The 72,089-nt window shown below is 46.3% G+C and overlaps 1 protein-coding gene and 2 pseudogenes across 1 annotated transcript; 2 read left to right on the forward strand and 1 right to left on the reverse strand.

Annotated features, from left to right (window-relative positions):
- LOC117695102 (uncharacterized) overlaps positions 1 to 9,243 on the reverse strand; it is a 10,049-nt pseudogene extending 806 nt beyond the window's left edge.
- Positions 9,244 to 18,931: 9,688 nt separating this feature from the next.
- On the forward strand, positions 18,932 to 24,530 carry LOC117694358 (homeobox protein Rhox5-like). The gene is made up of 6 exons (XM_034485206.2): positions 18,932 to 18,995; positions 19,994 to 20,052; positions 20,707 to 20,788; positions 20,963 to 21,323; positions 21,942 to 21,987; positions 24,310 to 24,530. The coding sequence occupies exons 3-6, from the start codon at positions 20,710 to 20,712 to the stop codon at positions 24,454 to 24,456; spliced, it is 633 nt and encodes a 210-aa protein (XP_034341097.1). The 5' UTR covers positions 18,932 to 18,995; positions 19,994 to 20,052; positions 20,707 to 20,709; the 3' UTR covers positions 24,457 to 24,530.
- Positions 24,531 to 51,689: 27,159 nt separating this feature from the next.
- Positions 51,690 to 55,704, forward strand: LOC117695104 (paired mesoderm homeobox protein 2A-like; annotated as a pseudogene).
- The last annotated feature ends 16,385 nt before the right edge of the window (positions 55,705 to 72,089 follow it).

Genomic DNA, 72,089 nt, shown 5'->3' on the forward strand with positions numbered 1-72,089 from the left:
TCAGAGTGCAGATACACACTCACTAAAACACAGGTAAATGTGTCATAGGCTGTTTCAGGTCCCTGGTCCCAGTACTGGGTTTCAGAAGTAAGCTAGGTCTATGACATGTACAGACCAGAGCAAGGGGAATTCTGAGAGAAAACTTTCAGACACATTCAGAGTGACAGAGTAGAAAGTGGGTAAGGACATGATCTCTTCACTTGTGTGAGGCATGTGGGCTGCACAGCCTTCAGAAGGTCTGGACCACACTCCATACTGTGAAGGACAGACAAATCACCTTAGCCTCTTAGCTTTTCTGTTGGCCCAGTTGTCATTTTCCTGCCTGAGAAAGTGGAGGCCTTATTACCCTCTTGAACCTAGCCTGGCTGTGTACTGGTCTAGCAGCCTTGGGACTCAACCTCAGGGTCCTTTTCATCTGCTACAATTCTAGACAGCAACATCACCTGGTGTACCACCCTTCTGAAAAGCTTATTATTTTTTTTCAGAAGACTTACCAGTACATCACATTCTTCCACACCCATACATCGTGCAAGATGCCTCCTAGAAAGAAAACATTCCAAAATTTAGGCTTTTTGGTAGGAATCAAGTGTGAAGAACAGGCCCTATTTTTTTTATATGATTGGGTTCACACATGTGTGCATACATGTTTACATATAGTCACTAATCTTACCATTTACCTTAGTCCTGGCTTTGGTAATAGGTCCCTCTTAGAGACCAAATTTAAGTGTATCCCTAAAGCACAGATGCCTCTATAGTGTACTGAAAATGTAAAAATCACTAAAGAGAGCATAAGAGAAGAAATGTATTTGCAAAATTTTAACTGGAAGTGGAATCCTTCCTGCTTTCTCCAGCCATGCCTCAGACAGAATTCTCAGCCATGCTTCTGCAAACACATTTAGAACACCAAACATTGTCTAAATTTCCTAATCTTGACCAGGGCAATAAAAGACTTTTGTTTCAAGTCCACTCAGCCCCCATACCCTTACCCCAGGCTCTAATTGCAGGCAGAAGGTCCTAATAGCTGGGGGAAAGTCTTAACTTGCATGTGGAAGGAACTAAATGCAAGGCATGGTCCGAAACAGGTCCCATTATTTCTACGTGGAATCTGATGCCTGGTGAGAGCCAAAGGCCACCAGTGAATTAGGCGCCAAGCACTGGCCATCTACTTACCTTGCTCGAGGACTGGGGTAGCGAGTCTCTTGGAAAAGGCACTCCAGATCATGCAGCTGAGACTGGGTGAACCTGGTGCGGCTGTACCGCTGGTGAAACCAGACTGTTCCCGGCCTGTTGACTCCTGGTACCTTCAGGAATCGCTGCCTCTTGCTGAGGTTCTTGTTGATCATTGCTGCCCTCACCACCTTCTTGCTGGAATTGTGTCATCCTCGGTGCCAGAAGCACGATCGACAGCATGTCTTATCTCCATTTCTTCTTCCCTCTTTTCTCCCTCCTCTCCTACTCCTCTGGCTTCCTGAGTGAGAATGAACTGAGCAGGCTCTTCTTGAGCAAGTTTGCCTCCAGCAACCTCGCCCTGAGTGAGTTCACCCTGATCAAGCCAATCCTGAGCAAGCCCGCCCACTACTATCTCTTTCTTGTCTCCTCCCTCTCCAGCCTTGGAGACCACTGTCTTCCTACCTGAAAGACAGAGAGAAGATAATGATCTGAGCTTAATGGCCCAGGAATCTCTGGAAAGCCTCGGGAGAGAACACTAGGCAGGGCTCCATTAAGAGAACCAAAGTGTAGGTCTACAGTTCTTTCTACCAAATGTTATCTCCCCTAATTTCACCAAAGTCCTGATAGAGGGCTAATATCCAATATATACAAAGAAGTCAAGAAATTAGACTCCAGACAATCAAATAACCTATTAAAATGGGGTACAGAGCTAAACAAAGAATTCTCAAGTGAGGAAACTCTAATGCCTGAGAAGTACTTAAAGAAATGTTCAGGATCCTTACTCATCAGGGAAATACAAATTAAAAAGACCCTGAGATTCAACCTCACACCAGTCAGAATGGCTAAGATAAAAAACTCATGTGATACCAGATTCTGGTAAGATGTGGAGAAAGAGGAACACTCCTCCAATTTCTTTGGGATTGCAAGCTGGTACAACCACTCTGGAAATCAGTCTGGCGGTTCCTCAGAAAATTGGAGATAGCATTACCTGAGGATCCAGCTATACCACTCCTGGGCATATACCCAGAAGATGTTCCAACATATAACAAAGACACATGCTCCACTATGTTCATAGCAGCCTTATTTATAATAGCCAGAAGCTGGAAAGAACCCAGATGTCCTTCAACAGAGGAGTGGATACAAAAAATGTGGTACATTTACACAATGGAATATTACTCAGCTATTAAAAACAATGAGTTTGAGAAATAATTAGGTAAATGGATGGAAGTAGAAAAATATCATCCTGAGTGAAGTAACACAATCACAAAAGAACATACATAGCATTCACTCACTGATAATTGGATATTATCCCAAATGCACACAATACCCAAGATACAATTCACAGATCACATGATGCTTAAGAAGAAGAAAGTACAACTTGTGGTTGCTTCGGTCCTTAGAAGGAGTAACAAAATACTCATGGGGGCAAATATGGAGATAAAGCATGGGACAGAAACTGAAGGAGGGGCCATGTGGAGACCATTCCACATGGGTATGCATCCCATGTGCAGTCAGCAAAGGTAGACACTGATGTGGATATCAGGAAGTGCATGCTGATAGAAGCCTCATATAGCTGTGTCCTTAAATGTCTGCTAGCACCTGACATATACAGAGGCGGATGCTCACAACTAACCATTGAGTAGATCAAGGGGTTCCCAATGGAGGAGTTAGGGAGAAGACTGAATGAGCTAAAAGTGTTTGTGGCCCCATGGGGAAAGCAACAGTACCAACCAACCAGAAGTCACAGGTTATAATCCACAAGCCTGGGAGAACACAGGGAGGGTACCATGGCTCCAGCTGTATATGTAGGGGAGGATGGCCTTTCAGGCATAGGTGGGAGAGGAAGTCCTTGGTCCCGTGAAGGCTGGATGCCCCAGTGTGGGAAACTTGAGAGTGGAGAGGTAGAATTGGGACAGTGGGTGGGGGCAAGTCCTCATAGAAACAGGAGGGGAAGAGGGCATAGGTGGTTCCTGGGTGGGTGGGAAATAGGGAAAGGGGATCACATATGAAATAGAAATAAATATCCAATAAAAAAGAAGTGCTTGCATGGGTTCTACCAGTCCATCTTCTGTTGTGTGTGTTAGTTTTACCTTGGTTTCTGTTTCCGTGATGAAACACCACGACAAAAAGCAATCTGGGGAGGAAAGGGTCTATTTCCTCTGGATCTCACAGTCTAGCATTTCACAAAGTGGAGGCAGGAACTGGAGGCAGGAGCTGAAGCAGAGGCCATGAAGAGATGCTGATTACTGGCTTGGCCCTCATGGCTGGTTCAGCCTGCATTCTTTATGCTCCAGAATGACCTGCACAGGCCTGGCCCTTCCTACAGTGGGAGAGACTCTGGCCTATCAATCAGTAATCAAGAAAATGCCCACAGGATTTCTTACAGAATTACACAGACACCAAACCCAACACTGTTGCATGGTCAAGAGGTGTTACTGACAAGAAAAAATGTGGCAGTTCCTTGGTAGGTCCAGGCAGCAACTCACCAATGCATCAGAGAAAACTCAGCAACCTTGGTGAACAGTAGCTAGAAAAACTAAAAAAGAGGTGGGTATTGAAACCCCATTGGACGAATAATATAGGGTGGCCTGACTACCCAGTTTTCCCAGAGAGAAGACCGCCAACCAAGGAGTGTACCTGGTGGGATCCATGGCTCCAGATACATATGTAGCAGAGGTGGCCTTAGCTGACAACAATGGAGGAGAGGCCCTTGGTATCGGGGAGCTTTGAAGACCCAGTATAAGAGGTGCAGGAGGGATGGTGTGGAAGAGTGTGAGTCGGTTGGGGAGCACTCTCATATAGGCAGAAGGGGAAAGGGGAGGGCACATGTGGGATGGGGGTAGGTGGAGTGGTGACCTGGAAGTGGGATATTCTGGGAAGTGTGATTGGTGTGTGGGAGGTAACCAGGAAGTGGGATATCATTTGAGATGTAAATGAATGGAATTATTAATATAAATAAATAAATAAATAAATAAATACACGAATGAATAAATAAATGGCATTTGCTTGATATGGCCACATGTACCATATTAATCTAGAAGACACATGAAGCAAATAAACTGGGAATTTATTTACTTAAAACACAAGTGCTTAGGATATAAAGACACAGTAACACGTTGGTGGAAGAAAGCAGGCATCTACAAGTGACTCCAGGGTGGTACACTAGGGCTCCTGGGCCACCTACAGAGAGAGGTGGGGTTGGCCTCTGGAGGAGTTCCACTACTCATCCCTGACTGACTCTGTCCTTCTCCTGAAGTCCTCTCTCCTCTTCTTAAACCATCTCTGTAATGAGAAGGAAGAGGGGTTTGTTCTGTATCATAATTAGCGTGATAAATCAAAAAACATATCATGTAAATTGGTAAGCCCTCTATAATTTATATCAATATAATTTATATTAATATTAGCTTGCTCAGAAGAACCTGGCTTCTCACTGCTCTAATTCTGTAAGGGGAAGAAAGGCTGGTAGAAGGAACAGGGCTTGCCTAGAATGTGGGAGAGCCAGGCTTCTGGCCCCAGTATTGCAAAATAGTTCGTGGACAATTACTGCACACCTGGCTTCTCTGTCTCCTCTCCTTAGAGCCCTCTGCAGATACTTATCTGCACTCTCAGGGCAGATGCAGCCACATGGTCCCAAGAGTCCTTTTGATGGGTGACCTTATCCAGTATGGCTTCACTAGGCACTAGCCTGAGGACCAGATATTTGGAATGTGTCCTTTCCACATTCCCAAAGGTCCCTGTTTAACATCATACAGTATTCTGAGTGCTGGGCTCTGCCTGGGATCTATCATACATTCATAATTGTCCCTTACAGGTACATTCCTACTTGAAATGTGCTGCAGTCAGAGTAGTGAGCCTTCTAATCTTATTTTCTACCCACAGAGACCACAGATCTGGAAAATTATTTTGAGGCGCCAGCAGAGATGGTCCAAAGATTAAGAGCACCTGTGGCTCCATAGAACCTGAATACCATTCCAGGAAGCCATGCCTCCTGGCTAACAATGACTTGTAACTCCAACTATGGGCATCCAGAATCCTTCAGTAACAGGACCTGGAGAAAGTTCTCGAATGGCTGTGTTGTTAAATAACTTTTTGTTTCTTACTCACCTGCAATTTGACCTCAGTCACACCCATCCACCTTGCCAGCTCTTTTCTGAGACAAAAAATGACAGATGATCAATATTTGGTACCACAGATGAATAAGCATAAGGAGACACTTTACATTTATGAAATCAATTGTCTCAATCTCCCAAGCTCTAGGATACTTCATTACTACAAGTGAGTTTCTTTCATTAGCAATATGCTATCAATAGACATAAAAACCTAAGACTATATCTAATAACACACTTGCAAAACACTAATGGAGACAGAAAACTGCTCTTAAGATTGGCTGTGGTGGAGCTTAAAGCTGTCTCACATTAACACAATACAAAGTAAGAGTTACAGAAACAAGTGCACACTTGCAAGACCTGGGTGAGGAGCTCTGCAATGATGGAAGGATAAAAGAAATAAAAGAAGATGACTTCCTGGACATCATATGAGGACTCCTACCATTCAGTGAGCACATAAGGATGTCCATGCAGTGGTGATCATCAGGAAAAGGACATGTTACATTGCTTCATTTACTGTGTGAGTGTGGACATGCATCAACATTTGTGTTGCTCTGTGTGTATGTGTGTGCGTGTGTGTGAGTGTTTGTGTGTGAGTGTGCATGCAGGTGCCCACACTTTCATGTGGCCATACTATCCTTGTGAAGATCAGATCAACTATTGAAGGACTAGGTCATCTCTTGGTCCCAGGCCAGCATGGCCTTTTACTTGCTGATCAACCTCAGCAGTCCAGAGAAATGAAATGTTAAATCACACTACAATCACAAAATGAAATGTTACAAAAATCTCTCAGTGTTGGCTACACAGTTCTGAATTCCCAGGAGGAGGGAGACATAAAGAATGGGTTCCCTGTAAGTTCCAGGCTATCTCTGCTAGTGTTGGGAGATCCCTGCAGAACACAGTCAGAAGGAAAGAGATAGAAATCAAAAACTAGGCCTAAAGTCATCAGCAGAAAAAATGTCCTGGGGAGTGGGCTGGCTTTGGTCCATAAAGACAGATGACCTTGAATGACCTCTTTTCTACCTCCCAGTACTGGGTCCAGACATGCCTAGTTTGATACACCACTTATTTTTGTGTGTTGACTTATGGTTCTTCTCTGTGCCTTGAGTGCCCCAGGAACTAAACCACCATAGCCCATGCTTGGCCGTCTCAGTGCTGAGATTACAGGCAGAGATCGCCTTGCCCAACACTGAGGCTTGTCTTTATGGACAATTTTCTTTGGGCAGAGCACAAATTTTGAGAAAGTACTAGAAACAGCAGTAAAGAGAAAGGTGAGGACAATGTGTTTATAGTAGAAAACATAGAGGGAAATACACAGGATATAAAAATGTATCAGCACATTGACTGACTGTCACCCTCTGTCATAGGAACCACATCTGGGCTTCTGAGGCCTGTCCTAAGAGGACCTCACTTAGATCAGCAGACACTGACAGACTGTTACTTTCTCCAAGTAGATCCTACAGGAGAAGGGCTCCACTGCCTTTTGCAGAGCTCCCACTCCCACCACAGAACCCTAGGACAGCAAGGCAGGGGTCTGTCAGGCTGTATTACTTCTCTTAGTTTAGCCTTAGTTCTAGAAGCAAAATGGAGGCAGACAAGATTACTCAGCAGATAAACCTGCTTGAGGGGGCAAGCCAGCTGAACTGATTTTCCAGTTCAGGACACCCAGCCTGGAACGGGAGAACCAAGTCCTTCAAGTTGTCCTCTGACCTCCAGATTTTAGCCCAAGAGCCCTGACTTGAAGAAGAGACCCCTCCAGACCAAAAACGCCACTTAAAAGCAATTTAAAGTTTCTAATAAACGAAGACAAGGACAGATGCAGAGAGCCACAGGCATCTCTGTACCAGTTTGCTCCCTGCTAAAAAGACTGGATCCACACAATGTGCTTACCTGTCTTTAGCACTGAGATAGTGATTTCTCTGGAAAAAGCGTTCCAGCTCCTGCAGGTGTAGTCCTGTAAATCTGTCCCGGAGGCGGCGGTGAGACACCAGCACTGGCACAGGCTTTATAGTGGACACCAAAACTGGCAAGGGTTGTATGTTGGGTACTTCAGTTGATGTGGGCAGTACACAGGCCATCTGGCCTGCTGTAGTCTGTTCAGCAGGAGCTGGTGTATGTGGTGGGCTAGACTCCTTAACTGTTATAGGGTGTGCATTGGACACAGGAACTGGTGTATGCTGTGATTGATGCACACTGATTGGCATAGGCTGTACTTGGGGCACAGGCATCTGCATATACTGTGCATGAGGCAGAGTGACTGGCATAGTCCTTATATGTGGCACATTAACAGGCATAGACTGGGCCTGTGGCACAGGAACAGGCAAAGACTGTACATGGGGCCCTGTAACAGGCATAGGGTGACCATGGGGAACAGGACTATGCATAGGCTGTGTGTGAGGCACAGTGATTGGCATAGGCTGTACATGGGGCATAGGCTGTACATGGGGCATAGGCTGTTCTCGGGGCATAGGCTGTACACTTGGCATAGGCTGTACACGGGGCATAGGCTGTGCATGTTGCAAAGCAATGGGCACGGGCTGTACATGGGGCAGAGAAATGGGCACAGGATGTACATGGGGCACAGAGATTGGCATACGCTGTGATGGGGGAACATTAAATGGCACGGGTTGCACATGGGACACAGGAATGGGCACTGGCTGAGCCCAGGGCACTGCGATTTTTAGATGCTGTGCTGGGGGTACATTATCTGGTATAGCCTGGACTTGGGGCACAGTGATGGGCATTTGCTGTGCCTGGGGAACATTGATTGGCATCGGTTGTACATGGGGCACAGGAAGGAGCACACGCTGTACACCAGGCCCCTTTAGGGACACAGACTGTACCTGGGATCCCCCATGTGGCATCCACTGGACACGGGGCATCAGAACTGGCCCAGGCTGCACATCCACCGTGCCCCACCCACATTCAGGATCTGGCTTCTGAGGCAGAGGCTCATTCTTCTCCCTATGGCTAATGGCACCTTCTTGGGTCCAGTCATCCATGCTGCCCGAAGTGTCTACAGCAGAAGGATTTTCTCCATACCTCCCCTTTCTCCTCCATACCCTCAGTTCTTTTGTTCCTCCCCATTTTGGTGCTGAGGCTCCCAGCCCAGGCAGGGGACCGGTCACTCTCTTCCCCATTTCTCTCCTCTCCAGCGGGCAAGACCAGCTGTGCTTTCGCACCTGAAAGTGAGGAAAGAGAGAAAAATCAAGTGACGACATAGGGTGGTGCAAAGTGGCCATGATGCCAAGGCCTACAAAGCCTGCAGCACACAGATTCTGTCCAGGCAACTCTGAGTGACACGCCTTTCCTCATGGATGTGGCCAACCCACCACTCCTATTTTGCACTGACCATTCTCCTCTTTCTCGTCACGTTCCACATGGGCTGGATAGGTGATATTTCCATGCTTCATGACCCGAATCCTATCAAGTCCGTAGAAATCCGCCGTCTCTTGAGCCTCTCCAGACTCTGAGCTGGAGCCCCCTAGAGTTCCGGGAGGAGACAGCTACTACAGTGAGAAGGATTCTCTTCTACCCTAGGGGAATGTACCCTAGGTTATGTCATCCAATCAGGGCGCCCGTTCCTAGCTTCCGGGCTTGACTGAGAGTTGCTATTGGTTGAGCTCTGAGGAGTAAAACTGAGAGCATTTTGGAGCTACATCGGATCTACTGTTCGTGTTGATAGAGGCAAGGAAGATGTAGATGAAGCCCTTCAATTTGCAACTTGGTGAGTCCTTTTGGTCTTGTGAAGTAACTTCGTAGGGAAGTGGACCATGTAACCGGAAGTAACAGTCGATCTCCCAGTAGTTCTAGAAGCCCCGAGAAAGATGCAGAAAATACCTCTTGGTCTAGGGGAAACGACTGGGTCCATGGTCCTTGACACAGACCGGATATTAATCAAATGCGTTTTTCTGGGAGACTCTTCCTTTGGGCTTTCACAGAAAGTGAAGTACACGTATTCTATCATGCTTTCAGGATCTGCCTTTACTGGAGCTTGGGCATAATTGCAGGGCCTGGTGGCTGTGCACACAGATCAGAGGACTCACCTTAGGTAAGTCTGCTGGGCACGGGATGGGTGTAGGAAGGAGCAGGAAAAGCTCTTGGGACTTCAGTTATACTTTCATGCTTTGTTAAATGCTGACAAACATTGTGAAAATGTTCATACCTGTGCTGAGCTTCCTCATATTTGTCTTGAACACACACACACACACACACACACACACACACACACACTCACTCACATGTGCACATGTTCACACTTCTAATGCCTTCTCTGAATGGGCACTGTCGAGAGCAGGCTTTTATGCCTTTGTCTCGATCCCAGAACTGTCAGTCAAGCAGCCTCTTAGGTGTCATGTGTGTAGTCTGATCCCATGGTAGCCATCTTTTTCCAACAGGCTCTAGTCACTATAAGACTAGAAAGGCCCTAAATATCTAGCCTAATGACATTCAGTTCCTGTCTTGGTGTGAGAATATTGGGAGCCCTGGTGCCAGAGTAGGAGTTTTTCTCTCATCAAGAGGCTAACCTCAGACTTCTGGTAAACTAACTCAGTTGCAAATCTGCACATGGTTGTTCCTGTCCTTTCCTGTCTGTCTTTGTACACCTTGAAACTACTCTTGACAAGGTGTTCAGGAACTGATGACTGTCTTTCTCATTCTGAACAACTTTGGAAAGACCCTGTTTAGGGCTTGAGACTGTGGCCACATTGGCAGAGTGCTTGTCTAGAATGCATAAAGCCCTTGCTTAGAGTGTTCCAACTCCTGAAAACGACTGGATGTCCCTCTCTGTGATGCCTCTTCTTACATGATGACCCAAGAATCAGAAGCAACTATGGAGAGATGGGTTTACTGCCACGTCACTCAAAACACACTCTTTCAAAGCAACAACAGAAACACCACATTTGTTCTATCAATCAGTTCTGATGTCTTTATTTTACTGTAAAACAGTGAGGAATGTTCTTGATTCAGCTGATGATATTTTCTTTTTAATGTAATAATTTATCATCATCATCATCACCACCACCATGGTCATCATCATCTCTGTGTATGTGCATGTTTGCACTAAAACAGCAGTGTCAGAAGGCATGCTTTCATTACCCTCTAGCCTGAGTTCCTCGAGGAGACAACCCTCATTTCAGACACCTAGAATTCTTGGTTCTGACCAAAATCTCAAAGACCAAGCTCTACCAGTCTCTCCTGAGCTCTTTGAGACTGGGCCTCAGCTTTGAACTTCTGACTTTGTGTCTGCCTGGTCCAGGTTTAGCACAGCTCATGCTCAGTTGTGCTGTCCTGCATATCCAAGCACTCTTAATGTCTGCTCTGGATCCTCAGAGCTCTTGCCCACACTGAATGGAAGTCAGGACACCCTGTGTGACTGGGGCCAAGTCTTTTCGTTTTGTTCACCCAGAATACTCCTTTACAGAAGTGGATTCCCAGGAGTAGTTTTCTGTCCAAATATCCCCACCCTTGTTGTTGGCTATGAATTCTTCTTTCTCAGGCTGCATTTTAGTGACCTCACCCTTGCCCCATGCTCTAAGACCAAAATTATCTAGACTTATCTTTCTCCCCAGGCCACAGAGCTGATAGTCCAGTGTCTAGGGTAAAATGGGGGATTAAACTGTAGGCTACATTTTATCCTTAGTCTGGCCCTGACCCTGAGTTCTGTTCCCCTCCTGTTTTCTTTTCTTGATAGCTCCCTGGGAATACAGCCTCCCGTTCCACTGCTGATTAATGTAGTTAAATTCCCTCCTTTCATGCTTGTTTTGCTGTGACTTTGAGAGAATTTTGATGCAGTGTAGGGGGCATCTCAAGCCTAGCCTTTTACTCCTAATCCACTGACTTGATAACCACTAAGGACTCACATTCCTAAAGGATCCCTTCAGTCAGCTTATGTGAAAGCTGCTTAGGACAGACTCAACTCTCATAAATCTATGTGTATGGATGTTTCCCTGGGTGGATGTCTGTGTATCAGAAGACTAAAAAAGGATGTCTGACCCCTTGGAACTGAAACTGAAGATAACTGGAAGCTTCCCTGTGGGCGCTGGGAAGCAAACCTTGCTCCTCTGCAAGAGCTCTGTGGGTGGCTGCGCAGTTTCCCTGAGATCTGTCTTAAGTATGTCAGCCTTTTTCAAAACTGGAGCAAGAATATAATGAGTATTGTGAATGCCTATTATGTGTCATGCACGTACCATTGGTTCTCCATGTTTTAGAAAATTATGTTAGAACAGACGCAGTCTAGAGGAGGGGCAAACTTGCTTCACAGACTAGCTTCTGATTAAGTAACACTGGTGATCATATCAAAGGTGCAAAGTTATAAGCGTAGCACTGTCCTCCATCTGTTTTTCAAATGTGTTTGACTGGTGGGGGTAAGGGAGGCATTGGATTGTCAAACTTTCTAAGCCATTATGTCCATAACTGGACTTTGATGTAAAGCACATTAAGGACAGATGGAGTATTCCGAGTGGCACTAACATCAAAAGCTGCCAGACATGGTAGCACACACTTGTAATACCATGTGTTGGGAGATGGAGGCAGGAGGATCAGGAATTCAAGATTGCAAGGGTGTGGTGTGTGGTTTGTGGTATGTGTGGTATGGTGTGTGGGTTGGGATGTGTATTCGTGGTGTGGTGTGGGCGTTTGGGTGACTATTGAGTCTGGTGTGTGGGTTATGTTGTGTGTATGGTGCAGTCTTTCTCTCTCTCTCTCTCTCTCTCTCTCTCTCTCTCTCTCTCTCTGTCGTATGGGGTGGTGTGTGGTTTGGGCTATGTTGTATGATGTGTGGGTTACAGTATGTGTGTGGTGTGGTGGTGTGTATGTATGTGGTTGGTTGTGTGGATTCCAGTGTATCTGTGGGTTGTGGTATATGTGTGTGTGGTATGGTGTGTGGGTTGGAAGGTGTGTGTGTGTGGTGTGTGTGTTTGGGTGTGTATATGTGTGGTGTGGTTTGTGCATTTGGGTGTGTGTGGATGGTGTGTGGTTGCACTCTGTGTGTAGTATGGTGTGTGGATTACAGTGTGTATGTGGTGTGTGGGTTGTGCTGTGAGTGTGGTGTGTGGGTTCTAGTGTGTGTGTGGTGTGTGGGTTGTGGTGTTTGGGGGTAGAGTGTGCTGGTTCCACTGGGTGTGTGGCATGATGTGAGGGTTGTGGTGTGTGTGGTGTGGTGTCCAGTGGCTGTGTGTTGTGGTGTGAGGGTTGTGGTGTCCAGTGTGTGTGTGGTGTGGTTTGTGTGGTGTGGTGGTGTGTTGTGCTATTCAGTGGGAGTGTGGTGTGGTGTGTGTGGTGTGTGTGGTGTAGTATCCCGTGGGTGTGTGGTGTGCTATGGTGTGAAGGTTGTGGTGTGTGTGTGTGCTGTGGTATAGGTTGGGATGAGTGTGTGGTATGGCATGTGGGTTGCAGTGTCTGTGGTGTGGTGTTTCTTGGTGGTGTGGTTTAGGTGTATGGTTTGGTGTTTCTGTGTGTGGTGTGGGTTGTGTTGTGCCAATGACTGGCTTTGGCATCCATGTGGTGGGTAAATGGAGGCAGGCAGCTGTTGGGGTTAGTGCTTAGAGCCACTAATGAGAGTGAATCCAGATACCTACAGGGACTGCTACCAAAGGCAGCCAGAGATTAGAGAAGTTACTTACATTTTTTTCTGAGGGAACAAAGCTTAATTTACTGGGGCTGGCACTCTCTGTGGCCAGCAGAAAAACTATGAACTCTTTTATCTCCTTGGGGGTGGTGAGAAAGATGAGAGAGAGAGAGAGAGAGAGAGAGAGAGAGAGAGAGAGAGAGAGAGAGAGAGAGAGAGATATTTTACACACACACACAGACACACACAGACACACACACACACATACACACAGAGTTAATAGATGGGAGAAACCACACCATACCATACTTTATGCTTTCTTCCAAGGCTTATATATCTCAGCAAAATCTTTCAAAAAGTATAAGATTACAATGTGAGTACGTTCTAGTTTCTTCTAGTAAATGATTGTGAAAAAATATGTTCCCCAATACCTTTACAAGAAACAACATTGCATAGGATATGAAAAGAAAATAAATTATTTCCCAAACCTCATGTACATTCACAACCAAACAACTTGTTATAGATTAACAAAGTGTAAACAAGCAAGGTAGTTTTCTCAGCCAGGTTCTCTTACTGGCAGGCAGCACTTTGTGATTACAAAAGAGATAGTATTTTATTATTTATCTTTAAAAGTAATCTCATAAGAATCTGAAAATAATCACAAATCTGAACTTTCATATATAAAATTCTGTCACATCTACTTTAAATTCTCAGAATGCATATGTACTCATCAGCAGTTCTTATTAAATGGTATCAGAAAGCCGAGGGCAAAAATGGGTATAAGAAATCAATTATTATAACCAGTCCAGCCTCAGTGAGAGTCACATCAACCAGTGCTACCATTGTTCTTGTTCCCTGACCTTTTATAAGGTCCCGAGCTTAGCTGACAAGAATATGCATTTCTGAACTTCAGATAGTTCCCTAAGATTTTCTACATCAGAGCCAATAGCAAAAACATCTCAATCTGGCTTCACTAACAATTTTATTTTTCCAAATGATTTCTAAGGGTGGTGGTTATTGCTGACTATCTACATTTCTAAGCTCTTCTCTAGCGTGGTGATTGAATCATTAATCTGTTCCAGCAGCAATGTCTGAAGGAGATCAAGCACCATTGTTGTGAGTGCCAGAGATACTGCCTTGTCAGGAGCCAACATAGGAGAAGCTAATAACTAGCAGGTGATCTTTCTGTGATGAATCTGCTTTAGATTATAATCCACCAGGATTTGCTCCTATAGGCAAGGCCCAGGAGAAATTCATTTTAGGAAAGATTCCTGGTATTAACATGCTTTTCCAGATAGATAGATAGATAGATAGATAGATAGATAGATAGATAGATAGATAGATAGATAGAATATGGATATATGGATATATAGATATATAATATATTTATATAATATATATGTATATCTATCTATGTATCTATCTGTCTGTCTGTCTGTCTGTCTGTCTATCTATATCTCAATCACTATGTATCAGCCCACCCTTATGAATAGATCTCTGCATAAAAACAAAGATGTACTGCCTTGCAGTGATGTAAGTAGATGACTTCTTGATTCTTAATGATGATCTTATAAGAATTCCTAAAGTATAGTAATTATTTATAATTATTATTATAAATATAATTATATAATATAATAATATAATCATATTTATAATTAATTATTAAGCTCTTTTAATAACACTGCTATTAAGTCCTTTTTGATAGTCAAAACTACATGGCCCTCTGCAGTGTTTTGAGGGTTGTAGTGTGTCTTGTGCTGTGGTGTTTCTGTCTGTGTGGTGTGTTATGTTGTGACAGGTGGGTTGTGGTGTGTGTGTGTTTGTGGTATGGTGTGTAGGCTACAGTCTGCATACAGTTAGTATGGTGTGTGGGTTACTGTGTGTGTGTGGTGTGTGTATGTGGTTTGGTGTGCAGGTTGTGGCATGTGTGGTATGTGTTGGTTGGGTGTATATGTGGTATGTTGTGTGGGTTGCATTGTGTCTGTAGTGTAGCCTGTGGGAGGTGTCCTCTGTGTGTTATGGTGTGTGTCTCTGTGTGTGTGTGTTGTATGCTGTTTGGGTTGGGATGTGTGTGTAGTATGTTATGTGGGTTGTGGTGTGTATGTGCTTGTGGTGTATGAGTTGCACTTTATATGTTGTATGATGTGTGGGTTGTGGTGGCGTGGTGTGTGGGTTGTGATATGTGTGTAGTATAGTGTGTGAGTTGTGGTGTGTGTAGTGTGGTGTGTGCATTGAGGTGTGTGTGGCACGGTGTGTGACTTGCACTATGTGTGTGGTATGGCATATGGGTTACACTGTGTGTGTTACTTTGTGTTGTGTTGGTGTGTGTGTGTGGTGTAGTAAGAGGGTTGTAGAGTGTGTGTAGTGTTTGGTGTGGGTTGTGGTATGTTTGTGGATTGATGTGTGGGTTGTGGTTTCATGTGTGGTGTTGTGTGGGTTGTGGTATGTTTGTGGATTGATGTGTGGGTTGTGGTTTCATGTGTGGTGTTGTGTGGGTTGTGGTATGTTTGTGGTGTGGTGTTTCTGTGTGGTTCTGGTGTACGGGATTTGGTATAGGTACACTGTGCCCTTTCTCTGTGTGTGGTGTGGTATGTAGGCTGCAGTCTGTGTGCAGTATAGTGTGTGGGTTACAGTGTGTATGTGGTATGGCGTGTTGGTTGGGGTGTGTGTGTGGGTGTTATGTGGGTTGTGGTATGAGTGTGGTGTGGTGCATGGCTTGAGTTGTATGTGTGGTGTGGTGTGTGGGTTGCAGTGAGTGTGGGTGTGTTTTGTGGGTGGTGTATGAATTATAAGGTGTATGTGGTGGTGTGTATGTAGGTGGTGTGTGTTACAGCGTATATATGGTATTGTATGTATGTTGCAGTATGTGTGTGTGGTGTGGTGTATTTATTGGGTTGTGGGGTGTGTGTGGTGTGGTGTGGGTGTAGTGTGGTATGGTTTGTGGTGTTTATGTGGTATGGTATGAGGGTTGTGGTATGTGTTTAGTGTGGTTTGGGGTCTGTGTGTGATATGCTGTGTGGGTTGCAGCATGTGTGTGGTATGGTGTTTCTGTGTGTGTTGTCCTGTGTGGGTTACAGTATATTTGTGGTGTGGTGTTTCTGTGTATGTGGTGTGGTATGTGGGTCATGGTGTGTGTGGTGTAATGTTTGAGTTGGGGTGTTTATGTGGCATAGTGTGTAGGCTGCAGTGTGTGTGGTGTGGTGTATGAGTTGTGGTTTGTGTGTTGGGTGGGTTGTGTTGTGTGATTTGTGGTATGTGTGTGTTGTGTTGTGTTGTTTTTGGTGTGCAGGTTTTGGTCTGTGTGTGGTTTGTGGTCTGAGGGTTGGTGTGTGTGGTATGATGTGTGGGTTGTGTTTGTGTGTTGTGTGTGGGTTGGGGTGTGGATGTGATATGGTGTGTGGCTTGTGGTATGTGTAGTGTGGTGTGCAGGTTGCAGTGTGTGTGTGTGTGTGTGTGTGTGTGTGTGTGTGTGGTGTGGTATTTGGGTCTTGGTGTTTGTGTGGTTTGTGGCTTGTGGTGTGTATGTGGTGTGGTGTGAGGGTTATGATTTGTTTGTGTTGAGGTGTGTGGGTTGGAGTTGGTATGTAATATGGTGTGTGGGTTGCAATACATGTACCGGGTATGGTGTATGGGTTGTGCTGTGTGTGTGGTGTGAGTTATGGGGTGTGTGTGGTGTGATCTTTCTGTGTGTGTGGTGTGTGGGTTGCATGGGTGTGTATTGTGTTGTGTGGGTTGTATGGTATTTGGGTTGTGATGTGGGTGTGATGTGTAGTTTGTGTTGTGTGTGTGTGGTTTTGTGTGTATGTTGGGGTGTGTATGTGGTATGATGTGTGATTTGTGGTATATGTTTGGTGTGATGTGTGGGTTTGGGTGTGTGTGTGGTATTGTGTTTGGGTTGTGGTATTTGTCTTGTATGTGTTTCTGTGGAGTGTGTGTTGTGATGTGTGTTGTGTGATGTTACAGTGTATGTGGTATGGTGTTTTTGTGTATGTGGTGGTGTGTGGGGGTTGTAGTATGTGTGGTGTGGTTTGTGTGTTGGTGTGTGTATGTTGTATCGTGTCTACATTGCAGTGTGCTTGTGGTGTGGTACATGCATTGTGGGAAGTGTGTACTGTGCATTTTGGTGTGGTATAGAGTGTAGTTTGTGTGTGTATGGTATGATGTGTGGGTTTGGTGTGCTCGTAGTGTGGTGTGTGATTTGAGGTGTATGTGCAGTATGGTGTGTGGGTTGTGTGGTGTTTCTGTTTTTGTGGTGTGCTAAGTGTGTGGTGTGGTATTTCTATGTGTGTGTTGCAGTGTGGTGTTTCCATGTGTGTTGTGTGTGGGTTGCAGTGTTTGTGGTGTTTCTATGGATGTGGTGTGGTATGTGGGTTGTGGTGTGTTGTGTGGTGTGTTATTTCTCTGTGTGTATTGTGATATGTAGGTTGTGTGGTGTGAGGATTGTGGTGTGTGTGGTGTGATGTCGTGTGGTATGGTGTGGTATGTGGCTTGGGGTGTGTGCATAGTATGGTGTGTGGGTTGCAGTGTCTCTGTGGTGTGGGGGTTGTGGTGTATGATGTATCTCTGTGATCTGTGTGTGGAATGTGGTGTGTGTGGGTGTGTGTGTGGTGTGTTTCTTTGTGGGTGGTGTGGTGTGTGGGTTGTATGTGTGGTATGGTATTTCTGTGTGTGTATTTTGGTGTGTGGTTTGCTGTGTGTGTGTGTGGTGGGCCGTGTGGGTTATGGTGCATATGTATGTGTGTGTTTTGTGGTGTGTATGTTGTGGTGTGTAGTGTGTGGGTTTTGGTGTGTGTGGTGTGGTTTGTGGTGTGGTGTGTGTGTGTGTGTGTGTGTGTGTGTGTGTGTTGGTGCTTGACATCTGAACTTGGGGCCCAGTAAATGGTAGGCAAATACTCTGCCTCTGAGATACAGTGGCACATCCCCCATCCCCAGAATACGGCTTTTATGACTTAAGGATGTTTACTAAACACTACAGCTGGAGGCCTTCAGGAAGCCTTTGGGAACTATCCATGTTGAAAGGTTCAACAGTAGCTGAGAACGCTGCCTTTTACCTTTATTTGTGGCATATGGGTCACACTGCCCTCAGTGCTATTGAAGGAGCAAGGAACCTTCAGTTTCTTGGCTCCCCAGCTGGCCTTACATGCCTGAAAAACTGGAATTCTTATTCTTTCCCCTGAGCCAGGCCTGTTTGTGAGCCTAGCCTGTGGTTTCAGGAAGAACCTCAGGGGTTGACTGGGCTGCTCCGAATTCCCAGGACACTTAGGAGCACAGCCAATGACATCATCCCAGTGGTCTCTCCTCTTTAGACGTTTTTTTTTACCCAAACAGCTGTTATGTAACCTGTAATTCCCTATAGCTTCGTATAGTTACCTTTGAGTGTAAGGAGCTTCAAATTGGTCACCTCTGCCTAAGCAAATGGTTAAGTATTTTAAATCACCACAGGTAAAGATGAGGCACAAACTGAGATCCATTCCTCACTAACAAAACTGCCAGAACAAAACAAAACCTTCCCAATACTATCAGAGACAAGAATGAAAATCTATTAATTCTGCTTCAAGAAAATACACACTAATGAATTTCTCAGACTCAAATAGGAATATGTGCACTTTCTCAAGGGCATGTGGTGTTTTTTTTTTTTTTTTTTTTTCAGGGTCTCACGTACCCAAGGCTGGCCTTTAACTCTTCCTTTGTCTATGTCCAGAGATCAGGGATTGTAAGTGTATAACATCGTACTCAGCCCAAAGCACATATTTAAAGTTAAGATTTTTACCTAGGAGTTTCATCTTCCTTAAAAGTGGGAAATTGCGCTCAAAATTCTTCTTTTACTTTATCTTTTAAAATATGTCCCTTTTCTTCTTCTTCTCCTCCTCCTTCATCTTCTTCTTTTCAGTCTCTCTCTCTCCTCTCTCTCTCTCTCTCTCTCTCTCTCTCTCTCTCTCTCTCTCTCTCTCTCTCTCTCTCTCTGTGTGTGTAGGCGTCATTCTGATGCTAGGTTCTGTTCCCCTATTGGTTCTTGATCTGTCAGTAAAGAAGCTATGGACCAATTGCTCTGTGGAAAGAATAGGCTGGACTTCCGAGTCTCTGGAGGAAAAGAGACAAGGAGAAGAGACAGAAGTCGCCATACTTTGGAGAGAGAAAAGCCAAACAACCATGTGAGATATCGGGAGGAATGGTGGCCTGTGGCCGCTCTTATAAATGGGTGGTCAGGGATGTTTAGCAGGGACTACAAGCAGGTGGTCAAGAATGTTTAGCAGGGACTAGGTGTAACTGAACAACTAAAGTTTAGGGCAAAGGGAGAGGTGCGGAGATAAGACTATTGATAAGGGCATGGTTTTCCAGGTGGGAGATAGTAACGCCCAACAATTGTGTCAGAGGGCAAGTTTAAAATGAGCAACCTGTGTGTGTGTGTGTGTGTGTGTGTGTGTGTGTGTGTGTATGTGTGTGTGTGTGTGTGTGTGTGTGTGTGTGTGTGTGTGCTTGTGTGTTTTATCCATGGATTTACAGTTCAAGAGAAGCTGGGTGGAGGCTAGTAGCTTGGCCCATTTCCGGAGTTAAGGCGTGGCAGCTAAAGTTACATGCAATGTGTATGTGTGTGTGTGTGTGTGTGTGGCGAGTGTGTGTGCGCACAGACACGTGCACTCATGCCTACTTGCTTGAGCCCATGTGTGTCTGCCATGGTACTCGCGTGGAAGTTAGAGGCAACTTTCAGGAGCTATTTTTTCCCTTCTACCATGAGTCCCAGGGATTAAACTCAGGGCCTCAGGCTTATATAAGTACTTTCCCAATTTAAGTCTTACTGGATACAGGTTAGGGGGTTCCCTGTAACTCTGGCTCTAGGGTATCTTGTAGCCTCCAAGGGCACCCACGCATGTTCCTCCAGCTGTGGTGAGGTGGACGTGATAGAGCCGTGAGAGGCTGTGTGTCCTCAGTGTGTAGATTCTTTATGCCCTTGGGGATTAGCACCTCTTGCTGCCAGTCCTATCTCTGGGTCCCTCCTGCTGAGGTCACTTCCTCACAGTTCCTGTTATCAATGCTGGGCCTTTATGACCCTCTCACTTCACCCTGTTCTCTTTCTTCCTGCTTCTGCTGCCTTTCCGCCTTTCCGCCTTTCTGGCTCCCAGCAGTCTCACACTGTCCATTTCCTCTCCAGCCTTCAGGATCACCTCCTGCGTTCCCAGCTGGACTAGAGGAAACGCAAAGAATCCTCCGGTATGTATGCTCATGGCACAGGGGGAGCGGGCTGAAGGGCGGTAGCCGGAGCCAGGGATGGGCAACAGAATACTGGTTTTTACAGTAGTCATTAAAAAGCCGCTTTTGTATCTCTCTCTCTCTCTCTCTCTCTCTCTCTCTCTCTCTCTCTCTCTCTCTCTCTGTACCGACATAGGCCTCCATATTTTGGGTCAGCTGACTCCTCTAGCCTTGGTGAGATATCTTCCCAGAAAAAGACTTGGTGCTGAACTGTACAGACTGAATTAGAGGGAGGGAAGAAAGCCCCTGTTTGATCTCTGGAGATTTGTTATGCATACATATCTTATCAAAGCCAGAGGAGTCAGCTGAGCTGTAACTGGGCACCCCAAGTTCTGCACACCCACATGCCCACAAACCTTGTCCTTTTTGCAAGCACATCATGCTCATTACATCCCCAAACTGCTGTCACTTGTGTACCCCAAGGGCTCAGCCCACAGGAACGGACTGTGAGCAAAACACAAAGACCAGCCCAGGGTTGGATACATTGTAACCTGACTTAGGTCAGAGGAGATCCCTTTCAGGTTGAGGATTACGGATCTCATTCTGTTCCCGGGGACACTAGGGGTCCAAGCTCAGAGTCTGCAAAAGCATAACTTCATCATTGATCATATTCAGGGTATGGAAGCTCAGGGCTCCAGTGGCAATATCGCCGGGTTACTCTGCCTGGGAGTCAAGGAAGACTCGGAAGAACAGCGTGGTAAGTACCTGTGTTGAGTTGGTATTTTTTGTGGTCTCTGGGAAGCAAATGTGCCCTGGCCGAAGTGAGCGGAGTGCCGGTGCCCTTGTCAGCTCAGTCTGCGGCTTTCAGATCTTTCCGCGCAGACTGAGCTCCAGTGTCCTGATCTCCCCTGTTGTGTTTTCTTTTTTCCAGATGTGAAAGCAGAGGCTTTCTTTCAGGCTGGAGAAGGGGGAGAGGAGAAAGGGGCACAGGGCCAGCCTGCAGTGGGAGCAGTGGGGACAGAAGGCGAAGGAGAAGAATTATGTGGAGGAGAAGGCCACTTTGGTCTTGGTGCTCCAGGTCCTGTGGGTGATGGGGACAAGGACGGTGGCACCAGGGCTAGTGGCATGGAGCAGGAGCAAAATGAGCCAGTTGCCGAGGGCACTGAGGGCCAGAAGAGTGTAAAGCCTGAGGATAAGCAGATGCCCCTCCAACGCCCGACGTCCATCCAGAGGCAGCTGGAGGAATTAGATGCTCTTTTGCAACGCAGTGATTCCTATAATATCCCATCAAGGTAAGAAGATTGTCCGGCTTACTGCCCAGTTTTCAGGGAATACATGCTAGTTCTAGGTGTTTTTTGACTTTTCTCCCAAGGCCTTTAGTGTCCCCTGTTGAAATAAAGGGCATCTGAGAACTCTAGACTGCCTAGCCCCCTCCCCCTGTGGGTGGGTTCTGGGGCATGGTGAAAGCTATGGTAAGTCTGAATAGAACTGTTTTCGTGCTATATTTTTTGCTAAATGAATCTGGTTGGAAACGGAGCGATGCAAGGCCCTAATAGAGGAAGGTGGGCAGCCTAAGGTCTGACTGGTGAAGTGAGGGTGGGATTCTGCCTCTGTTTGAAATTTGACTACACCTCCACATCTCTTGATTGCTTCGTGTACTTTTAATTATGTTAGACCATGACTTGTTTTGATTAATGAATATTTTAGGAGATTCCCATTAAAGTTGATACCAGGTGGTAGAGTGGGTGAACTCTGGGTAAATTAAGACTCAAAGGTGGATGTTACAAACACTGTTGGGGGCAGGAGGAAGGGTTGACAGGGTACACATTCAAAAATGAATATGAAGTACTTTGCCTATTTTATTTCATCCGTGCTGCCATAGATTGAACATGCACACTTTTTCCTTTTAGGGAGGATCTTGATAGATGGATGGATATCAGTGTGTCCAGAGTGCAGGTAGGTAATCTGAGAAAAGCGATTTGGGAGGATAGGCGTGCCAAACCTCATCTGAGGTCTTGGGCACCTATTTGAAGTCGGAGTGCTGCTGCTCCCTTGATTTCAGCGGGGATCTTTAAAGTCTGTGAATACAAAATGGAGTCAGAAAGGTCCAGCATGGAAGAGCATACACGCTAAAGGGACAAAGAATATTATGGAGCTAATTTAATCTTCACATACATCCATATATTACACACACACACACACACACACACATATATATATATATATATATATATATATATATATATATATATACATATATATATATATCATAGTAAAATATAAATGCATGTGTTAAAATTATATATACATTTATACCTCATGCGAATATAGGCTTGCATAAAGTATGCGCATAGACATACTTCTTAAAAATGTTCAAATCCTGTAACAGCTGCCCTTTACACAATGTTTGGGTTAAGTACGGTGTAGAAATCATTCAAATTTATATAAATCTATGAGCTTTGTGGTATCATTTTCGGTAGCAAATTTAAGCATCAATTCTAGGACGAAGGAGGGAATTTGTAAATCTTCAGCCATTGTAGCGAATAATGCACAGGCTGAACCCAGTACTAGTGTTACCAGCATGTGTTTAAACAGACTGCTGAGAATGGGGGACAGCAGCTGAGAATGGGGGACAGCAGCACAAATTATGAACGTTCACAAGTGCCTGGTAAAGCAATAGAGTGAATGACAGGCCTGAATTAAAGTTGCCTGGTATATCTTGCTGTGTCTTCCTGACATGTAAGGAATCCACAAACAATGGTGTTTGTCTATAATGCCGGCACCCTGGAGGTGAAGACGGAAGATTAAGGCCAGCCTGGGCTACATGAGACCCTGTCTCAAAAGCAGACACATGCCCACAGCTTAAACCTTCACATTCATGTTTTTGAAACTACCTAACTTGTTCGTGAATAGCTTCCTGACAACAGAATTCTTTTTCCCTCCCATACCTGGTAGTATCATGAAGAACTGGTTTGTGTGATTGTTGATGGTGTGTGTGTGTGTGGCGGGGGAACTAGATCTCAGTGTGGGCTAGATTCTCACCTGGGGTGGTTGGAAATACTTTTTCCATTTGCTTAGGCAGCAGTAAGTGAATCTGTAAGTCACTGGATTCAGAAGTGATCTCTCCTGAGAGCAAGGGAAGCTCCAAGCAGTACAAAAGTTGTTCCCACCCCCTGTGCCTTCTTCACTAATGGAAGGGCCCTGAAGGTTTAGGGGACTGTGCTTCTAGAACAATGGCTGAGCACAGCAGGCCTCTGAGGCTACAATCACAACCAGATCTGCTCAGGGCACTCAGGGCACAGGGCGAGGCTCTTTTACTTTCTCCAGCATTTAAATGCAGCCCCAGAAAGGAGAAGCTCAGGGTTACAGAGCTGCCTTGCCTTATTTCAGTTTACCTCATCAGTGTGCTCTCAACTGAGGGTAGAGTGACCCACACGCCAGCCACAATGCAGGGGAAAGAGGACCTTTCTAAATGCATTCTCAGGTGTTTTAACATGCATGTCTCCAAAAAGCTTGTCACAGACACCTCCTGCTCTGGTTTCTAAGCATCACCAGAAGTGTATCCTGAAAGTGTTCTGGGAGTGAACATGGGCCTCATTTCTCTCCCTGGAACTGTTTGTAAACTCTGACTACTGCTGTCCTGGAACTTCCACCATGAGCAACACTGAATTTACAGAAGGTCTACTTAAAAGGGAGAAGCACGCCCACTAGTGACATAGGGGAGAGAGAGAGAGAGAGAGAGAGAGAGAGAGAGAGAGAGAGAGAGAGAGAGAGAGAAGAGAGAGAGAGAGAGAGAGAGAGAGAGAGAGAGAGAGAGAGAGAGAGAGAGAAAGGATTACATATTACATTCAGGGAGAAGAGCTCTTTGCCTCAAGTGCTATGAGTTTTGAACTTGGAAAGCGATGGTAAAATGAAAGCTTCATTAACCAGGAGTGTGAGAGGGTAGAGCAAGTTAACAGGTCTTGGTTTAGCTTAGCTTTGGTTTTGTAGTCTAAGTTGAATAGTAACAAGTGTTACTATTGCCCCAATCACTCACTGAAATACAAAATGAAGGGCTTCTTTGTGAGCTAAGATCTCACTGGTTGGGCTGAGCATGTAACACTGGGAAGAAGCATGTTCTCCAGCATACATTAGGCCCTATGTTCGATCCCTAGTACCTCAGAGGAAAAAAAATGCCATCAAAACATCCGTGCTTATGTTCAAAGGTATGTGTTTTTGTTTGTTTCTGTGGAATCCTGTTTAGTGTACTGACTAAGCCCTTTATTCTTCTGATTATAGAACTGGTTTAAGATGAGGAGGGCTGCATTCAGAAGAAATAGGAGGAGAGCACCAATCCCTGAACATTTTCGAGCAACATCTGAGTGCCCTGTTTGTCGTGGAGTAAGATGGGGGGAAAGATGTCCTTTTGAGGCACCGAGATTTTGACCACATATGCCATCCATGACAACTGTTACTTTTCAGCAATTCTGTCAGCAATAAAGAGGTGGATTCTCAGCATGTTTGTTCCATTGCCTCTGTGATTACTAACATATTGCCTCAAATATCTTAGTGATTCTAGTATTGTGGAAATGCCCTTTAAACATGGCATAATTGAATCACCTGTCAGGCCACGGAAGGGTATCCTGGTTCTTGGTTGTGCGTGTTCCCTCCTCTCCTCCCCCTCCCTATAAAAGCCAGGCTCCCCTGGCTTTGGGGGTGGGGGGGAGTGAGAACCATCTACACCCATTCACCATGCCATGAACAATAAAGCTTTGGAAAATTCCTGGACTCCACGTGTCTCCTGGGCCTGCCGTCAGGTTCCCAGCCTTTGGAACCCTGAACCTTGCAGAGGCAGCCTCTTGCCCGCCCGCAGCCGCTGCCTGAATGTGGGACCCTGCCGCTGGCCCTCGAGACTTTGTCCCCCACCCCCCGCACCCCCCCACCGGACTCCCGATTCACTCTACATCAGAGAAGGTCCACAACTATAGTAATGGGTTACACTGACCTACACATTCTCCTTTGTCACTCACTGTCATTGTGAATCCTGCTACTATTTGTAAGTCTATTATGGTGTTGTAAATGACTGGGAGGTGGGTTGCTTCCCCGAGGATGGACTCTGTACTCTAGGAGGTTGATGCTTGCAAGGTGATTCAGGTGAGCTGTGAGGTAGGGTGAAGGCAGTAGGAAAAGTTAGGTAGTGACCACTTATGGCCTGTTATGCTCCAAACAGGGTCCCTTATGAGGCAAGAATCACAGATTCACCTCTGCCTTTGTCCTGGGCACTCGACCAGGACTGAAGTAGTGCAACTATATCAAGAGTGCCCGTCGCCTCATGGATTAATATCCAGAGTGCCCTTTCCCCTCTATTCATTCATTCATTCATTCATTCATTCTACATCCTGATTGCTGTCCCCTTCCTCCTGGTCCCCCCCTCACAGTTTCTCCCCTCCCATCTTTCTCCTCTGAGAGAGTGGGGGCTACCCCTGAGTATCCCCTGTTCTGGCAAAGGGAAAAGACAAGAGTCAAGACTACCTCTCACTCCATGGTGGATTAAAGGGACACAACAATGTCAAGAGTGTCTGGCGCCCTCTTGTGGGATAAAGGGGAACAACAATGTCAAGAATGCCTGTCACCATCTCATGGACATATAAAGGGGTATAACAAAGTCAAAAGGCCCGTCGCTCCTCTGTGGAATAAATGGAAATTACAATGTCAAAAGTGCCTGTTGCCTCTGTGGACTGACTCTCCTAGCTAGGGCTACTTTTGCTATGATGGAACACCATGAATCAAAGCAAGTTGTGGCAAAAGGGTTTATTAAAGGAACACTCCCACATAATAATCCATCAGGGAAGGAAGCCAGGACAGGAACTCATGCAGGGCTGGAACCTGGAGGCAGGAGCTGATGCAGAGGCCACAGAGGGGTGCTGCTTACTGGCTTGCTCATCATAACTTGCTTAGCCTGTTTTTTTAAAAAATATTATTCTTTAATTTTTTTTTTTACAATCCAGTTGATATCCCCCTCCCGGTCTGCCCTCTGACTGTTCCTCATTTCATACCTCCTCCCCAGTCTCCAAGAGGAAAAAGGGGCCAGAATCAGGTGTGGGAGGAGACGGTGGTGATTTACAGAGGGTCAGGAAATTGAACAAGAGGTGTGTAGCAATGGGGGATGAGGAACTGGGGGTAGCCACGAGAAAATCCCAGATGTCAGGAAAGCAAGAGGCTCCCAGGATCCAACGGGGATGACATTAGCTGAAATTCCCAACAAAGGGGAGAGAGAGCCTGTAGAAACCATATCCACAGGTTAGGCACAGCTCCCAGTTGAGGGATGGGGCCATCCACCCATCTCAAAAATTTTAACCCAGAAGTGCTCCTGTCTAAAGGAAATACAGGGACAAAAAGTAGAGCAGGGACTTAAGGAAAGGCCATCCAGAGACTGCCCCACCTGGGGATCCATCTTGTATACAGTCACCAAAGCCAGACACTATTGTTCATGCCAAGAAGTGCTTGCTGACAGGAGCCTGATATAGCTATCTCTTGAGAGGCCTTGCCAGAGCCTGACAAATACAGAGGTGGAGGCTCACAGCCAACCATTGGACTGAGCATGGGGTCCCCATTGGAGGAGTTAGGGCAAGGACTGAAGGAGCTGAAGGGGTTTGAAATCCATAGGAAGAACAACAATATCAACCAACCAGACCCTCCCCAGAGCTCCCAGGGACTAAACCACCAACCAAAGAGTACACATGGAGGGAGCAATGGCTCCAGCTGCATAGGTAGCAGAGGATGGCCTTATTTGGCATCAATGGTCCTGTAGAGACTTGATGCCCCAACATGGGGGGATGCTGGAGTGGTGGAGCAGAAATAAGTAGGTAAGTGGGGGAGCATTCTCTTAGAGGCAAAGGGGGGGATGGGATAGGAGGTTTGTGGAGGGGAGACCGGGAAGGGGGATAACATTTGAAATGTAAATAAATATCAAATTAAAAACAAACGAAGAAAAAAAGGAACCCAGGACACCAGCCCAGGGTGATACTACCTACAATGAGCCAAACTAAATGGTAATGACAGTGTTGATTGTTTTTCACACCCCTCCATGAAAAGGCAAAGTCAGGAGTGCCTTTTACCCCTTCTTGAACTAGATGGGAACCGAAATGTTTTTGTCGCCCCCTAGTGGACAAAATAGGAATTACAATGTCAAGTGTCCAGTTCTTGTCGCCCCCTAGTGGTCCAAAGAGGAATTACAATGTCAAGTGTGCCTGTTGACTCTAAATGAAAAAAAGAAATAAAAAAGGCAAGACAAGGAAAGACCACAACTGCTCCTAAATATGGTGGAGGAGAGGTTTATTGTAGGGTAAAAGGGAGACATAATCAGAGTGGTCATGACCAGACTGAGCTGAGCCATGTGGGGAAAGAGGGAGGGAAAGGGAGAGGAGAACAAGATGAAGCAGCCAGGAGGCCCAAAGGTAAAGGGGCATGTAACCAAAATTGTTGGATTACATAAGGTAGCTCAACCACTGGGCTGGAGAGTTTAGGATAGAGGGCAGGTATGACAGCCAGGAGAGCTCTTGTAACATGTAAGGGTGGGGGGATGCTGGGAGAACCTGGTAGTCAAATTCCACTTTGATATCTTAAATAGGACCCCAGCCATTTGTCCAAGGTTTGAAACCAATACTTACCAATTTCCACCTTTTTTAGTGCAGTGATAGCTCCTATGTTTCAAAATTGGCATAATGGAAGAACTTTATTTTTTGGTGTTTGAGTTTCTAGTCACTGATCCTTTTACTCTTTCTGTTACTGAAGCCACAGACAGCAGAATTTGTCAAAGGAAAGCCTACGGCTGTCACCTAGGTGAGAGTGAGAAGCAAGCCTATGTGCATCTTGTAGGGAAGAAGTAGTCAGGGGGAAATTGATGCTGTGCTTCCATAGATAGAATTTTGCTTGAGACTGGTCTCACTATGTAGCTCAGGCTATCCTGGAACTTGCTATGTTGACCAGCTTGGCTCATAACTCACAGAGATCTACCTGCTCCTTTTCCCCAGATGCTGGGATTCCATTCTGGGTTCCCACAGATGTTCTTATGTATATCATTACAAAGTCAGAAGGGTGATAGTGAAGGGCAGAAATAGTGACAAGCTTTTAGGTCGATTAAAAATGATTAAAATGAATTTACTAATAAGCATATTCAGAAAATATTAAATTAGGTGAAAATAAGAAATGGAGTTGAGGGGTGTGGCCACAGGCATCTCTTTAAACACTATAGGGAGCCAAAGGAGATAGAGGCATACTTCTAACTTGATAACACATTAAGTTTGCTGAAGTTTTGCTTTTGTGAACTTGCTGCCTATTCACTAAAGCCCCTTCTTATCAGAAGAAGCAAGTGTTTGTCAGACTGCCTTGGAGAAATGACCTTGTTCCTGCTCAGAGAGCAAGCCTTGCTTGTTTCAAGATAACAGGAACTGTGCTTGTTTGTCTCTGTGAATTGGCCAAATTTCCCAGAGAATGTGAATTGAAGATAATTAACAACCGCAGTTTCTCCCTGATTCTGTAAACGAGCTTAATTGTTCCATGGAGGCACCGGCTTGACTTCTCCATGTTCATTGAGTTGTATAGGAGTTGTCTTCAGCAACGGAGCCTTGTCATCAGTTTGGGGAGAGCAACCTATAGTCTTGTAAACAGTCCAGGTTGTTTGGATACTCCTAGGGGACCCCTTTGGGTAACAACTGAATTAGATGTAACCCAGTCCCAGCACTAGGTGCTTCATTTGGTGACAAGAGATGTCTCAAAATAATGCAGGAGATCAAACCTGTACATATTTTAGGAAGCTTCTACTGTATGAAGTTTCCATACTACTGCTCAAACTGGCCTTAATTTTAGGTGTCTCTTTCCTTATTCCCTTCCTCATTTGCCCCTCTTTGCTCTCCCTGCCAACTTGACCCTTCCATTGCAGGCCCCTATCCATAACTATTCTATTTCCCGTTCCCATGAAGATCTGTCCCACCTTGTCCTTTGCTCTATACCTACCCTCTGTGATTCTACAGACTGTAGTATGCTTATCATTGACTTACCAGCTAGTAGCCACATATAAGTGAATACATACCAGATTTCTCTTTCTGGGTCTGGATTATCTCATTCAAAATGGTTTTTTTCTAGTTCCATCCATTTGTATGTGAATTTCATGATTTAATTTTTTTTTTTTTTTTTGGTTTTTCAAGACAAGGTTTCTCTGTGTAGCCCTGGCTGTCCTGGAACTCACTCTGTAGACCAGGCTGGCCTCGAACTCAGAAATCCGCCTGCCTCTGCCTCCCAACTGTTGGGATTAAAGGTGTGTGTCACCACTGCCTGGCTTGATTCTTTTTTTTAAATAGCCAATTTGACTTAAGGCCCACTTCACAAGGTGGAACCTATACCTGACACAGCTTTGGTGACCAAGAACCTGAGACTAGATAGCCCAGGGGACCTAGGGGAAAACCAAATGTTACTGTTCTACTAAATGAATGTAGCAATAAAATTAGTGCTAATGACACTGTTGTATCCTCATAGATCAGTGTCCTTCTCAACCACCATCATCAGAGAAATGTCCTTCTGTAGCAGATGGGAACAAATACAGAGACACACAGCTAAACACTGGGCCCAAAGTGAGACCTTGGAACACACAGCCCTAAATGTGATGTCTCCATCAAAATCCCTCCACTCAGGGTTCAGGGAACCCTGCAAAAGAGGAGGCAGAAAGAGTGTAAGAGCCAGAGAGTATGGAGGACACCAGAAGAACAAGGTTCTCTAAATCAACAGTATCAAAACACATATGAACACACAGAGACTGAGGCAGCATGCATGCGGCTTGCGCGGGTGTACGCCAGATGGCGTCCTCCAGCTGAAAGAGGAAAAGGACACATGGTCCCGTCCCTAAGCCATAAGCTATCTCCAATTGATAAACACTGGCAAATGAAATTTCGTTTTCTGCAGGGGAGTCTCACTGAGGAAACAAAGTACTCTTAAAGGTAAGCTGCATGCCCAGAAGTAATGCCCCAATTCAAAGGATCTCATCAAGGACACATTTGAAGGTTCCTTGTCTCATAATGTCATGTCAGAGCTTCTTCTTCTTCTTCTTGTTCTTCTTGTTCTTCTTGTTCTTCTTCTTGTTCTTCTTCTTCTTGTTCTTCTCCTTCTCCTTCTCCTTCTCCTTCTTCTTCTTCATTAAATTTTTAAAAATTTCTCTCTTTTTTAACCCTACAGTTCCTTTGCACATATATCATGGCTTCTAGTTTAGCATCTTTATTGGATTCCAGAGTGTGTGAATGAGTGCCTCTCTGTGTTTGTATTTGTTTCTTGTCTCTTTTCTTGGGCCCTTCTCCTTCTGTTTGTCAGTTTTGTCCTATTCTGAAGCCTGCTTGTTTTCTAATCAGAGGGAGAACGAACGGGAGTAGATCCAGATGGGAGACAAGGTGGGAGGAACTGGGAGGAGTAGAGGGAGAGGACATTGTAATCAGGCTATATCATGTGAGAAACAAATCTATTTTCAATATATGGGGAGGAAAGATACCCTTGGGTATATGGGAGGGGGGCTTGCTTAATTGCTCAGAAAATGTAAGGAGTTGAGATGCCAGAGCCAGCTGTAGGCGAAGATATGTGCAAGAACACACTGTTAGAACTCTTCTTTTATAAACCGTGGGCATCCTTTAATTGAGCCCGTCCTGCTCACGCACTAGCTAGGATCTTGGTATTGGATTTCTGCTATCTTCTCTGAGTACCTGGCTGAATCACTTGCTAGAACGAGTTCTGTCCCCATACCAATAAGAAGCAGGTATGCTAGAAAGCTGAATGACACATAAATGCTCTACATACGTTTGAGAACTGGTTACATCATTATTTCCTTTTATGTGCATTGGTATTTTGCCTGCACATAGGTCTGTGTGAGGATGTCAATCCCCTGGAACTGAAGCTCCAGTCAAGGTGTGAGCTGCCACGAGGGTGCTGGGAACTGAATCTGGGTCGTCTGGAAGAGCTGCTCTTAACCACCGAGCCATCGCTCCAGTCCCTGAAAAATTCCAACAGAATTTTAACAGAAGAACATGAGAAATAAATAGGAGATCCAAGGAACTGTTAAACCTGAAAAACAAAATCATTGTTATTGTGAAGTGCTGTTTGTGTGAACTTTCCTTTCCACCAAAAGCATTCCTCTCAAGAGATATGTGCTTCATCATTTTATTCACGTTTTCCTGGATCAAGTCGTGCTTCCTGGATTTCAAAACGCTGCACCAGGAAGCAAAAGAAGACAACAGAACGTCGACAGGCCAGAGCGCATTGATCCTCAACCCCGCCCCCCGCCCCCTGCCCCCTTCCCGCGCATGCGCACAGGATTCTCTATGTTTGATTTTCCTTCTGAGGCAGAAACAGGATCTGAACAAGGGGAAAAGAGACGAGTGAGCTGCTTTTGCTATAAGTTCTACTTTATAAATGTGAGGGATGGTCATTGCAAAGCATGCGCGGAAGAAAGACGGAAATGGGTGTCTCCCAGGGACAACTAAAGTAGAGTTACCCAGCTAAAGTAGAGAGACCCAGCGATGGCGCTGTTGAGCAGCTAATGAATTTGTTTCATGCACATTGTCCTACCTCCACTCACATTAAGTCCCTGCCTGTGACCATCAGGCCATGTCACGATGCTTTTCATATGTGCTGAGACTCAGTCTGATCTGTTCATGAATAATTGAAAGGGTGGGCTGTCCCTGAATGAAAAGACTTCCTAATATAACAAGCCAACACTATAGAAGGTGAAATTGTTTTGATTATAACTTGCAGGATGAATGTTTTCTTTCACGTCTCAAATTTCTGTTGTGTGTGTGCGTGTGTTGTTGTTGTTCTTGTATGGTTTTTCAAGACAGGGGTTCTCTGTGTAACAACCCTGGTCATCCTGGGTTCGTGCTGTTGAGCAGGCCCCGCCTCAAACTTACAGAGAGCTGCTTGCCTCTGCTTCATGAGTGTTGGGATTAAAGGAGTGCACCACCATCACCCAGACTTTCTTAACTCCCTGTATTTTCTACATTTAAAAACTCATCTACACATGCTCTTTGTACAATTTTAAAAACAACAAAATCCAGTGTACCAAACAACTAGATCCAAATGGAGTAGTTGCTAGCCTGGCTGTGTTGGGATGCTGCTGACACAGAGAGAAAGGGGCCATGAAACCTGGGTAGACCATCCTCTGCCACTTGGACCTGCCATGTGGTAAGTTGGGAGTACCGAAGTACCCGGACTCAGGCTAATCTTGCTGGCTTTGTGTCTTCTGTGTACTATAGAGAGCCTTTGTCTTGCTGTGCTTTTCCTCAGCTTGTTGGGTGACTTCAGGACCCTTTACCTCTCTGTTTCACTTTCCATGCCTGTAACACAAGGGTATTTACTGCTGGGCCTGGGCAGGGCCTCTACTGGACAGAGCAGTGGACAGTGTCTCCTGTTCCTCAGACTCTGGAATCAGAGGTTTATCCCAAGTTAGCATATGGAACATTAAAGGTGTTGTCTCTGTGGGCAAATGACCTTGCCCCCATTCCAATATGTGGATCTGTGGAAGAGCTGTGACTGGGGGGAGGGCTGCCTTTCTATCTTGCAGCAACTTCCTGCAGGCCAGCTGTGTCTGCGCCTGCGTGTGAACCCAGCACAGAATACCAGAATCCCCTGCTCAGAGCACAGATGGATATCTACTTACCGGCACCCACCACCCCCACCACGGATGGCTGCAGGGCCTGTCAGTTTAGAGAACCTGTCCCTCAGGAATGTGTGCTGATAAACTCCCAGAACACCAGACCCCATCCTCAGTGAGGTGAAATCACTTTACTCATGGTGCCTAAGGGAATATGTGACCGTAAAAAAGGACAAAGGCCACAGCCTGAGTCATACTGAGGCAGCCATTTGCTTTTCAGAGTGTGGGGCTGAGCCCCAGCAGGAGGGTTTGTCTCAGATTCATCATGGTTTTAGCACTCCAACATTCTTAGCAACCCAACATTGCTCCATTGTTTTCTTTCTGGGAAACAGGTCAATACTGTGTCAATAGGTGAGAGGAGAGGCTGAATTTCAGGCCTGTGACCTCTAGCGAATCCAGGGCTACCCGGCCTTGCTGTGACCTCTAGCGAATCCAGGGCTACCCGGCCTTGCTGTGGCCTGTGACCTCTTGCGAATCCAGGGCTACCCGGCCTTGCTGTGGCCTGTGACCTCTAGCGAATCCAGGGCTACCCGGCCTTGCTGTGGCCTGTGACCTCTAGCAAATCCAAGGCTACCCAGTTTTGCTGCCACAGTGAAGCTAGAGGGATTGTCAGAGTGGGGCTAGGTACAGTTTCCCAACTCTGGGACAAGGGCAGCTAAGATGGAAGCAGGGTCACCTTCTGAGGCTGGGAGTTGGGAAGGAAATCTCTCAAAAATCTAGGTGTATGGGCCAGGTAGAGTCTATACACGGAGTCACAAAAGGGTCTCATGGGGTCTCCCCAAGGGCAAGTGTACTCACCAGTGTGGGTTCCTTTCCAACCTCAGGTAGCACCCGTGCCTCAGTTTACCCACCTCTTAGATGGAAATAGTAGTAATTAACATCACTTCCCACACAGCTGTTGGTGCTTAGAGTAAAGCCGGTCTTTCTCCATCAGCCCTGCCACGTGCTGGACCAACAAGTTGAGATCAACAGGGCTTTTTGAGTCCGTCCAGCTGGACTGTAGGACCAGCTGACGGTGGCATGAGTCCTGGAAGGCTGCTGTCGTATGTTACTGGCTGGTAAGCTGAACATGTCTGTTTGCTCCAGCCAGATAAAAATAGTGAATGGGCAGGGAAAAACAGTTGTTACTGGATTTAATGCTGCAACACCACAGGAGAAAGAACAAGGGGCTATCTTCCTGTAAACTCACTAACAGCCTTAGCGGGCCTGCTTACGTCATCTGAGAAGAAATATTTCCCCAATCACCGTCCCGTGTCTTAGCCATGGAGGATTATGTTTGAACCAGTCTTAGCCCTTCCCCTTTAACAGAATCACAACCTCTGCTAGGCCTCCAGGGGCAAGTTTTCCATCATCTCCCTTAGGTGGGAAAAGTTGCAAAGTCATCTAGAGTTTGCTAAGGTCAGAAGCATAGGGGGCTGTACTTTCAGGAGCTAGGACAATCAGCTCAGAAACTTCCATGATGTTCTCAGTGTTCTCTGACCATTCGAGACCTGCTTGCTCATGGCTCCTTAGTCAAATGGTCCCATTTTCTAATATCTTTGCTTCCTTACTGGAAAGTAAACATTAGAACAGATACAAATAACCTAACTCTAAAGAGTGCCTCAAGGGGATGATGAAGGGCAAGAAGCTCATATCCAAGGAGGCTTCATTGAGAAGGCAGCCTAGAAGTGTGACCCAAGAGCCTGAATGTGCTCAGCCAAGTGCCTTCTCGGGGATAAAGATTATGTGGGTGCCTGTTGGCTAGTGCTCTTGGCGATCTGCATTCTCTCTGCCTCAGTGCGTCCAAGGGTAAGAAACACAGACAAACCTCTCACAAGCCTCTGCTACAGTCTGTAGATTCCCAGCACCGCAGTCTGCATGTTGGGAGTTAGATGTTTCTGGGCTGCTGTGGTAGAACGCGCCTTTTTGCACGCTGTCCTCCAGTTCGTTTTTGTTTTTCAAGGGAGCCTGTTCGCACCCTCAGAGTTATCCAGCTATTTATTTATTCTGGATTGAAGCGAGAGGGGTCAGAGGCTCTGAAAAGACTCAGAAAGCTGAGCCAGATGGTGGAGCAACATCTTTAATCCCAGCACTTGGGAGGCAGGGGCAGGCAGATCTCTGAGTTTGATACCAGCCTGGGCTAGGAGTGAGTTTCAGGGCAGGCAGGGTGACACTGAGAAACCCTGTTCTCAAAAAAAAAAAAAAATGAAAAGAAAGAAAGAAAAAGAAAAAAAGAAAAAAAAGAAAAAGAAAAAAGAAAAGAGACTCCGGAAGCAAAGGAAACTTACTAAGTTCAGAAGAGTCCCAGCATTGACAAGAGTCCTCCCAAAGGTTGTAAAATAAGTGAATGAAATTCTGGGGAGAGGGGACTCCAGACACAGAGCTCCAGGGACACAGCTATCATAAGCTGTTACTCATGCTATGGTGGGACTTTCAATGATACAGCTACATTTGCGTGACCTATGCTCTTGTAACCTCACATACTTTCCTGTTTGAAGACTGGAATACACTGACCAGTTCACTGGGTGGAACACATAGTTTACCATAGGTGAATCCATGAATCTGTTCATATGTCCTCAGGAAAAGACACCCAACTGGTGAAGGCCCTGCAGACAAGGCCCTTGAGCAGTGAAGAGGCAGTATCATGGACACCTCAGGAGCCTGAAGTCGTGCTCCAAATCCTGACTTAAACAGGCATAGGACTCTTCAAAGGCTAGGGTAGAGGGCAGGCCTAGGAAGGTGGGCCTTGGCTGGGTGGGGTTGATATGAATAAAAGGGACCCCTAGTGGTGATCCTGATGTCAGTACTAGGGAGACCCCTCAATGTAGGAGATGAGAGCTCCACAGCAACAGCTGAGGCTGGAGAAGTAGCTGACTGAGACCTTACACCACCAGCTATGATCCAGCGGCCCTACCTTGAGGGCAGCAGCCACCCAAAAGTAACAGGCTGTTTAACAGCTCACAGAGACAATCGATTGCAAGGTCCTAGGGGAAGAGTGTGGCAATTAGAAACAAATCAAACCAAACCAAGCCCCTCACCTGACTGGGGAACAAAAGTGAAAAGGAACATACACACACATACACACACACACAACACACACACAAACACTCACACACCCACACCCACACACCACACAGACACACACACACCACACACACACTCACACACACGGACACACAGACACACCACACACACACCACACAGACACACACACACACAGACACACACACCACACACACCACACACAAACACTCACACACCCACGCACATACACACTCACACACACCACACAGACACACACACACTAACACACACACTAACACACACAGACACACACACCACACACAAACACTCACACACCCACGCACACACACACCACACAGACACACACACACAGACACACACACCACACACAAACACTCACACACCCACGCACACACACACACCACACAGACACACACACACACACACAACACACACAAACACTCACACACCCACACACCACACAGACACACACACACCACACACACACTCACACACACACACCACACAGACACACACACACTCACACACACAGACACACACACCACACACAAACACTCACACACCCACGCACACACACACACCACACAGACACACACTCACACACACACAACACACACAAACACTCACACACCCACACCCACACACCACACAGACACACACACACCACACACACACTCACACACACAGACACACAGACACACCACACAGACACACACACACAGACACACACACACCACACACACATACACATACAACACACACAAATACACACCCACACACACACACTCACACACACCACACAGACACACACACACTCACACACACAGACACACACACCACACACAAACACTCACACACCCACGCACACACACACACCACACAGACACACACACCACACACAAACACTCACACACCCACGCACACACACACACCACACAGACACACACACACTCACACACACAGACACACACACCACACACAAACACTCACACACCCATGCACACACACACACCACACAGACACACACTCACACACACACCACACACAAACACTCACACACCCAAGCACACACACTCACACACACTACACAGACACACACACACCACACACACACACTCACACACACAGACACACACACACCACACACAAACACTCACACACCCACGCGCACACACACAACACACAGACACACACACACCACACACACACTCACACACAGACACACACACCACACACACAGACACACACACACACACACACACACACCCACACACACACCTTTGATGCTACTCCTTTAACCAATATGAGCCTGTCCCCACAGGTTATTGGCTAGAACCTGACTCTGAGCTGGCTCCTGACTGTAGTCTGGAGAGGCTTCGGAATTCATCTTACATATGGAATCCAGTTCTCAACCAGGGCTTCTAGATAGTCATCAGAGAATGAAGATCTTTCCGGGGCCTAGTAGAGACAGACCCACTGGAGAGCACACTCAGACAAGGGGCGTTCTTCCAGTTCCTGCTATTGCTCTGAAAGATGCTGTGTTGAACTGAGATCCACCATTGCAGCCATGGCCTCTGAGACTTTTTGCTTCAGCCACACGCAGGGCAATTCCTCCAGCCTTTGAGAAGTACCAGAGATAGGAGCACTTCCGCTATGCAGTGGCTCACCCTCTGCAGACGTGCTCTGAAAACAACTGCTCCTAGATGGTAAACTGAGGCTCTCGGAGGACCTGCCGTTGGGACACTTGATGGTGGCTTGGCTAGCCACACTGAAGCCTGCTGAGAACTTACTGCCGAGACACTACCAACATCTCCCAATTGGTTGGTGTCCTCTTTCTATTGCCCCGTTCAAACACCCACTCTGCCGTTTAAAGTGTTCTGCTTGGAAAAGAAAAGTTCCTCTTGTTTTCTTTTGCCTTTACTTTATTCCTGTAGGGAGGGCAAGAGAAGAAACCAAGTTAAGAATAGACCTTATTCCAGAGGAGGGTGTGGGAAAAGGAAGGGCTTGTGGACTTGGTCTCCCAAAGTGCCAAGCATAGTGATTCAGTGACTTGTGGAGGCCTCTGCTGCTCCAGGACAGTGAAATGGGGCTAGAAAAGAAGTTAAGCGGTTCGTGGGGCTAGAGACCCCAGATGTTCCCAGTAGTAGTGCAAACTGTGGGATGGGAGACCAGATCCTGCTGTCCATGGGACTTCTGGAAGCTTGGTGAGAAGATGGTGCTAGGGTTTCTGTGGGTACCGATGCCTTCATCCTGCCACCAACACTCCTTCAGGCATTCATTCGCATAGCAAAATGTTGGTGCACTGCTGTTACCTGGTAGCAAGCCAAATGCCCACCTTCTCAACCTCAATAGGTTCGGTGCTGGTACAGGTATACTGCTGGACTGCCTGTCCTCTTACCTGGGGGGCAAGCTACCTCCCAGCGTAAGTGCTCTGCCCACTGGAGCACATCTAGGTCGACACAGGCCTATAATCCTCAGAGGTCCTCAGGGAATCCTCAACACAGTAATAGGATGTGCCAGTGACACTATAGAATCACGCATGGGAGGCAAAAAGCAGGCAGTGTGCACAGGACAGGGCCTTAGCGTTGAGTTTAAAAGAAGCTCATGCCAGGAAGAAAATCAGGAAGAGCAAAGGCGGGCCAAGGAACAACGTCCAGTAACAAATGCAAATAGAAAACGAGTCAGGGAAGGGCAGCACTGGGCCCTGGCAAAGTCAGAAGGGCAGTGGGGAGCTGTGGGGAGCTGTGGGGAGCTGTGGGGAGCTGTGGGCAGCTGTGGGCAGCTGTGGGCAGCTGTGGGCAGTGTCTGAGCAGGGGAGCAAGAGAGTCAGGTTGAAGTTTGGGAAAGATCACCCTGACTGCACTTGTAAGAACCTGAAGGCTTATGGTCTGCAAAGTCACCTAGCTTCGGGGGAGGCTTTTGTGTGTGGAATCAATCCCCCGATGATGGCTATCACGCCTTTTTTTTTTTTTTCAGATTTCTGGTTAGACATAATTCTGCAGTGAGTATCACTGCCAAGTCAATACACGCTGAGCCTTCACAATCAGTTTCTACTAGTAAGTTGCCTTGATGGGCATCATTGAAGAAGCCGAGTCATCTTACCATCCCACCAGAGGACTGTCATAGAGCTTGCTATGTCAGTCTAAGCTTGCTTCCAGGAAGAACAGGTCTTTCTCTGATAGCATGGGAGGCAGTGTTTATGTGGTCAACTGTCCACACACCAAAAACTATTAACATGAGAAAACATCTTTACTGGTTTTTGAGGCCCAGAGATGTAGGTTTAGGGTTCTGGAGCTTATATAAGGCCCCGAGGTTTCCTTCTGTACACCGAACCCTGACATGAGAAATCATCAGCCACGGCCCTCCAGCCACACCTGTGGCCTGTGTCACTCCTGTACTGGTGCACATAGTCCGTCATAGTCACACCATGTCCTTATCCCTCCCGCATCATCTTCTGACTACTCAGTAGCCTCTCTCCTGGGGCCCACTGGGCACCCCCAGCTCCAACTTTCTCCTCGGAGCTCATAATCTGTACACCTATCTCCCCAGCCCTAATTCTTTTTAGCTGGAAAAATTACCCCAGCTTGTCTTTAGACCCTCTTCATTTCTATCACATGTATCCTTCTCTGGACTCAACTTTGTCACTCCATCTTCTCCTTCTTGATTATATTATCCTCCTGGATGTCTGCTCACCTACCTCCCAGTCCTGACCTCCCCCTAGATCCACCCGTGTATCTTTCAACCATGTGTCCCTCACAAGTATACCAGGAAGACTTCTTACTGAGCCCCTGAAGGATGAGACCTGTGACGAGGGTCTGGACCTGTGGCCTGGATACTGCATGCCAAAGGGGTTAAGTAAGAATGCTTCAGGGCCTGTGACTGGGATAGAGCATGCCAGAACGGTTAATTAAGTAAGAACACTCCAGAGATGTGGGTGATTGAAAGGCAGGATACTGGACCTGATCTGCCCTCTCCTTTACTGGTTCAGAGGAGCTTACTCTTTATTATTCCTCTACACACCCACACACCACACAGACACACACACACCACACACACACGCACGCACGCATGCACGCACACACGCACACAAGCACATGCACAGTCACACGCACAGGTACACGCACAGGCACACGAGCACACACATGCTCTCTCTCTCTATCACACACACACACACACACACACACACGAGAGACGGAGAAACAGAGTGAGACAGAGACACAGAGAGACAGAAAGAGACAAAGACAGAGAGAGAAGAGAGATACACAGAGAGATGAGAGACACAGAGAGACAGAAGGAGCTCCAGCACGCAGCTGCTAATTAAGCTGCAGTTACAGCTCAGATGCACTAGGTGACAGCACATGGCTCTCATGCCGCGGGGGGGGGGGGGGGGGGGGGCTAAGAAGAATCTAATAAGACCTCGTTTTCACATGATGGTCATGGAGTGCCAAGTAGAGAATAGAAAAATGACACAGTGAGCTGTGCCTAACTGGGCAGTGCAGGGGTCACTGTATACTGTACCACGAGCCACAAAGGCCTCATAGGAGAGCCAACCTGGACACAGCCAGGTCATAAAATTTCAAGAGTCCCTAATAATGCTGACTACAGATTTGTGGAAGACGGCTCAAATCTGGGAAAGTTTCCTCAGTTATTATTCTTTCTGTTTGTGACATTATGTCATAGTACAGATAAAAGTTCAACAGAGTCCATTCTTCATCAACTATCTTTCTTCTTGAAGCTGATAACTTGCTTCTAAAATTGCTAGTTTTAATTCCCTTAATACCCTTATGATAAACTTAGCAGTGTCTTGGGTTTTAGACAGGCAGTGATTCAAGTTTTTGGTTTGGTTTGGTTTTTAAACTCATGCTCCTCAATACAACAGTCTGACAGTTCACTCCATTTCACCTCTTGGCTATAACTAGCTTTGTGAAACTTATAACCACCTTTTATCAATTCCTATTTTTTTTCCTGGAATGACTCTTACATTCTGCAGAGTATCTTCTGTCTAGAGTATGGGTCAATGGGATGGTTTGGTTTTGACTACAGATGCTTTTGCATGCTTGATTGATTACATGTGATTGTCTGTATCTAAGCCTGGGTGTGGACATAGGCATAGGATGACAAAGTACTCCCTCAAAAAATGGTGTGCAGGGAGGTTATTAATCTAGTAATTAGGATGGAGCAGAATGAGCCAGGAAAGTATTGTAGAAGTTCCCAAATCACATTTCTTAACCTAAAGAAGGGGTTCTCAACCTGTATAAGGAAACACCCTTTAAGGGGTCTAATGGCCCTTTAACAGAGGTCACCTAAGACCATTGTAAAACACAGATATTTACATCACCATTCACAGCAGTAGCAAAATTACAGTTATGAAGTAGCAATGAAAAATAATTTTATGGTGAGGGGTCACCACAGCACGAGGGACTGTATTTAATGAGGTTGCTAATGAGGTCACAGCATTAGTAAGGGTGACAAGTGCTGACCTAAAGCTTCGAACATGTAACCAAACAAGGAGGAGACACAAAACTTCATTAATTCATGTCAGCTCCAAAGAGTCAGTCACAGAAGATTACTTAAGAAAAAAATCACATGTGGCAGGAAATTGAGCGCGCGCGCGCGCACACACACACACACACACACACACACACACACACACCTCTGCTTTTCCACTGAAAAAGGCATGCATGGATGCAGGTTTCCTCTTACAGCAAGGGGAAGCAGAGATTAAACATCTGACTGCAGGGTAGCAGCTGACTGCTTAGGGAGTCAATAGAGTGCAGAACCTCTCCTGGGTCCAACAGGACCAACGAGGCCAAGAGGATCAATGGAAGAGGCAGAAATAGGTGCTGGTTTCCAGCCTCACAAACATGACAGCTTAAAGAAGAGCAGGCCTTGTATTTACTTATGTTAGATAGTCCCCTTGTCCACACCACAGCACATCTGTGCTACACAGCATGCCAAGTCCACCATCAGAGAACCAAACCTCTATGAGTAACTCCTTGTGCTAAGCCCTGGAAAGAAACTACCAGAAATAAAGGAATAAGCTCAGTGTCCTGTGACCTCTAGAGAAAGGAATGGCAATGAACAGACTTAGGGGCAATCTGAATGCACGATCTCTTACCAGCTTCCCCCAAACCCTGGGAGCAGCATCTTGGGAATTTATCTAAGAATCCAGGGTTGATACTGATGCAGTAGCTTGGCCTCTGTTGGTAGTGAGAACAAAGCACTCGCGTTCAAATCTGCAAGTTGCTCACCTACGTTGCGGACATCCTAGGGCTACGAGGAGGGCTAGAGTGGAAGCAGTCAAACCAGAACCACTAAGGAGGACAAAGATGAGATTGTGTCAGTATGGGACAGACAAACCTACAAGGGAGGAGATGGACCAGGCGTACAGCTAGTGTCAGCGGGCCAGCTAGCCCACCAAGTCCTAAAGGAAAGCACACATGGCACTCTTGTTTCCTAATAGAGCCTGGCGTCCACAGCAGCTAATCATGAGAGTAAGTAAAGAGAGCCTCCCTGTTTCTGGAAGGCCTTCACAACCATCAGGGAGGCACAGAGAAAAGGACCAACAGCCTCAGTTGCTTCTTGGTAGCTGTGAGAAGAGAGGGGAGTAATTAAAAAAGACTGGGGGAGCTGACATTTCAGAGGTTGCAATGTCACCTCGGTGAATTCGAGAAATTCTTAGGTAAATGGGTGGAACTAGAAATTATCATCCTGAGTGAGTTAACCCAATCACAAACGAACACACAGGGTATTTACTCACTGATGAGCGGATGTTAGCCCAAAAGCTTGGAATAGCGAAGACTCAACTCACAGACCACATGAAGCTCATGAAGAAGGAAGACCAAGAGGGGATGCCTCAGTTCTACTTAGAACAAGTAACAAAAATACTCAAGGGAGCAAATATGGAAACAAAACATGGGACAGAAAGTGAAGGAGGGGCCATCAGGAGACCATTCCACCTGGATCTCCATCCCATGTACAGTCACCTAAGCTAGACACTGATGTGGATGTCAGGAAGTGCATGCTATCAAGAATATGATATAGCTGTCTCCTTAGATGTCTGCCAGAGTCTGACACATTCAGAGGCCGATGCTCACAGTTAACCACTGATCTGATCAAGGGTTTCCCAATGGAGAAGTTAGAGAGAAGACTAACTTCTCCATTGGGAGAAGGAGCTGAAAGGGTTTGTGACCCCATGAGGAGAGCAACAATACCAAACAACCAGAGCCCCCCAGGGTCTAAACCACCAGCCTGGGTGCACATAGGGAGGGACCCATGACTCCAGTAGTATACTACGTAGGGGAGGATGGCCTTGTCAGGCATAGGTGGGAGAGAAGATTCTTGATCCCATGAAAAAATGAACACAGAGTGGGGGGGGAATGTGAGGGTGGGGAGAGGGTAGTGGGGGTGGGGGTAGTTGCGGGCACTGCCTCATAGAAGCATAAGGAGGGGTTATGGGAAAGGAGGTTTCTGGGTGGTGGGAGGAAGTGGGGTAAGGGGATAAAATCTGAAATGTAAATATAATACCCAATTTTTAAAAAAGCAGACAGACAAGGTAAACAAAGACCAAAAAAGGGCCAGGGACAGGGAGGATTGGCTCAGCCACCCTAACTACCCAGGCGATAGGAGAACAGAGCTTGATCATTTTCCTGCCTGGGCCTGACCATGTGGACCCCCCACTGTCTCAGCCTATGCAACCCCAGAGAACTAACCCATATCCCAACAATTGCCTCGGCCATTGTCCAGGCGGAGCTATGATTCTATTACAAACAAAACCCACTAGATGACAGAGCTCAATGGCATTTTTTAAATGTAGGGGACAACATCCACTCTGGGGAATTTCTCTAAATTTTCCTCAATTTCTCTCTTTCTTGATAAAGCTTGCATCCAGAATTGCTTACCCACATGCCTTTGACCTTCACAGCTGAGACAATAACTTTGGAGCCAGTGGCCAAGGTGGATCTTTGAGGGCCACAAATGTCCTTGGGAAACCCCGGGTCCTTGGGTCAAACACATCTAGGCACAGAAAGGTCTCTTCCCACACAAACACGCCATGAGATCGTGGATACAAGTGGAATTCAGCCCTGTTGGGAACTGTCTCTAAGGAGGATCTTGCCCGGGCATTCCCGAGTATTTGCCACCACACAGTGCTATTCAGGGCAGCACAACCAGCATAGGGGCAGTGAAGAGTGTATACACCTGGGCAAACCACGATGTGGGTCATACATGACAGAGTCTAATTTGTCCCACTTTCTTAAAGGGGGTGCCTTTGCCATTTGGTTTGAAGGACATTTGCATAATGTAATAAAATTATTCAGCAGGGCTCAAAGGCCTGCTGAGCTTGAGAAGGTCTTTATGCTGCTCCTTGTGAATGAATGAACTGGGCTTGGCCAGGGCTACAGGTGTCTCCTAAGCAGCAACTTAGAGCCACAAGTTCTGCTCCCGCACACGCCCATTGGCTGCATTCTTTTTAAAAAGGACTCTGCTCTTTGTAGCATTGAACTGATTCCGCTTGTGCGCCTCAGGGGAGAAGCCAACAGCCACTGCGACTGTGCAAGAAGACAGGACAGACTCCTTCTCGGGAACACTGTAATTTGGGTGAGGCGCCAGAGGAGAAAACCCTTCCGGGTCAGGGATCAGAGCAGAGCTATATATTCTGGACCGGAACTGTGAGAACACCACGTTTTGGAAGCCTCTTCGGGAGCAAGGTCGGATCCAGAGATTCTCGCTATGGAGACTCCTCAAGACAGCCGCCAAAGTTTCCAAAAGCCTCTGAGTCTGGGAGCTGAGGAGGACCAGGCACAACAGCATGGTAAGTAAACTGATTCTGACTGGATTTTCGTGAAATTCGGGGAGAGACGGCAGTTGAAAGAACAGTGGACCGGCACTTTGGTTCGGTTACGGAGTCCCACCTGTGATCCCTTTCCCGGCTTTTCAGAGATCCCTGGGCCATGATGCTCAGATCATTATCTCTGTATCTTCTTTGTGTCTTTCAGGAGGGAATGCAGTAGTCTCCGAGGCTGGAGAGGAAGGAGACAAGAAACCGCTTGTACTGGGCGGGCTAGCTCAGGGTGGGCTTGATCAGGGCGAACTCACTCAGGGTGAGGTTGCTGGAGGCAAGCGTGCTCAAGAAGAGCCTGCTCAGTTCAGTCTCACTCAAGAAGCCAGAGGAGTAGGAGAGGAGGGGGAAAAGAAGGAAGAAGAAATGGAAGGAAGACATGCTGGCGATCATGCTTCTGGCACCGAGGATGACAACATCCAGCGAGAAGGTGGTGAGGGCAGCAATGATCAACAAGAACCTCAGGAAGAAGACGAGATTCTTGAGCATATCAGGTATCAACAAGCTTGGAACAATCAGGCTCTGGAGCAGTACAGCCAAACCAGGTTCACCCAGTCTCAGTTGCGTGCTCTGGAGCGCCTTTTCCGAGAGTCTCGGTATCCCAGCTTGCGAGCAAGGTAAGCAGATGGCTACTGCTTGGCGCCTCATTTACAGGTGTCGTCCTATGGCTCTCCCTGTCCCTCTGATTTCCTGTAGGAATAATGGCACTCGCCCCGGACCGACCTCTGTATTTAGGGCCTTCTGCCTGCAATTAAAATTTTTACCAGCAATTAGCACTTTTTGCCTACACACGATTTCTACCAAAAAGCCTAAATGTTGAAACTTTTTCCCTTTAGGAGGGATCTTGCACGAAGTATGGGTGTGGAAGAATATGATGTGATGGTAAGTCTTCTGAAAAAATAATAACCATTTTCAGAAGGGTGGTACACCAGGTGATGTTGTCTAGAATTGTAGCAGATGAAAAGGACCCTAAGGTTGAGTCCCAAGGCTGCTAGACCAGTACACAGCCAGGCTAGGTTCAAGAGGATACCAGGCCTCCACTTTCTCAGTTTTTATTTTTCAGTGTGAGTGAACCCTACTTCTTCCAGCATACTGAATAATCAGAATACACCTGAGGAATGTCTTCAACCCCTCTTGGGGTTAGACCAGTGAACTATGGGGGCATTTTAAAGATGTAGTGATTCTTCTGGGGGAGTATCTCCATGCTAGAACACATGGGTAGCACACCCCTGGCCTTGGGATGGAATCTGAATACCTTCCAAACTGTAAACAGAGTGAAGTGGGCATGTAGTGCTTTAGGGTGTGTGCTTTAGTGATGAGACTGTTCACTGTACTAATGTATCTCTGTCTCCTGCTTATAGAATTGGTTTCGGATGAGGAGATCCCTTTACCAGAGAAACAGAAGACTCCTCATGCTCTACTATTTGTCACCGGATTCCTAGAGCAACTCTCCCTGAAGATTTTGGAGCAGCACTTGAGTGCCACCCCTGTCCTCGAGCCACCCGTGATGGCCAGGACAACCTTTATTTTTCTACAATTATTTCAGCAATAAAGAAGTAGATTCTAACAATGTTGTCTCTATTGTCATTGAAGTTATTAAAATATTGGTATAAATATTTGAAGGGTAGTAGTCAATCCCAGACATGGCATTCAGGCAGAATAACAAGGAGGTCTTCATTATAAATAGACACGGGCAACTGGCAATCCTGCCAATGTGGGAACAAGTTATTATAAGGACAGAGAGGGAAAATCCCCTATGAGCGGAAGGACAGTCTGTTTCTAGACATGGCTGCTCCCACCCACACTCCAATAAGTCTCCCACTTTGTCCCTCTACCCCTGGATGGTGTTGAGAATATCCCAGAGGCTACTCCCAGGTTTGCCGCTTAGAAGGGAGAAGAGAATCTGTCCATTCATGCCAGAGGGAGGTTTCTGTCTCCCTTCTTCCATTAGGTCTCAGGGAGCATATGGTCCCAGCCGAGCCTGTTCAGCAGAGAACGGGACTGAAAGGTCTCCTGTCTGTATTTTGTCACTGGCCTTGTAGAACCCTCAGTACAGGGATTTGGTGCTTTGTGGGGTGTGTGGGGGATTTTGCTTTTCAGCAGCTCTAGCTGTATAAACAAGGAGGAGGCCCTAGCAATGTTGCAGAGCAATCAGTCAGTGCAGAGAACTTGCAGCACTCTCTCCTGCCATATGTGATTATCTTCCTCAATGGTGTCTGTGAACAAGGGTATGATGGGGTTTCCCCCGTTTAAACCTGAGTATTAAGCGGGAGGTTTGGGGACAAAGGCAAGATGGCCAGGACCACGAGGTCCCCGCCCTTCACTTCTTATCAAAAGCCTGTGCTTGCAAAAGCCAGGCATTCCAAAAGCCAGGATTTCAAAAGGCCCAACCAAAAGCCCACACAAAACACTGAACAAAGCAAGTTCCTAGTTCCGGATTCCAACCTGGCCAGTGCACCTAACATCCTCCTACATTTCCCTGAATAAGGAACCAGTACATTCCATTACATAAAAACTGACTCCACTGACCTTAAAGAATCCTTTAACCCACCCCAGGCCTGGGACTTCAAAAAACCACCTCCTGGAAGATCAATGAACCTGCCCTGCAGCTGTCACAATAAACCTGCCTTTCACTGTGCATTCTTTCCACTGATTTGATTCTTTAGGTCACAGGAGAAGCCATTCAGTGTTTACTCCATACTCTCTTTTTAAAATTTTTTATTGGGTATTATAGTTACATATAAGATTTTATCCCCTTACCCCACTTCCCTCCACCACCCAGAAACCTCCTATCCCATCCCCCCTCCTCATGCTTCTATGAGGCTGTGCCCTCACCTACCCCCTGCCCCCACTCCCCCGTCTCCACCTGCACATCCCCCCTCTGCTCTGTGTTTGTCCTTCATGGGACCAAGAATCTCCTCCATACTCTCTTAATGGCTGCATGTTGTCCAGTTTTGAGTCCCTCCACTCACACTCACACTCACATAGGGCAAATGAGGTCTACCCTGAGCTGGTCAGGAGACATTATGTATATTGTAATGTGTGAGGTTTGGATAAACTAGTTTGTCTTTGCACAGGAAAGGCTGGAACAGGAGCTGGGGGGAGGAATGAGTCTGAACCCAGCTCAGGCCCTCAGGCTGCGTGAGCCTGATGGAGCCCAGTGCTTATCTCCTAGATCCATGGGGGTTGGAAAACTCTGAGAGCTGTTCTCAGTCTTGAAAAGGTGTGTGGGGAACAGTGGTTTCCAGGGGCTTCAGGGGTCTCCAGGAACCTGGTATCCTGAAATGCTACACCTCTGTCTTCCATCTTCCATGGGGAGAACTCCTCTTTTTACTGACCATGCTGCCACAATTTGTTCCTGCTGCTTCCGCTGCTGCACCTGCCACTGCCACCAGGGCTCCTGCTCCTAGCTGACTTCCTGATTGTATTTTACAACCACACTTCCCCTAAGATAGTCACCAAGTTCTTCTGGAGGGGATCAACTTTGGCAACTCGAGAGAAAGAGAAATGATTCACTAGGGAACCCAGGTACACAGAGGAAGGATCCCCGAGTTCTCGGTTTGATGTTTCAGCTAAAGACTAATTTTATGGGTTCCATTTGAGCACCTGCCACCAAACTTCCAAGCAGAAACTGTTATCTCCAGACTGCTTGACTTCCAGACTCACCACATCTGGTGTCATCAGACATTTCACAGGGCCAAACAACATGAATTGAATCTAGTGGTGTCTGTGGATCCTCCACATGTAGTCCATGGTGTGGACTGGAGCTGTGCCCTTGATACTCTCAATGGGGAGTCATGAGGAAATGTGAACGAATCTCTAGTAAGCCCACAGGAAGGGATTGAACTGTTTCCTTCCTGTGTCACAATGATCTCTCCCTTATCATGAAACATTACACTCGATGTGGAATGTCTTAGGTCTTCAGGAGTTTTCCTCCTTTTTATTTTCAGCTTTTAGAAACTTTATTTTCCTTCCAACTTTATTTCCTTTGCTCAACTATCTGCAGAACATCTCAGGACCCCTCAGTGATCGCTCCAACCCACTTGGTGGCCTGTGCCGTGGAAGTTGGTAACCAGTCCTCAGTGGCTGGCTGTGCACCCCAGATGCACACAGAGGGTACCTGCACACCCTCAGACCAGTTGGCCACCTCAGCCTGAGCAGCAGTGAACTCAGCCTCACTGAGGGAGCTCCCTTGTTGTTGCATGGGATGGCAATGTCCACCTAGTGTTACACAGAGCAGTGGTGGGCAGGTTGACATAAGAGGCCTCTGTGAGGGGCCGGTGGTCAGTCACCACTAGAAGCCATGGCTCCCTGAAGGCTGCTTGGAGCTGTTTAGCGAAGGTCCCAGGTGTGAAGCAGCCAGCAATTGGAGTGGCTCCTGTGGCAGCAGCAAACTTCAGCGCAGCTGGCTGGCCAGTGTTCCTGGAGGAGATGACGCTGACGTCAGCAGAGTCTCAATGGCAGTAATAGCTCGAGCTTCGAGCAAGACTTTCTCCCAGGTCCTCTTGAGATTTATGATGTAGATACTGTCACTTTCCCTTTTGTAGATGCATTGCTCTATCTGAAAGTCAACGTTGGTGCCACCTAAGTAAATTCAGGCAGCAAAGGAATTTGAGGGCATCCTCCTCCTTCATCTGCAGGACCTCAATGGCTCCAGACATTAAGTAAGTTTCACTTTTAGGGAAAGACGGAAACCAAGAACAACAAGTATGTACCCGTTCTCAGTAGGGCAGAAAAGCAGATGGTTTCTTCCTTAATGAAATGTCTCCTTTTGGAGGAAACTGGACCACAAAACATGTGTATCCAGCCATAGAGCCAGTCCAGTTGAGGAAAGGTCTAGGTGAACATAAGCCTGAATCAGATTCTGACTGAACTTCCTAACATTTAGATGAGGTGTCTGTCCCTTTGCTGTACCTCAGAGTGCTGTGCAAGGGACCATTTTGAGAGTGTCTCTGAGAGGGTGTCTTCATAAACCATGGACAGAGCTTGGTGGGAAATCAGCTAAAGAGGGGTTCAAAAGGGTTCTCCATTTCTGATCAGAATGCCTAACCTAGGGGTCCTGTCTTAGGGATAGAGCTTCCATTGACACTTCAGGAGAAGATAAAACATTCTGATGTCCATTGAGGAAATTTTGTAAATATCCCTTCATCCAGCTATCCAACATCCACACAGCACTTCCTCCTGAAGAGAACATGACTGGTTTCCAGTGAGCTTCCTTGGGGACTTAGAGTCACTGAGGTCAAAGCTACCACTGGCAGGGGCTCTGATGTATCTATCTTACTGCTGAGTTGGCCACGCCTTTGAAGACTTTCCACACCACACAGAGTGCTCAGAGCATATCTCCATGCAATGGTCACATCCCACCTTCTGGATCTTTTTCTGAAGCCATTTCAGCACAAAGTGACTATGCTCTGCCTTCCCCTTCAATAAAAGCTGGCCATTTACTTCCTCCAAAACAAAACTGCCCTGCTTCCTTCAGCCCGTGGCTGAAACTGTTTGACAAGGTTTCAATGTTCTAGGTATTGACTGGAGTTCATATTAATAGGTGGAGAAATCTGACCCCGAATATAGTTATAATGCCTGTCAGCTGTCCTGCCATAAACAGCACTATACACAGCTAAGTGGACACCTTTATTAGCTGTTTTTGAAATCAGTTAAATGATCATGACCAGGTATCTCTGTGCACACCTGTGGTATTTGGGGGGTTTAAATGCTGGGAAAGTCCCACACCAGGCCAGTGTACTGGAACAGTAATGATTGGACAAGTAGTGTAGCCTGGGATACATGAGAGACTGTCACAAACTAAAAGCAAAGACACAAAGGAAAGGAAAACCTTGCATTTACTGTCTCTGGTCCTATTAACACCCAACCATGATCCCCAGAATCCTGGAACACAATCGATCAGAGGAGTCAATCTTCCACAAGGACTAAACACAGCTTCCTCTGTTTGTTCCTTTTAAAGTGTCTACATTGCCTAATCGACACAGATCTTGCTCCAATAGACCTTCACTCTAAGATGTTTATCTACATTACTACACCAAGAGGGCATCTACCCATGAGGTTCTGCATTTGCAGACTTGAGAAGTACTATACTGGTTATTGTACAAGGTCTCTGATGGGGACTGGTTACCAGCAATCTAGAGTATGTTACCTTTTACAAGAGCTGCTTTGGGTTACTTACAGTATCAAGTTAGACAAAACACTGAGAGACAAAAAGGTGCAAGATGTCACTTCTGAATGTGGAGGTCTGTGACTTGCCTGTGCTTTCAGAATCCTTGAAGACTCTTGCAACAGAGAAATCCAGAGCTGACCAAGTCCACTCAACATTTGATGCAACATACAGAAACCATAATGTGGAGTCCAACATCATGACAAATTCCCTGGTAGTTCCCACAAGGCTCAAACCTCCTGTGATCTTTTGCCCTCTTCCCACACTCCATGCTAAAGTCAGCTGGCAAGCTCTCCCATGGCCTTACTGTAAAGGTCCTTTCTAGGGTCCAAGAGCATTGGCCAGGTCTGTCTGGTGGACCTGAGCAGGTGTCCTAAAATTGTGATTCAGTGCCCAGGTACAGCCTGCCTCCACCTCCACCTCACAGAAATTTCTGCCATGAACTACCCCCAGGCTCACTTCAGAGGCCCACCACTGAGAAAAGAAGCACACACAGGACCATTAGCAGGCTTGAATGAGGAGGACCTGATCCTGTAAGTTCCCAATGTGCTGAAAGCCCCCAGGCAGGTCCACGGCCAAAAACACCGGCAAAGGGCAGGCCTCTAGGCTTCTGAAGAGCAGCAGCCATGGATCCACAACACTTAGACTACTGTGAAGACTGCTACCATTATCTGGAGGATTGTGAGGGGATAGAGGCCCCCACACTGAACAGGGGCAGCAGTGTCACCAGGTGGCATTGCCTGTGGTGACCATCAAAGCCAGGAAGACAGTGACAACCAACAGGGAAAACTGAACAATAACCAGGTCCCTGACAACGACCTGGATTTTGAAAGTGAGCAGAGGAACCAGGAGCCCATGGAGCCTGAGGAGGAGGAGCCAGCCTTCCTGCTGGTGTGGTTCCTTATTGCCAGGGCAGGAGGCACCAGATCCAGTTCTACTTCACACAAAGGCAGGTGCAGGAGATGGGGACCATGTTCCAAGAATCTCAGTACCCACATGTGCTCACAAGGTATGTGTCATATCCCTGCTTTTCTTATAAATCAACACATTCCTATCTTCAAACGGTTCATAACAGGTTCATTATAGAATACTGTTCCTCTGTCCACTTATGAAATACTCTGTTAAAATTATCAGTGTGAGCTAACTAAAGTTGTTACAGATTGTTTTGACCAACCAGGTATAGCACAGCACTTGAAACACTGTGAGCATGTGGAGCCCTTTGTTGAAGGAGCCTGGTTTGTCAGCCAGCTGAGTGTCCATGTGGATCTGGGCAGGAGGAAGGGGCACACACTTTTCCCATCCTCTGTCCTTCCTCATGATGTGAGCTAATGATCTTTCTGGCTTTCTCTACACAGAGGGGAGCTTGCCAGAAACATGAATGTGCCTGAAGCCAAGGTGCAGGTCAGGAGATCTGAGAAAGCAATGTGCGGTGCGGTCCATCTATATCAATCTATGGGTCATGGTCTGAGTTGTCCTGGGTGTTGACCAGTGTGTGTGCTTGCTCTCTTCCTTTGATGGACATCACTGAATTCATGATCCAAAGAAAGAGTTACTCCTATAATATAGCTATGCTATTTCCCAGTTATGGAGGGTACCTGATTTCCTGGAGGAAAGAGATCTATACTGTGTTTGCACTCTGTGTGCAAATCCAAGGTATTTACACAGCATTGACTCTGTAATTCTTTACACATAGAACACATGTATGTGCATGCTTATATGTGGTAGTGGTAGGGGTTCCTCCTCCTTTGTGAGTTTGCATGAGAGCAGCACTGCAGTTTAACTTGAAGGATTGATTTTAGTTCAGATGTTGTCTCCACCTGACCACAAGACCAACACTGTCCCAACAGCAAGGGAAGAGAGCAAGAGTAAATGCCCTCTGATGTGTTTCTGAAAAGATACAGGGGAGAGATGATCTATAGACCTATGATCTATAGGGGTGTATGCAAGTATGTGGGAAGGGGATGTGTCATCAGCCTGCCCATGCCAAGGCATCCCTTCCCCCTGAGGTACCAGGCAGAAGAAGGTATAGTATAGAACAGAGTTTATTCAGAGCATAGGGATGGGACACATGAAGGTAGTAGAGGCACAGAAAGGCAGAGAGAGTAGAGAAGCAGAAGAGAAGAGGCCAGACTAGAGCACATGGATAGAGAGGGTGGAAGAAAGGGGGGAGTGAGGAGGAAATGGTGAGGAGCAAGTAGACAAGTAGACAAGAGAACAAGAGAGCAAGAGAGGGAGGAGGGGGCAAACAGCCCCTTTTATAGTGAGTCAGGCCTACCTGGCTGTTGCCAGGTAACTGTGGGGATGAGCAGACCTCTCTGTAGCCAAACAGCTGTGGGGTGGAGCTTACACAGAATGCTAACACCCTTGAAAACTTGTCTAATGAATGAAACAATAAGAACCAACACTATTGAATTTATGACAGGTACAACAACATGGGGAATATGGTACCAGTAAAAGTACACTTTGGAAATTTTTTTAATGTCCACGTGTCCTGCTCAGTCTTCTCTAGAACTCAGTACATAACTGCTGCTGTCCATGTTGGTTTCAGTGGGAGAGGGCTGTGACTTTGTAAACTAGTGATAGCTGCTGCTGTTTTCAGGCTTGTGTGTAGAAGGTAAAGTTACACAGAGTGCAGCCATGTTCTCCAACACTGAAGGCACCCTGATGCCACAGGCCAAGGAGTCTGATCATCTTGACAAACCTTCTGTCTGCTGTGGGGTTTGAATGCCAGTGGCTGATAGAGCATGTGTCCTCTCTAGCAAAGCACTCAGCATGCTGAGACATTGCATGTTGTCCTCTGCTTTCAGATGTGGTTTAACAATAGGAGAGCCAAGCAGAGGGCCAGGGAGAAGAAAGCAGTGCTCAGGGGCACACCGGCTGGGATCCAGGACCACATTTGCATGATGGACCCAGAGGAGCCCTAGGGATCCAGGACCACATTTGCATGATGGACCCAGAGGAGCCCTAGGGTACCAACCTCCAGGAGCCACAAGGAGATGGGCTGTGTGGAGTCACAGGCTTGCCATTCACGGGGGAAAGCCACTGTTTCTCTGTTAGCAACACAGTAACAATAAAGATGAGAATTTCACTATATTTCTTTCTGATTGTGGAAGGTAGATGCAAACCATTCCCTAAGTAAGATGCAAACAGATTGGTAAAGAGATCTTTCTGCTGGAAACAGCAATCCAGTGTCACCCTCAGTGACCCCTGCATATCACATTGTTTACATGCTTTCACTTTATTTGCAGGGAATGAGTTTTGCATCTCACATTTATGCTGACCACACCTAGGTTCTGACAATGTGGGAACAGAAACATGTTCAAGGAAGGCCTCCTTTGTTTATGTGGGCTGTGGGTGTGTCTTCAGTCAGTACTGCCTCCTTCCATGTTGATGAGTTCAATACAACCCTTGGTTTGCACATTCATCAAGGCCAGTCATGGGATTCATGGGGCAGGCAAGTGAACATTCAACTCAAAAATAACATGAGACTCTATCCTGTGCAGGCTGACATGGGGCAAGCTTCCTTTTCTTTTCTCATAACACTGTGTACACACCATAGATTTAATTAATATATTTTAAATTAGTCATCTCTGAAACTAATGAATTGACTCAAGTACATTCCTCACTGTTTTACAGTAAAATAAAGACATCAAAACTGATTGATAGAACAAATGTGGTGTTTCTGTTGTTGCTTTGAAAGAGTATGTTTTGAGTGACATGGCATTAAACCCATCTCTCCAGAGTTGCTTCTGATTCTTGAGTTATCATGTAAGAAGAGGCATCACAGAGAGGAACATCCAGTAGTTTTCAGCAGTTGGAACACTCTAAGCAAGGGCTTTATGTTTGTTTGTTTGTTTGTTTAAAACTCCTACTCTGGCACCAGGGCTCCCAATATTCCCACACCAAGACAGGAACCGGATGTCATTAGGCTAGATATTTAGGGCCTTTCTAGTCTTAAAGTGATCCGAGCCTGTTAATCACTTCCCATAGATTAAGAGTTATTTTCTGCATCTTTCTCTAGGCTTCTAGAACTACTGGGAGATCTACTGTTACTTTCTCTTACATGGTCCACTTCCCTAGGAAGTTACTTCACAAGGGCAAAAGGACTCGCCAAGTTGCAAATTGAAGGGCTTCATCTACATCTTCCTTGCCTCTATCAACAAGAACAGTAGATCCAATGTAGCTCCAAAATGCTCTCAGTTTTACTCCTCAGAGGCTCAACCAATAGCAACTGTCAGTCAAGCCCGGAAGCTAGGAATGGGCGCCCTGATTGGATGACATAACCTAGGGTACATTCCCCTAGGGTAGAAGAGAATCCTTCTCACTGTAGTAGCTGTCTCCTCCTGGAACTCTAGGGGGCTCCAGCTCAGAGTCTGGAGAGGCTCAAGAGACGGCGGATTTCTACGGACTTGATAGGATTCGGGTCATGAAGCATGGAAATATCACCTATCTAGGCCATGTGGAACGTGACGAGAAAGAGGAGAAAGGTCAGTGCAAGCTAGGAGTGGTGGGTTGGCCATATCCATAAGGAAATGGGTGTCACTCAGAGCTGCCTGGACAGAATCTGTGTGCTGCAGGCTTCACGTGCCTTGACATCATGGCCGCTTTGCACCACCCTATGTCCTGTCACTTGATCTTTCTCTCTATCCTCGCTTTCAGGTGTGAAAGCACAGCTGGTCTTGGGCGCTGGAGAGGAGAGAAATGGGGAAGAGAGTGACCGGTCCCCTGCCTGGGCTGGGAGCCTCAGCACCAAAACGGGGAGGAGTAAAAGAACTGAGGGTATGGAGGAGAAAGGGGAGGTATGGAGAAAATCCTTCTGCTGTAGACACTTCGGGTGGCAGGGATGACTGGACCCAAGAAGGTGCCATTAGCAGTAGGCAGAAGAATGAGCTTCTGCCTCAGAAGCCAGTCCCGGAGTGTAGGTGGGGCACGGTGGATGTGCAGCCTGGGCCAGTTCTGATGCCCCGTGTCCTGTGAATGCCACATTCGGGATCCTGGGTACACTCTGTGTCCCTAAAGGTGCCTTGTGTACAGCCTGTGCTCATTCCTGTGCCCCATGTAGAGCCTATGTCAACCACTGTGCCTCACACACAGCCTATGCATAGTCCTGTTCCCCATGGTTACCCTATGCCTGTTACAGTGCCCCATGTACAGCCTTTGCCTGTTCCAATGCCACAGGCCCAGTCTATGCCTGTTAATGTGTCACACATAGAAACTATGCCAGTCACTCTGCCTCATGCACAGAATATGCAGGTGCCTGTGCCCCATGTACAGCCTTTGCCTCCTCCTGTACCACAGGCTCAGTCTATGCCTGTTACTGTGCCCCAAGTACAGCCTATGCCAATCAGTGTGCATCAGTCACAGCATACACCAGTTCCTGTGTCCAATGCACACCCTATAACAGTTAAGGAGTCTAGCCCACCACTTACACCAGCTCCTGCTGAACAGACTACAGCAGGCCAGATGGCCTGTGTACTGCCCACATCAACTGAAGTACCCAACATACAACCCTTGCCAGTTTTGGTGTCCACCATAAAGCCTGTGCCAGTGCTGGTGTCTCACCGCCGCCTCCGGGACAGATTTACAGGACTACACCTGCAGGAGCTGGAACGCTTTTTCCAGAGAAATCACTATCTCAGTGCTAAAGACAGGTAAGCACATTGTGTGGATCCAGTCTTTTTAGCAGGGAGCAAGCTGGTACAGAGATGCCTGTGGCGCTCTGCATCTGTCCTTGTCTTCATTTATTAGAAACTTTAAATTACTTTTAAGTAGGATTTTTGGTCTGGAGGGGTCTCTTCTTCAAGTCAGGGCTCTGGGGCTAACATTTGGAGGTCAGAGGACAACTTGAAGGACTTGGTTCTCCCGTTCCAGGCTGGGTGTCCTGAACTGGAAAATCAGTTCAACTGGCTTGTCCCCTGCAAGCAGGTTTCTCTGCTGAGTAATCTTGTCTGCCTCCATTTTGCTTCTAGAACTAAGGCTAAACTAAGGGAAGTAATACAGTCTGACAGACCCCTGCCTTGCCGTCCTAGGGTTCTGTGGTGGGAGTGGGAGCTCTGCAAAAGGCAGTGGAGCCCTTCTCCTGTAGGATCTACTTGGAGAAAGTAACAGTCTGTCAGTGTCTGCTGATCTAAGTGAGGTCCTCTTAGGACAGGCCTCAGAAGCCCAGATGTGGTTCCTATGACAGAGGGTGACAGTCAGTCAATGTGCTGATACATTTTTATATCCTGTGTATTTCCCTCTATGTTTTCTACTATAAACACATTGTCTTCACCTTTCTCTTTACTGCTGTTTCTAGTACTTTTTCAAAATTTATGCTCTGCCCAAAGAAAACTGTCCATAAAGACAAGCCTCAGTGTTGGGCATGGTGGTCTCTGCCTGTAATCTCAGCACTGAGAAGGCCAAGCATGGGCTATGGTGGTGAGTTTCTGGTGACCTGAGCTGCAGAGAAAAATCCCTAATTCAACACACAAAAATAAGTGGTTGTTCAAACCAGGCTTGTCTGTACCCCAGTACTTGAAGAGGTCATTCAAGGTCATCTGTCTTTATGTGACCAAAGCCAGCCCACTCGCCAGGACATTTTTCTGCTGCTACTTCAGGCCTAGTTTTTTATTTCTATCCCTTTCTTTCTGACTGTGTTCTGCAGGATCTCCCACCTCTAGCAGAGATAGCCTGGAACTTACAGGGAACCCCTTGTTTATGTCTCCCTCCTCCTGGGAATTCAGAACTGTGTAGCAAACACTGAGAGATTTTGAAACATTTCTTTTGTGAGTAGTGTGATTTAACATTTCATTTCTCCGGACTCCAGAGGTGGATCAGCAAGTAAAAGGCCATGCTGGCCTGGGACCAAGAGATGACCTAGTCTTTCAATAGTTTATCTGATCTTCACAAGGATAGTATGGCCACATGAAAGTGTGGGCACCTGCATGCACACTCACACACACACACGCACACACATACACACAGAGCAACACAAATGTTGATGCACGTCCACACTCACACAGTAAATGAAGCAATGTAACATGTCCTTTTCCTGATGATCACCACGCAGGACATCCTTATGTGCTCACTGAATGGTAGGAGTCCTCATATGATGTCCAGGAAGTCATCTTTTATTTCTTTTATCCTTCCATCATTGCAGAGCTCCTCACCCAGGTCTTGCAAGTGTGCACTTGTTTCTGTAACTCTTACTTTGTATTGTGTTAATGTGAGACAGCTTTAAGCTCCACCACAGCCAATCTTAAGAGCAGTTTTTCTGTCTCCATTAGTGTTTTGCAAGTGTGTTATTAGATATAGTCTTAGGTTTTTATGTCTATTGATAGCATGTTGCTAATGAAAGAAACTCACGTGTAGAAATCAAGTATCCTAGAGCTTAGGAGATTGAGACAATTGTTTTCATAAATGTAAAGTGTCCCTTATGCTTATTCATCTGTGGTACCAAATATTGAACATCTGTCATTTTTTGTCTCAGAAAAGAGCTGGCAAGGTGGATGGGTGTGACTGAGGTCAAATTGCACGTGAGTAAGAAACAAAAAGTTATTTAACAACACAGCCATTCGAGAACTTTCTTCAGGTCCTGTTACTGAAGGATTCTGGATGCCCATAGTTGGAGTTACAAGTCATTGTTAGCCAGGAGCCATGGCTTCTGGGAATGGTATTCAGGTTCTATGGAGCCACAGGTGCTCTTAATCTTTGGGCCATCTCTGCTGGCGCCTCAAAATACTTTTCCAGATCTGTGGTCTCTGTGGGTAGAAATAAGATTAGAAGGCTCACTACTCAGACTGCACACATTTCAAATGCAATGTACCTTAAGGGACAATTTGAATGTATGATAGATCCCAGGCAGAGCCCAGCACTCAGAAAGCTTATAAGTTAAACAGGGACCTGTGGGAATGTGGAAAGGACACATTCCAAATATCTGGTCCTCAGGCTAGTGCCTAGTGAAGCCATAAGGATTAGGTCACCCATCAAAAGGACTCTTGGGACCATGCAGCTGCATCTGCCCGAGAGTGCTGATAAGTATCTGCAGAGGGCTCTAGGAGAGGAGACAGAGAAGCCAGGTGTGCAGTAATTGTCCATGAACTATTTTGCAATGCTGGGGCCAGAAGCCTGGCTCTCCCACATTCTAGGCAAGCCCTGTTCCTTCTACCAGCCTTTCTTCCCCTTACAGAATTACAGCAGTGAGAAGCCAGGTCCTTCTGGGCAAGATAATATTAATATAAATTATATTGATGTAAATTGTAGAAGGCAACCAATAATACATGATATGTTTTCTGATTTATAATCCTAATTATGAAACAGAACAAATCCCTCTTCCGTCTCATTGTAGAGATGGTTTGAGAAGAGGAGAGAGGACTTCAGGAGAGGACAGAGTCAGTCAGGGATGAGTGGAGGTGCTTCTTCGGGAACCAACCCCACCTCTCTCTGAAGATGGCACAGGAGCCCTAGTGTACCACCCTTGACCTGGAGCCACTTGTAGATGCCTGTTCCCTTCCAATGACATGCTATTGCATCTTTATTCCCTAAGCACTTGTATTTGAAATAAATAGATTCCCAATTTTGCCCTCAGTTTCATCAAGGCCAGTCACAGGATTCAGGGGGGCAGACAAGTGAACATTCAACTCAAAAGTAACAGGAGACTATCCTGTGCAGGCTGACGTGGGGCAAGCTTCCTTTGCTTTTCTCCTAACACTGTGCACACACCATAGATTTAATTAATATTATTTGAATCAGTCATCTCTGAAACTTATTAATTGACTCAAGTACATTCCTCACTGTTTTACAGTAAAATAAAGACATCAGAACTGATTGATAGAACAAATGTGGTGTTTCTGTTGTTGCTTTGAAAGAGTGTGTTTTGAGTGACATGGCATTAAACCCATCTCTCCACAGTTGCTTCTGATTCTTGGGTCATCATGTAAGAAGAGGCATCACAGAGAGGGACATCCAGTCGTTTTCAGGAGTTGGAACACTCTAAGCAAGGGCTTTATGCATTCTAGACAAGCACTCTGCCAATGTGGCCACAGTCTCAAGCCCTAAACGGGGTCTTTCCAAAGTTGTTCAGAATGAGAAAGACAGTCATCAGTTCCCGAACACCTTGTCAAGAGTAGTTTCAAGGTGTACAAAGACAGACAGGAAAGGACAGGAACAACCATGTGCAGATTTGCAACTGAGTTAGTTTACCAGAAGTCTGAGGTTAGCCTCTTGATGAGAGAAAAACTCCTACTCTGGCACCAGGGCTCCCAATATTCCCACACCAAGACAGGAACTGGATGTCATTAGGCTAGATATTTAGGGCCTTTCTAGTCTTATAGTGACTAGAGCCTGTTGGAAAAAGATGGCTACCATGGGATCAGACTACACACATGACACCTAAGAGGCTGCTTGACTGACAGTTCTGGGATGGAGACAAAGGCATAAAAGCCTGCTCTTGACAGTGCTCATTCAGAGAAGACATTAGCAGTGTGAATATGTGCACATGTGTGTGTGTGTGTGTTCAAGACAAATATGAAGAAATTCAGTACAGGTATGAAAATTCTCACACTGTTTGTCAGCACTTATCAAAGCATGAAAGTATAACTGAAGTCCTAAGAGCTTTTCCTGCTCCTTCCTACATCCATCCTGTGCCCAGCAGACTTACCTAAGGTGAGTCCTCTGATCTGTGTGCACAGCCACCAGGCCCTGCAATTATGCCCAAGCTCCAGTAAAGGCAGATCCTGAAAGCATGATATAATACATGTGCTTCACTTTCTGTGAAAGCCCAAAGGAAGAGTCTCCCAGAAAAAAGCATTTGATTAATATTCGGTCTGTGTCAAGGACCAAGGACCCAGTCATGTCCCCTAGACCAAGAGGTATTTTCTGCATCTTTCTCGGGGCTTCTAGAACTACTGGGAGATCTACTGTTACTTCCGGTTACATGGTCCACTTCCCTAGGAAGTTACTTCACAAGACCAAAGGACTCGCCAAGTTGCAAATTGAAGGGCTTCTTCTACATCTTCCTTGCCTCTACCTACAAGAACATTAGATCCGATGTAGCTCCAAAATGCTCTCAGTTTTACTCCTCAGAGCTCAACCAATAGCAACTGTCAGTCAAGCCCAGAAGCTAGGAATGGGCTCCCTGATTGGATGACATAACCTAGGGTACATTCCCCTAGGGTAGAAGAGAATCCTTCTCACTGTAGTAGCTGTCTCCTCCCGGAACACTAGGGGGCTCCAGCTCACAGTCTAGAGAGGCTTAAGGGAAGGCAGATTTCTATGGACTTGATAGGATCCAGGTCATAAAGCATGGAAATATCACCTATCCAGGCCATGTGGAACGTGACGAGAAAGAGGAGAAAGGTCAGTGCACACTAGGAGTGGTTGGTTAGCCATATCCATGAGGAAATGGGTGTCACTCAGTGCTTCCTGGACAGAATCTGTGTGCTGCAGGCTTTGCCTGCCTTGACATCATGGCCACTTTGCACCACCCTATGTCCTGTCACTTGATCTTTCTCTCTTTCCTCTCTTTCAGGTGTGAAAGCACAGCTGGTCTTGCGCGCTGGAGAGGAGAGAAATGGGGAAGAGAGTGACCGGTCCCCTGCCTGGGCTGGGAGCCTCAGCACCAAAATGGGGAGGAGCAAAAGAACTGAGGGTATGGAGGAGAAAGGGGAGGTATGGAGAAAATCGTTCTGCTGTAGACACTTCGGGCGGCAGGGATGACTGGACCCAAGAAGGTGACATTAGCCATAGGCAGAAGAATGAGTTGCCTCAGAAGCCAGTCCCGGAACGTGGGTGGGGCACGGTGGATGTGCAGCCTGGGCCAGTTCTGATGCCCCGTGTCCAGTGGATGCCACATGGGGGATCCCGGGTACAGTCTGTGTCCCTAAAGGGGCCTGGTGTACAGCGTGTGCTCCTTCCTGTGCCCCATGTACAACCGATGCCAATCAATGTTCCCCAGGCACAGCAAATGCCCATCACTGTGCCCCAAGTCCAGATTATACCAGATAATGTACCCCCAGCACAGCATCTAAAAATCGCTGTGGCCCATGCCCAGCCTGTGCCCATTCCAGTGTCCCGTGTGCAACCCGTGCCATTTAATGTTCCCTCATCACAGCCTATGCCTGTCTCTGTGCCCCATGTACATCCTGTGACCATTTCTCTGCCCCATGTACAGCCCATGCCCATTGCTTTGCAACATGTACAGCCTATGCCCCATGTACAGCCTATGCCAATCACTGTGCCTCACACACAGCCTATGCATAGTCCTGTTCCCCATGGTCACCCTATGCCTCTTACAGTGCCCCATGTACAGTCTTTGCCTGTTCCAATGCCACAGGCCCAGTTTATGCCAGTTAATGTGTCACACATAGAGACTATGTCAATCACTGTGTCTCATGCACAGCATATGCAGGTGCCTGTGTCCCATGTACAGCCTTTACCTCTTCCTGTACCACAGGCTCAGTCTATGCCCGTTACTGTGCCCCACGTACAGTCTATGTCAATCAGTGTGCATCAACGACAGACTATGCCATTTCCTGTGTCCTATAGTAGACTGCTATAGGTTCTTACTACACACCCTATAGCAGTTAAGGAGTCTAGCCCACCACTTACACCAGCTCCTGCTGAACAGACTACAGCAGGCCAGATGGCCTGTGTACTGCCCACATCAACTGAAGTACCCAACATACAACCCTTGCCAGTTTTGGTGTCCACTATAAAGCCTGTGCCAGTGCTGGTGTCTCACCGCCGCCTCCTGGACAGATTTACAGGACTACACCTGCAGGAGCTGGAACGCTTTTTCCAGAGAAATCACTATCTCAGTGCTAAAGACAGGTAAGCACATTGTGTGGATCCAGTCTTTTTAGCAGGGAGCAAGCTGGTACAGAGAGGCCTGTGGCGCTCTGCATCTGTCCTTGTCTTCATTTATTAGAAACTTTAAATTACTTTTAAGTGGGATTTTTGGTCTGGAGGGGTCTCTTCTTCAAGTCAGGGCTCTGGGGCTAACATTTGGAGGTCAGAGGACAACTTGAAGGACTTGGTTCTCCCGTTCCAGGCTGGGTGTCCTGAACTGGAAAATCAGTTCAGCTGGCTTGTCCCCTGCAAGCAGGTTTATCTGCTGAGTAATCTTGTCTGCCTCCATTTTGCTTCTAGAACTAAGGCTAAACTAAGGGAAGTAATACAGCCTGACAGACCCCTGCCTTGCTGTCCTAGGGTTCTGTGGTGGGAGTGGGAGCTCTGCAAAAGGCAGTGGAGCCCTTCTCCTGTAGGATCTACTTGGAGAAAGTAACAGTCTGTCAGTGTCTGCTGATCTAAGTGAGGTCCTCTTAGGACAGGCCTCAGAAGCCCAGATGAGGTTCCTATGACAGAGGGTGACAGTCAGTCAATGTGCTGATACATTTTTATATCCTGTGTATTTCCCTCTATGTTTTCTACTATAAACACATTGTCTTCACCTTTCTCTTTACTGCTGTTTCTAGTACTTTTTCAAAATTTATGCTCTGCCCAAAGAAAACTGTCCATAAAGACAAGCCTCAGTGTTGGGCATGGTGGTCTCTGCCTGTAATCTCAGCACTGAGAAGGCCAAGCATGGGCTATGGTGGTGAGTTTCTGGGGGCCTGAGCTACAGAGAAAAATCCCTAATTCAACACACAAAAATAAGTGGTTGTTCAAACCAGGCATGTCTGGACCCCACTACTGGAAGGTGGAAGAAGAGGTCATTCAAGGTCATCTGTCTTTATGGACCAAAGCCAGCCCACTCCCCAGGACATTTTTCTGCTTCTACTTCAGGCCTAGTTTTTTATTTCTATCCCTTTCCTTCTGACTGTGTTCTGCAGGATCTCCCACCTCTAGCAGAGATAGCCTGGAACTTACAGAGAACCCCTTGTTTATGTCTCCCTCCTCCTGGGAATTCAGAACTGTGTAGCAAACACTGAGAGATTTTGAAACATTTTTTTTTTTTTTTTGTGATTGGTGTGATTTAACATTTCATTTCTCTGGACTGCAGAGGTGGATCAGCAAGTAAAAGGCCATGCTGGCCTGGGACCCAGAGATGACCTAGTCCTTCAAGACTTGATCTAATCTACACAAGTCTAGTGTGGCCACAGGAAAGTATGGGCACCTGCATGCACACACACGCACACACACACACTCACACACACACACACACACATACACACAGAGCAACACAAATGTTGATGCACGTCCACACTCACACAGTAAATGAAGCAATGTAACATGTCCTTTTCCTGATGATCACCACGCAGGACATCCTTATGTGCTCACTGAATGGTAGGAGTCCTCATATGATGTCCAGGAAGTCATCTTCTTTTATTTCTTTTATCCTTCTATCATTGCAGAGCTCCTCATCCAGGTCTTGCAAGTGTGCACTTGTTTCTGTAACTCTTACTTTGTATTGTGTTAATGTGAGACAGCTTTAAGCTCCACCACAGCCAATCTTAAGAGCAGTTTTCTGTCTCCATTAGTGTTTTGCAAGTGTGTTATTAGATATAGTCTTAGGTTTTTATGTCTATTGATAGCATATTGCTAATGAAAGAAACTCACTTGTAGTAATGAAGTATCCTAGAGCTTGGGAGATTGAGACAATTGATTTCATAAATTTAAAGTGTCCCTTATGCTTATTCATCTGTGGTACCAAATATTGAACATCTGCCATTTTTTTGTCTCAGAAAACAGCTGGCAAGGTGGATGGGTGTGACTGAGGCCAAATTGCACGTGAGTAAGAAACAAAAAGTTATTTAACAACACAGCCATTCGAGAACTTTCTCCAGGTCTCAGATATGTTTGTCCTGTTACTGAAGGATTCTGGATGCCCATAGTTGGAGTTACAAGTCATTGTTAGCCAGGAGGCATGGCTTCTGGGAATGGTATTCAGGTTCTATGGAGCCACAGGTGCTCTTAATCTTTGGACCATCTCTGCTGGCGCCTCAAAATACTTTTCCAGATCTGTGGTCTCTGTGGGTAGAAATAAGATTAGAAGGCTCACTACTCTGACTTGGCACATTTCAAGTGGTATGTATTTTAAGGGATACTTTGAATGTATGGTAGATCGCAGGCAGAGCCTAGCACTCAAAATACTGATGAGTTAAACAGGGACCTGTGGGAATGTGGAAAGGACACATTCCAAATATCTGGTCCTCAGGCTAGTGCCTAGTGAAGCCATAAGGATTAGGTCACCCATCAAAAGGACTCTTGGGACCATGCAGCTGCATCTGCCCGAGAGTGCTGATAAGTATCTGCAGAGGGCTCTAGGAGAGGAGACAGAGAAGCCAGGTGTGCAGTAATTGTCCATGAACTATTTTGCAATGCTGGGGCCAGAAGCCTGGCTCTCCCACATTCTAGGCAAGCCCTGTTCCTTCTACCAGCCTTTCTTCCCCTTACAGAATTACAGCAGTGAGAAGCCAGGTTCTTCTGAGCAAGCTAATATTAATATATATTGTATTGATATAAATTATAGACAGCAACCAATAATACATGACATGTTTTCTGATTTACAATCCTAATTATGAAACAGAACAAACCCCTCTTCCCTCTCATTACAGAGATGGTTTAAGAAGAGGAGAGAGGACTTCAGCAGAGGACAGAGTCAGTCAGGGATGAGTGGTGGAACTCCTCCAGAAACCAACCCCACCCCTCTCTGTACGTGGCCCAGGAGCCCTAGTGTACTACCCTGGAGTCACTTGTAGATGCCTGCTTTCTTCCACCAACGTGTTACTGTGTCTTTATTGTCTAAACATTTGTATTTCAAGTAAATAGATTCTCAGTTTATTTGCTTCATGTGTCTTCTAGATTAATATGGTACATGTGGCCATATCGAGCAAATGGTATTTACTCATTCATTCATGTATTTATTTATTCATTTATTTAGTCATTCATTCATGTATATTTATATTAATCATTCTATATGTTTACATGTCAAATGATATCCCACTTCCTGGTTATCTCCCACACACCAATCACACATTCCAGGATATCTCACTTCCTGGTCACCTCTCCACCTAGCCCCATCCCACATGTGCCCTCCCCTTTCCCCTTCTGCCTATATGAGAGTGCTCCCTCGGAGACTCACACTTTCCACACCATCCCTCCTGCACCTCTTATACTGGGTCTTCAAAGCTCCTGATACCAAGGGCCTCTCCTCCATTGCTGTCAGCTAAGGCCACCTCTGTTACATATGTATCTGGAGCCATGGATCCCACCAGGTAAACTCCTTGGTTGGCAGTCTTGTCTCTGGGAGAACTGGGTAGTCAGGCCAGGCTATGCAGTTCTTCCAATGGGGTTGCAATCCCCCTCCACTCCTTCAGCTCTCTGGAAGCTCCCCCACCAGGGTCGTTCAGTTCTCTCTGATGGTAGCTCCAAGCATCCCCTTCTGCATTGGTCAGTTGCTGGTCAGACCTTTCAAGGAACTGCCACACTTTATTCTGTCAGACAGCACCTCTTTACCACACAACAGTGTTGGTTTTGGTGTCTGTGTAATTCTGTAGGAAACCCTGTGGTCATTTTCTTGATTACTTATTGATAGGCCAGAGTCTCTCCCACTGTGGGAAGGGCCAGGCCTGTGCAGGTCATTCTGGAGCATAAAGAATGCAGGCTGAACCAGCCACGAGGGCCAAGCCAGTAATCAGCATCTCTTCATGGCCTCTGCTTCAGCTCCTGCCTCCAGTTCCTGCCTCCATTTTGTGAAATGCTAGACTGTGAGATCCAGAGGAAATAGACCCTTTCCTCCCCAGATTGCTTTTGGTCATGGTGTTTCATCATGGAAACAGAAAGCAAGGTAAAACTAACACACACAACAGAAGATGGACTGATAGAACCCATGCAAGCACTTCTAATATTCAATTACCAAGTGAGGCCATCCAACCTCCTGATTATTAGGTCAAGTATGTATTTATTCATTTCTGAGTTTATTTATCTATTTTGTCTCTATTTGTGTTAATCATGTTAGGGAGCACACATGAGGAGGTCAGAGGATAAGTTGTGTAGTTACTTGGTTCTGTCCTTCCGCTGTGTGAATCCTGGGAATCAAATATGGGCCACCTATCTTGGGGGCATGTGCCATTAACCACTGTACATATCTCCACCCCAGAAATTAAAATATTAAAGCTATGTGGGACACACACACATACACACACATACACAGAGACAGAGAGAGACACACAAAGAGAGACAGAGAGAGAGACAGAGAGATCCTAAGAAGAAATCATAATAAGAAAGATACAAAAACCAAGTGGTCCCCAAATGACTATCAAAAATGTTAAGCTCTTCTTTCAGGCCAATAGCTCCTTAGGTATGGGATTTTTACATCCCCACCTCCAGTCACACCACTTTTGAAAGCCACACAAGCAAGAGACTATGGGCAGTGTAAACTGTAATTGAATTTATTTTATTATGTTTTTAAAAGATGCAATGTTGGTTGATGATAGATCTGGGAGGAATTCAGGAAGGTAGTGTATATAATTGAAATATGTAAAATCAGTAATAAAATGAGAAAAATTATACATATACACACATACTATCATCTACAGTAATGAGCAGATGCTTTCAATTTGTTCTGTGTTTGTTCGAGTGAAGTAGATTCCACGTCCTCTCTGAAATGACACTGAATTCCTCAAAACTCACATGTGTTTATTGCAATCATGGAAAGTAGAACAAGAGTTCGGTATGCAGTTATATAACCACATCTATGTCCCCAGACACTTCCTCCTTGTGTCACCACCAGCACATACCCATGTAGACTTGAGAGACAGGCAGGGTGCTGACATCAGGTCCATGCACAGAGAAAGATGGTACTAGCATTGTTCGTGTATTTATTTATGTATTTATGTATGTATTTATTTGTGTGTGATTATATGTCTACCTGTCACTGATGTGTTTGTCTGTGAATGCACATGTATGTGTCTGTGTAGGCACACTTATGGCAAGGGTTATGTGTGGAGAGAGGTCAGTGTGACTGGGTTGACTGCAGCCTCCCTTTCTCTTCAGAGAAGGTGAAGGCGCCCCTTAGGTACCACCCTGCCATAGGACATCAAGTGTCAGGGGCATTGCACATATCCCTTCCATGGAGGCCCAGCCAGGCAGTTCAGGTAGGAGAAGGGCATCTAATGGCAAGCAACAGAGTCAGAGACAGTCCTGGCTCCAATTCTTAGGGGACCCACATGAAGACTGAGCTATACCTGTGCTACACATGGGCGGGGAGCTAGGTCCAGCCCCTGCATGCTCTTTGGTTGATGGTTCAGTTTCTGTGACCACGCCCCAGGCCCATGTTAGCGGACTCTGTAGGTCTTACTGTGGTGTTCGTCACTCCTCCAGCTTATTTAGTTCCATCCCCTACTCTTCCACAAGACTTCCCCAGTGAGCTCTGCCTGATGACACTAACAGCAATTTTAACACAGTTTAACAAACCTGATTGCCCCGAGAGAGAGGCTGGTTGCTTCATTTGCCTAACCAGGACCTCGGTGAAGTATTGGCCTGTCCAATGCTGGACCTGGGCTTTCAGATAGCAGTGGTCTTACAGGGAGTCTGGAAGTAAGCATCAGACGTGCTTAACGACCAGGACATTTGTAGTGAATGCAATATTAGTGAACGCATTTATTTCTAGCAGAGGGTTGAAACTGAGGCACAGAAGCTATCTGGGGCCACACAACTTAGAGCCCCAGTCACTCCTGTCTCTCAGAAGCCTTTATGACATAAACCCGAATTTCCTGTGTGGACTGGGGACTGAGAAATTTTTGATTTTGTTTTTTTGAGACATTGCCTTTTTCTTCTCCAGACTCATAATTGACACTGTATTCTGTTGGACACTTACTCCCGGTTGGCATGCTCAGTGGGACAGAGGGACACATTGGGAGCTGCAGATGAAATGAAGCCAGTATCATTCCATGGGCGACAGGGACCAGGGTGCATGAGAATGACATCTTAGCATGTCAGTCACATGCAATTTCCTGCTTGTTTTAGTGGTCCTAGCCTCATGTCACCCAGGTAGCAATAGTTAACTATAGCACTAAACTATGTTACTGCCATAGATAGATGTGTAGTGTGGGAAGAAATACTTATCGCCAGCTGGCCCATCCATTTTCCTTCACAAGTCTTATCACCACTTTTTAAAAGTCCTAATATTATAGGAAGAACAAGGCTGTTTCCACACTGTCAGTTCCAGAGGAAAGTCCAATACTCTTACTCCAAAGGGAGCCCAAATATTTAGGAATTAGATCAGTGTAGACTATAGAAGGATTTCTGATATTTTGATAAAAGCCAGCCTTCCTCAGGAACTCTGTGGACCTGGTTTCTCACTTCTGAAAGAGTCATGTCCCTTACCTCTGGCCGAAGGTATGGGTTAAAGCTGTGGGTTACATGTGGCCCCATATCAGCCCATCAGAGCTCATGCTGACCTTCAGGCTCCCTCAGTATCACAGGTACCCGTCACCCATTTCAAAGCCCATGCTAACATCCTAGCCTTCTCACAGCCTGGCTTGCACTAACTCCCTCCAGCTCATGGGCCTCTCTCCTGACTGCTACTCCTCTGTACATCCCGTTGTTCTCACTATGTTTTCTTCCTGTCTGTTCCTAGTTTTAACCAGGATTGCCTGTGTAAACACACATTTGGCTCTGTTCACTAGAACCTAGAGGGCGTATTGTTTATTATACACCAGAAGATAGTGACAGATTCTCCAGAACCTGTCAGTTGCTAGTAGTTCAGCAGAGAGGGTTAGGGCCTCTTCAATCCACAGCTGGCTGTTAACAGGCCTACTGTGTGCAAGTCCAGTGCAGGCTATTCAGAGGCTGTGAGATCATGTTTACAATGTCTGTGTCATGCACCAAAGGAAATGCTACAGATATTATAATTATAGAAGTAACTAATTATACCAGAGACTGGCATTTGCAGTTGACAATATTGTGTTGTTTTAAGACATTCTTCTGAACAACCCAGATCCAGTGTCAGAGAAGGAGCTATGAGATGCCATGGGACTATGCAAAGAGTATCATGGATTACATGTAGATTAGTTTATTAGAAATTGCAGACAGAAGTGTGGTCAAAGGTGGCAGCAATACCTGGGTGTCCCTTACTTTTCTCATAGGGTAAGGACTTATGTAGGCGTCTGGACTAAAGCAATTTTCCTCCCTCATCCTAGGAAAAAGGATGCAGCCAGCTATGGGCAAGTTCTTTATTTTGATGCCTCCTGCCTTGTATACTTGTGTGGCCTTTGTGCTTAGTGTTGGCAAACATATGTTAGGAAGTAAAAACTCCATCAGAGCTATTATGGGCAGGGATGGAGGGCAGAGAGCAGGATTTGTATTGGGAGCAGGCCTCACAGTGAAAATTGTCACAGGTTAGAACAAAAGTATGTTAGGGTGGTTGGGTTTTGAGATCATTTAATGCACATTCTTCTGCTCTCAAGAGTAAAGATGACTTAAAATTGATGTCACTGACAGAGGTTGAGTAACCAGGGCTGCAATTTTGCTGACCTTATTTAGGTCGTTGACACAATTTTCTTAGAGAGATGGTAGAATTGGTTGGCTAATGTTTCATACAAACACTGACTTGGGGATAACTTTGAAACTGGAAACATCTCATGATAGGAGTCTAGTGCTCATATTCAGGAACTCTGAGCTGGCCATAGGCATTGGCTGTGCCCTTGGGAAGAGGCATATTCCTTCCCAGTTGGCCACAGTCTCCACTCTGTTTGCTCCTTTCACTCGGTTACCTGCCTGGCTATGATGGCAGTGTTTGAATGCTGACCATCATACTTCTCAATGATGAAAAACGTCAGGCATATTAAGGCAGACAGAATCACAGTGTATCATGTATTTCAAACGTTCATGTTACTATCGGACTATTTATTGCTCCTGTCCTGGATAATAATGCTCTAGTATCCACATGAAGGTTTCTTTTAGGCAATGTTTTCCACTCAGCAATTAGTAGAAGGAGATCACAGAACTGAGTTTTCCGTTTACTTGACACAAGCAAGAGTGTCTATGAATCTCCACTAAAACTTGGAACTTGCTCTGTAGACCAGGCTGGCCTCTAACTCAAGCCTGTCTGCCTCAGCCTTCCAAGTGCTGCGAATACAGACATGCAATGCCACCAACCAGCTGCTTTGTTGTTTTTAGTTCTTTCTTCTTCAGTTTGCTTTTTTTTTTTAGACGGTCTTCATGGAGTTTCTGTCTGCTTGTGAGAGGGCTCATCATTTGTGGTTGTTGCTGTTTTTTTTCTAAACTAGCTCAAAAAAGAGAACATGTGCTGTGTTCAGGAGACATGGGTAGTGTGCAAGTAGGCTGCTGGAATCTTCAAAGACATGAGCTCATCAAACCACTTCTAACCAGTTATGAGAAAGTCTGGTTGTGTTTGTTTGGTGTTGTGACTGAGGCTAGCCAGAAGTTGCTCATATATTTAAATGCTTGATTCTCAGTTGGTGGAACTATTAGGGAAGGATTAGGAGGTGTGGCCATATAGGAGGAGATGTGTTACTTGGGTGGGCTTTGAGGTTTCAAAAGCTCACTGCACTCCCTGGTAACTCTATTTCTGCTTTAGTCTTCTGGATAAGAATGCAAGCTCTCAGCTGCTACTTCAGCGCCATGCCTGTCTGCCTGCTGCCATGTTCCCTGCCACGATGACCATCTTTTGACCTGTGAGTCCCAACCTTTTTCTTCTGTTAAAGGCAAAAAAGAATGAAAGATGGCACCTCAATTAAGAAATCTGCTGATCAGATTGCCCTGTGGATCAGCACTAGTACCTTTTCTTGATTAACGAGTGGTATGGGACAGCCCAGCTCACTGTTGGCAGTTCCACTCCTGGGCTGGAGATCCTGGGTGCCACAAGAGCAAGACTGAGTAAGCCAGGAGGCACAGGCCAGCAAGCCCCACTCCTGCATGATCTGTGTACTAGCTTCTGCCCCCAGATTCCTGTCATGTTTTTGTTTCTGCCGTGACTTCACTCAGTGACGGATTGTGTTGTAGACATAATAGCTGAGCTAACCCTTTTTGTCCTCAAATTGTTTTTTGTCCTGATGTTTTATCACAGCCATAGAAACCCTAAGTAAGACAACTGCCATTGCCAGTCAGCTTCCTTCTGCTGCTTGGGCTTCTGCTTCTGGGTATAAGGCAAGGTATTTATTGCCTGTATCTGTTTCTCCCCATGCAATCACCAAGTTCTTGGAATGAGGTTTCTCATCTGGAAAGATCAGAAAGAAAGACAGAGATATAGGCATGTGTGAAGGATCAATGCATCTGGTGCCTGGGTACATTGGGGTTCTCCAGAGTGCGTTTCAGTTATGGCTGTCTCCAGGACATTCTCCCTTGACTTTCCTGACTCTCAGGATGCTGCATCTGGTGTCATCAGTTCCTTCCACTGGGTTGATGTTCAATGGGCTCGT

The sequence above is a fragment of the Arvicanthis niloticus genome, chromosome X, assembly GCF_011762505.2.
Source record: "Arvicanthis niloticus isolate mArvNil1 chromosome X, mArvNil1.pat.X, whole genome shotgun sequence".
Classification (NCBI taxonomy): Eukaryota; Metazoa; Chordata; class Mammalia; order Rodentia; family Muridae; genus Arvicanthis; species Arvicanthis niloticus.

What these genes read in the sequence shown, in the direction of transcription:
- LOC117694358 (XM_034485206.2), top strand. Translation starts at nt 20,710, where the DNA reads ATGGAAGCTCAGGGCTCCAGTGGCAATATCGCCGGGTTACTCTGCCTG. An exon ending in TCCTATAATATCCCATCAAG is followed by an intron (nt 21,324 to 21,941) that starts GTAAGAAGATTG and finishes TTTTCCTTTTAG; the next exon opens with GGAGGATCTTGATAGATGGA. An exon ending in TCAGTGTGTCCAGAGTGCAG is followed by an intron (nt 21,988 to 24,309) that starts GTAGGTAATCTG and finishes TTCTGATTATAG; the next exon opens with AACTGGTTTAAGATGAGGAG.